We start from the raw sequence: 72,089 nt of genomic DNA on the forward strand, positions 1-72,089 counted from the left end.
CCTTTTGTTCTATTTCTTCTTTTTTACATTTTACTTGACAGACAAAAAGTACAAATTTCCTCTTCCTTAAAGGAGAAGTCCAGCCTGAGCTCAATCGGCTGGGCTTCTCCTATGGATCACAGCAGTGTAATTCGTTTTGCACTCCTGTGACCTGTTTTCAGCAGAGAGAGGCCTGAAGTCCACTCTCTGCTGACGTCACCAAGATCAGTCCAGGCACTGCTTCATCCCGACTTTGTGAGTCTGGATCCACCCCTCCACAGCTTAGCGCTCCAGTGAACGTGGAGGAGCAGAGCAGGAGAGCTGCTGACTGACAGGCAGCAGTTCTCCACTCAGGGAGGTGAGAGAACCAAGCCATCGGCTGTGTTTGATCGCTCAGTTTTCAGTGAACAGGCAGTAAGGGACAGATGCAGCATCGGACCGATGCTGCATCCACCTAGGTAAGTATGAATTTGGGATAAAAAATCCCATATTTCTCTTTTAAACATGTATAAAGTCTAGTCATATGTATTTCTATACACACCTATATATCTTTCCTCCCTGTCTTGTATAAATAATAATATCTTTGGGATAATAAGAGAGGCATATCCAAATAGAGGGCTTATTTCCCTTTACCACCTTAACCCCTTCATGCCGATGTAACACAAATGTGCAGCCTCCACTGAACTGGGCTTTTTTCTGTGGGTCTGCATATTTGAGTATCTCCCTTTGTGCTGGGACAAAGACACAGCACAAAGACTGGGGTCTCACCGTGAGCCCCAGGCCCCATACTAACGATCGGGACCCGGGACACGAGAGTCCAGGTCACCTGATCACTGTGATAGCCTCTGATTGGCTATCAAAGTGATCAGTCACTGTGAAGCCTGCCCTTGTGTTTTCTTTTTCTGTGAATGGAGGAGAGAGATACATTGTAACGCTCTCTCTCCTTGCAGAGAATAAAAATGTGTGTAAAAGAAAATTAAAGTGATCCTAAAGTCTCATTTTTTTTCTTTAAAAAATAACAAACATGTTATACTTACCGTCTCTGTGCAGAGGTTTTGCACAGAGCTGCCCAAATCTTCCTTCTCTTGGGTCCCTTGCCAGTGTCCCTGGCCCATCCCTCCTGTCGAGTGCCCCCACAGCAAGCAGATTGCTATGTGGGCACCCAAGCCGAGCCACAGCTCTGTGTGTCCATTCAGACACAGAGCTGCGGTTTGACCATTAGGAGAGCAGCAGGAGCGGTGGGGGTGGGCACTGACACAGGAGCAGACAGGCAGGGAGGGGGAGGGGGAGAGGACGGAGGAATGCACAGAGGAGAGACAAGATTGCGGCTGACGGAGGCATGTAAACTGACCACGGTGTCAGGGCTCGGCAGCCATGATAGATGGTGGTCAGTTTACAGAGGGGAGGCCAGAAACTGTCAGTATCAGCCAGGTATTTCAGGTTTTACAGGGGGCTTACACAGCACAAGCACTGTGTTGTATAACATGCTTTAAAGGGACAGAATCCATATTTTTAGGTTAACAAACGCTTTAAAGCATAGATTTCAGATAAAAAAACCTTCTGACTTTACAACCACTTTAAATTATAATAATAAAAATATAAAATAAAACACACACAGCTACATACATACAGCTAAATTTAAAAATAATGATTTTTGTTTACTATTTTGGGCCAGTGTTCCTTTGATAATAAAAAAAAATCAAGCGATATCCTTTACCATTTACCACTAGATGAAAGCCCAATTAGTCCTGAAAAAAACAAGGTATAATCCACTTGGATGCACATAGTAGTTGTGAAGATATGTACAGTTTTAAGAACACATGTCAAAGCTGCAGAATTGTGCTTAGGCATTCAGATTTGTTTTACCCTTAGGCGCGAAGAGGTTTATCAATTTCACAGATACAAAGCTTCACATTAAGGTCCTAAAATCATCTGTTTCCATATATATAATCCACAGGGTCCACCTTAAACGAAAGACCTCATATCTATCATTTTGTTGTGCAACTTTTTCCTCATTAAACAGCACATCTCTATTGCCCATTTCCCAATCATTGGGGATTTGACAGACTGCCAGTGTCTCGGTATCAGAGCTCTGGCTGCATCAAGAAAGAACTTGAGTAATGACTTCTTATTTGATGGAATTGTACCAGGGATTACTGAAAGTAACACCATCTTGGGTGTCCACTCATAATCTATTGGAACTACCCTATTATATACCTGTGCAACTTTATCCCAAAACTGCCTAATTAGAGGGCAGCTCCACCAGATGTGAAAGAGTGTGCCAACCCCCGAGAGGCATCACCAACATTTATTTGAATTTATAGCAGATATTTGGTGCAACTTATAAGGAGATCCATACCATCAGGTTAGCAACTTACAGGTTCTTTCTTGCATCTCACTAGCCATACTAGCCATGTGTAAGTAAGAAACATCTGGATATATCTTGTTCTGTTAAACAAACATTCAGGTCACTTTCCCATTCTCTTAAATAATATACCTTTTCCAGTTGTTGTTTTGAAAGTAATAAGTTATACAAAAAGCAGATGGAATGGGAAGGTAGTTCTCCAGAAATGCATTTCTATTCAAACAGAGTGAGTTTACAAATGAACTGATTATGCTTTGCTATCTCATTAATAACATATTTAAGCTGTAGAGATTTACACCAAGCTCCTCTTGGTGGATCTTAAGGGCGGAATAATTGCTGAAGTGAATGTATTTCTCTTCCTTGCAGACACTGAAAAATATAGCTTGGTTCAGCAGTTTGTCAGCATAAAAATAATAAAAATGGTGCATGTTTACGTGTCGGTGGAAATAAAGGATTTCCCATTATAGGTGTTAATGGGCCATTAATTGTAACAAGCTGGAAATGAGCTAATATCTGTTTCCATATCTTCAAAACTATGCCTGTAAAAAGTTGGGAGTGGAGGCCATAGTGCAGATGTTACATAAGGCAATGTTTTTTTTGGAAATGTATTTATTTCTTGCTCTATAGAAACCCATTACCTGAATTGATACTTATCAAACCAGTCCAATATATGGGCTAGATGTTATGCCTTATAATATAATTCTATATCTGGTAATGCTATTCCCCCTTGTTCTTTTGCTCTAGCATGGATCTGATAGTTAAGTCTGGATTTTTTACATTTCAAAATATACCTAATCAATGCTGACTTTAATGCAGCAAAGAAAGACCTAGGGAGGCGGAGAGGAATTGTCTGAAATAAATATAAGCATTTAGATAAAAGATTCATCTTAACAATAGCAGCCTTCCCAAACCAGGTATGATGATGACGTATGACACATATATTTTCAAGTAATGGTTTATAATTAAGCTCACATAAATTAGATAGCGTTGGAGATATATGTATCCCCAAGCATGTAATATAATCCACTTACCACTTAAAGGAGAAAGTATTTTGAATATAAAGTAACTCTTTATATGATAGCGACACATTCATTGCTTCCGTTTTTTGTAAATGAGTTCTATAGTTACTAAGTATCCTGTATTCTTTAAACTCCTGCAGTAGGTGGGGAAAGACCAATTCTGGGATTGGACAAATATATTAACAGGTTGTCTACGAATAACCCTATTTTATGCTCTAATCCTCCAATATTAATACCCTGTATGGACATTCCGACGTATCGCTTGTTATGCTCCTTCACTAATATATATAAGTATGGGGACAGCCCTGCCTTGTTTCATTCCTTATATCTAATAGAGTTGAAAGATGTCCATTACCTCACACTCTGCTATAGGAGTCATATATATTGCCATTATTTTATATAATGGGAAACCTGCATTCAATAACACGGCCTGCAAAAAATGTCAATTTACTCTGTCAAATGCTTTTTCTGCATCTACAGATAGCAAACAGAAGGGTACTGAATGTTTTTTAGCATAGTGTATTAAGGATATAGTCCTCTTGGTGTTGTCCTTAGTGCCTCTGTCAAGGACAAACCCTACTTGCTCATGATGGATCAATGAAGGTACCAATGATTTAAGGCTATTAGCCAATATCTTTGCGTATATTTTGACATCTTCATTGAGAACAATAGTTATTATGTCCTTCCCTGGCTTAGGCAGCACAACAATGTGGGCATCTAACGTCTGTTTAGGGAAACTATTTTCCCTTGAAATAGCATTAAATGTTTATAATAATATATATGGGAGTTAACAGATCTCCAAAGTGTTTGTAAAATTTGTTGGTTAAACTGCATGGGCCCAGACTTTTCCCAAGTGGTAACGCTTTAAAGTACTTGGGGAAAGTTTTTGTTATTTAATTAAATCCTCAAAATTGTTTAATTGCTCTACAGATAAAGCAAAAGCAGCTCAATGCAAATACTCCTGAAGATAGGCTTCATAGGGTACTGAAGAAGATTCAGGTGTAATAATTTTTAACCACTTCATGCAAATCGCCGTACCCATACGTCAGTATTTTGATGCTAAATACCGGGGTTATGGCAGCAGCTAGCTGCCATAACGGCATGCGTTTCTCTTTAGGATAAAAGTGGTCTCTGTGGCGGATTCGCCGCAAGATCACTTTTATCGATGGTGGGAGAGGTGCCCCCCTTCCCGCCGTGCTTTGGTCCTCTCCCCTGCTTACCGGACCCACCGGTAGCAGCGGAGACTATCGTGTCCTCTCCTGTGGATACCTGGCTGCCAACTGAGGGGAAGATGGCCCCTGCTCGGCTCCATGGCATCTGAGGGCGGAAGCAACATCAAGTGTCACTTCCACACATAGCTCTTAAAAAGAGATTTTTTTATTATTGCATTTTAGTGTAAATACAAAGTCTTTTTGAGGTCCTGTTATGCTATTTTTTTTATTACAAGGGATGTTTATAATAGGAATAAAAGTGACCCAAAAAAAAAAAGGTGAAAAAATAAAAAGTAAAAGTAAAATAAATAAGAAAAAAAAATGTTTTTTTAAAGCGCCTCAGCCTGAGGAGCTTGCGCGCAGAAGTGAACGCATACGTAATATGAAAACGGTGTTTAAACCACATATGTGCGGTTTATTCTCTAGGGTGTTAGAAAAAAATATATATAATGTTTGGGGGTTCTAAGTAATTTTCTAGCAAAAAAAAAATGATTTTAACTTGTAAACATCAAGTGTAAAAAACAGGCTCGGGTTCTGAAGCTGTTAAATTAAGAAAAAAAAAAATGTATGGAATTCTGTGAAGTGGTTAAATTAAGAAAAAAAAATGTATGGAATTCTGCCATTATCTGGGCAGTACTATGTATGAGAATTGATTTTTGGGATGTACATTCTACTGCATTGTTATCTAATAGACGCACATATTCACATTGTATGCAGCTTCTGACACCACCAGTGCATGCGCTCTGAAGGTCTGGCATACCATGCTGGACCTTCAGAGCTTGCGCCGTACATTAGGGCTCCCGCGCGTATGCGCGGGAGTGACGTCAGGGTGAATATCTCCTAAACGGTGCACATTTAGGAGAAATTCACTGAACCTACAGGTAAGCCTTATTATAAGCTTTCCTGTAGGTACAAGTGAAAAACACTTTAATTTGTTGCTGGCTGGATGCATATATATTTGCAAGTGTAAGTGACTTCTGAAAAAACAATCCCTTTACAAAAACATACCTCCCTTCTGGATCACTATGCTGTTGTATCACTTTGAGTAGAAGAGAGGCATTAATTCCAACTCCAACACCCCATGATTTCTGTTTCAGATTAAAACTACAAAACTATTTAGAAAAGTATAAATGGGATTTTAGCCTCCTGACAGTGTGTCTCCTGAAGAAAAAGTATATGAACATTTGATTTATGCATACCATACCACCTTTTTTGTGGGGCATTAAAACCCCTGACATTCAAAGAACATATCTGGACCTTACCAATTTAACCAACTTGATACAATTTTGAAAGCTCTTGGGTTTGCCTCTCCAAAAAGAAAAAAAAAGAGTGAGAAGAGAGAAAAAAAAAAAACCCACCAAAGTAAATTTAAAAAAAAGCATGGACGCTTGTCCAAAACCGAAGTTTGTGTGGACTGCCTACGGGGGGGGGGCATTTTACAGGGTTTGGTTGTACTATCTCCTGAGGTCACAAGTCTATTTAATAAGTATGCTTGGGGTTTAAAAGGCAGATAATACAATAAGAAATAATGTGAAAGGAGTTAAAAGCTACTGTTTGTGTACAGAATGTTATGTAATTACACATTTGTGTAATGGTTCAGTAACTAAAACTGCAGTGTTTATCCTCATGACACATTACAGGAAGCACCATCATGGCTAACAAAAGATTAGCATTAATAAGTCTCCGGGACCAGATGACTTGCACCCGAGGGTCCTGGGTGAACTAAGTCAAGTAATTGCCAAACCATTGTTCCTAATTTGTACTGACAGTCTACTGACTGGAATGGTACCAGCTGATTGGAGAAAAGCCAATGTAGCTCCAATATTTAAAAAAGGGCCGAAATACATCCCTTGGAATTACAGACCAGTTAGCCTAACATCAATAGTATGCAAGCTCTTGGAGGGGATGATAAGGGACTATATATACAAGATTTTAGTAATAAAAATGGTATAATTAGCAGAAATCACCATGGATTCATGAAGAATCGTTCTTGACAAACTATTAACATTCTATGAGGATGTGAGCTGCCATCTAGATAAATGAAGGTCCGTAGATGTGGTGTACCTGGATTTTGCAAAAGCATTTGACACAGTTCCCCATAAACGTTTACTGTACAAAGTAAGGTCTGTTGGCATGAACCATAGTGTGAGTACATGGATTGAAAACTGCCTACAAGGGCGAGTTCAGAGGGTGGTGATAACTGGCGAGTACTCGGAATGGTCAGGGGTGGGTAGTGGGGTCCCCCAGGGTTCTGTGCTTGGGACCGATCCTATTTAATCTGTTCATAAACGACCTGGAGGATGGGATAAACAGTTCAATCTCTGTATTTGCGGACGATACTAAGCTAAGCAGGGCAATAACTTCTCTGCAAGATGTGGAAACCTAGCAAGAAGATCTCAACAAATTAATGGGGTGGGCAATTACATGGCAAATGAGGTTTAATGTGAAAAAATGTAAAATAATGCATTTGGGTGGCAAAAATATGAATGCAATCTATACACTGGGGGGGGAGAACCTCTGGGGGAATCTAGGATGGAAAAGGACCTGGGGGTCCTAGTAGATAATAGGCTCAGCAATGGCATGCAATGCCAAGCTGCTGCTAACAAAGCAAACAGAATATTGGCATGCATTAAAAAGGAGATTAACTCCAGAGATAAAACGATAATTCTCCCGCTCTACAAGACTCTGGTCCAGCCGCACCTGGAGTACGCTGTCCAGTTCTGAGCACCAGTCCTCAGAAACGATGTACTGGAAATAGAGCGAATACAGAGAAGTGCAACAAAGCTAATAAAGGGACTGGAGGATATTAGTTATGAATAAAGGTTATCGGCACTGAACGTATTCTCTCTGGAGAGGAGACGCTTGAGAGGGGATATGATTTTAAATTACAAATACCATACTGGTGACCCCACAATAGGGATAAATCTTTTCCGTGGAAGGGAGTTTAATAAGACACGTGGCCACTCATTAAAATTAGAAGAAAAGAGGTTTAACCTTAGACTGTGTAGTGGATTCTTTACTGTAAGAGCTGCAAGGATGCAGAATTCACTTCTACAGGCGGTGATTTCAGCGGGGACCATTGATCGTTTCAAAAACTATTTGATAAGCACCTGAACGACCACAACACACAGAGTTATACAATGTAATACTGACATATAATCACACACATAGGTTGGACTTGATGGACTTGTGTCTTTTTTTCATCCTCACCTACTATGTAACTATGTAACTGATTTGCCTTCTAAAGCACTTAGAGACAGGTTAGGGGGAGGATGTTTGTATGCAAAATTACTGAGTTTATAAAAGCATATGATGCAGTAAAGCAGAAAGAAAAAATAAAATCTTTTGATTTACTACAAGTCCCAGCACATTAGGCTACTATACCTCAGTCCCCACACTGTAAAATCCCAGTAAAGTGGGCTGCCATTTCTCACTGAGGAATGGAAGCCTGCTATGCTGGGACTTGTACTGCTCTCTGTAGGGGACTGAGGAATGACTGCCTGCTATGCTGGGACTTGTAGTGCCTTCTGTGGGGACTAAGGCTTGACAGCCTGTTATGCTGGGACTTGTAGTGCCCTCTGTGGGATTAGTGGGCTGTCATTCCTCAGTCCCTCACAGCTGGGGGGACAAACAACACAGGGTTAAACCTCTAAAGGAGAACTCCAACCAAAACTACCAATAATGTACAGAGAGCCCATATGCTATATAATGTTAGAGACCCCCACTCCTCCTCACCTTCCCCGGGCACAGCTAACACTCCTGATGGCCCCAAGATAGGTAGCAGAGCCATCCCCAGCAGGCTGCCATAGGCCAGCCTGGTGCCCTCTGGGGAGCTGAGTAGTTTGGTCATGCCATTCCCAGGCACCTCGGGTGCTGTCATTGTGTAGGGCAAAGGGCTCCATCTCCACCATGTTCGGCTCTGATGTCAGATATGCAGGACTGGCTCAGTTCCACTCTCTTCCCTGGCAACTGGCTCTGGTGTCACTAGAGGGGTGGGGCTGGGTCTCTAGCAAGCGGAGGCTGAGCAGGTACAGCAGTACAGCCCCTCCAAATGACCCCCCAGGTGCCCTCCCCTCCTCCCCCAAACAGCCAGGGGCCCTCTCCTCCTCCCCCAAACACCCAGGAGACCCTCTCCTCCTCCCCCAGCCACCCTGAGGTCCTTTCCTTCTCCCCCAGCCACCTCAGGGGTCCTCTCCTTCTCTTCTCCTTCTCCCCCAGCCACCCAGGGGTCCTCTCCTTCTCCTCCAACCATCCAAGGGCCCTCTCCTTCTCCAAACACCCAGGGGCCCTCTCCTTCTTCATATGGCCACCCAGGAGCCCTTTCCCTCTCCAAACACCCAGGGGCCCACTCCTTCTCCAAACGACCACCCAGGGGTCCTCTCTTTCTCTCCCAGCCACCCGGGGGTCCTCTCCTTCTTTCCCAGCCACCCAGTGGCCCTCTCCTCCTTCAACCACCCAGGGGCCCTCTCCATCTCCCCCAGCCACCCAAGAGCCCTCTCCTTCTCCCCCAGCCACCCAGGGGACCTCTCTTCCTCCACCAACCACCCTGGGGCCCCTCAAACCACTCCAGGGGCCCTCAACCCCTTTGCTCAGTAGACACCACAAATATGTGACCAGGCTGCATAGTGACCACTCGGGGGGTTACCTGCATCCTCCTAGGAGAAGGTGTACTGTACACTCATCAGCCATTGTCGGATCAGAGCCAGCAGGATCCAGGATCCAGATCAATGCCACCAGCACAGCCAGCCCTCACAGCCCGAGACTGTGTCGGCAAACATAGCACTCTGTAATTATGTACATATACGTACACCCGTGTGCAGCCCTGGGTAGAGAAATGGAGTCAAAGTTTTAAGTATAATACCAGGATCAGCTGTATTTACTGAATGCTTCCAGCCAGCAATGGGTTAACGTGTAAGTACAGACAAAAGATTTATTTTATTAGTTTGGATAAAGGAGGGAATTATTAGAACTTCTGTGAAGTTTTTATTGCTGTCTATGCAGATTCACCTTCACTATTTGTCCTGGTGAACAGAAAATGATGGGAATTCTAAAATGGTACCACTGCCACCTGAACAAGAGGTGACACTTTCCAATGGGAACCCCTGTTACAATGAAAACTGTCTATAATAAGGGGCATGTAAATGTATAACATTTCATTTAACTACTGGAGCTTTTAAAATTTTTTTCTAATTTTCCCCCAGGAGCCCTGCAGAGCATTGCACCCATTATCAGTGACCCTTTTTTTGGTCCTCACTGGAATCGGATTGCATCTGATTCCTGTACCATTTCACAGTTCGCACTGCAATCTGCGAACTAATTTGGGGGTGTCATTAACTTTACATTGACACCCACAGAGGTTTGCAGATATCAGTGTGAACCGCCTGCGATTCAGGTGCGATGCGGGAACCTGCACAGGAATTGCAGGGTTTCCCATATCGCACCAGTGTGAACCAAGCCTGACACTTTAAACACATCTACAGCTAACCCTAAATCTTATTTTATTAGATTTTATTATTACATTACAAGTATTTTTTTCTTTTTTCTTTTTGTTTAGAGCTGAATTCAAGGCAAACAATTTTTTAAATGTGCAGTATAAATAATAGTTAAAGTAAAACTTCACTCTCTCAATCAACATTGAGTATTTTTAATCCTTATGCTGCTAACATTAGTAAATAGGTAGGAAAGTATATCATATTTGCTTGTTTTAAACTTTATTTTACATTTCTTCACTTACTTCCTGGTTTCCATGCTGAGGCAAATTATGTCATACATCCCAGCAGTCTTCTGGAGGGGAGGATGGGGTTTCTCAGTTAACCACTTCAATACAGGGCACTTAGACACCTTCCTGCCCAGACCAATTTTCAGCTTTAAGCGCTGTCGCAGTTTGAATGACAATTGCGCGGTCATGCAACACTGTACCCAAACTAAATTTTTATCATCTTGTTCCCATAAATAGAGCTTTCTTTTGGTGGTATTTGATCACCTCTGCGGTTTTTATTTTTTGCTAAACAAATAAAAAAAGACTGAAAATTTTGAAAAAAATAAAAGTTTTGCTTTTGTTTCTGTAAAAAAAAAATGTAAATAAGTAAGTTTTCTCTTTCACTGGTGGGCACTGATAAGGCGGCACCGATGAGGTGGCACCAATGAGCGGGCACTGACGATGGGCACTGATATGCGGCACTGATGGGCACTGGTAGGCGGCACTGATGGGCGGCACTGATATGCAGCACTGATGGGCATTGATAGGCGGCACTGATGGGCACTCATGGGTGGCACTGGTTGGCACTGATGGGCACTGATAGGCGACACTGATGGGCACTGAAAGGCAGCACTGCTGGGCACTGATGGGCACTGATAGGGTGGCACTGATAGGCGGCACTGATAGGCGGCACTGCTGGGCACTGATGGGCACTGATAGGCAGCACTGCTGGGCACTGATGGGCACCGATATGTGGCACGAGCACAGGCAAGATAGACTGGGCCACATATCTGAAGGTACGAACAAAAAAAAAAAAAACGGTCCATTGAGCACTCTGTGCTATATTTAGAACCCAGTGAGCTTAACTTGAAAAAATGTGTAAAGATCCTCTTTCAATATATACAATTTCGTTGAGGCTGGATAGTATAGCTCTCACTTTACTCAAACAGATCGAGTACAGACCGTACTCAGTCTACTCCTTTCCAGACTCTAGCTGGCCATGATCTGACAGATTTGATCACAGAAGAGCTCAGAACAACGCACTTCCATGTTCACTGTACAGAGGAGGGAACGGGCACATAATCAGCTTTTATTTCACTCCCCCACTGTTCTGTTTAGTTGTCAACATCAAAGAAATAAACATGACACTTCCATATCTAGGGAGTCATGTGAGTCACACTCCTTTTTCCAATTGGTTGTGACAATGCGTGGCAAATAGGCACCCAGTACTGTAACATGGGGACAGGAAAAGCTATCTCAACCCTGTAAAATCTAAAAATTGCCTCCTCTCTCTGTCCGTGTCCGCCAAACATAAGGATGGAGCAAAGGGAAGGTGAGCATGTGCAGCTAGTGGTTCTACCTGGCGTAAGAGAAATATGGGTGCTTCCATTGCTCATTTCTGACCTCTTTCTAAAAGTATTATTGTGCTGACGTCATTACCTGTTAGAAAAACACTAGCTTCAGTACTTCCTGAGTCACTGACCTGGAACTGGTATTTAGATCAGGAAAGTCAGAGAAAAGTCAGAGGAAAGTCAGAAAGCCTGATCTCCATACTTGTTTTAGGTAATAATTAACCACTTAAGGACCAGAAGGATTTGCCCCCTTAACCACTTCCCGACCAGCCGCCGCAGTTTTACTGCGGCAGAATGGCACGGGTGGGCGAAATGACGTTATGTAACAGTGGCCATGGCGATCGGATTTTTTTCAGAACCAATCAGTCTCCAGGCCCAGGCTAATGATTTCTGGCCTGCTGATCGGTCCTGACAAATTAAATCCTCCCCTGCCTGTGTAAGCGTAAACACAGACAGGGGAAGTGATGTCATCTCCCTCTCTGGAATTATTTTCCATTCCAGAGAGAGGAGAAAGGACATCCAAACGTGAGTTGAACTAACACTATACTGACACAGTACACATAGGCACATATTTCACCCCCTGATCGCCCCCCCCCCCCTTCATCACTGTCACTGTGTCATCAAGTGCAGTGTTCATATTTTTCTTTGATCACTGTACTGGTGTAATTTGTGACACTAATCAGCATTAGGGTACTTAGTAGTAGCCCCAGATAGGTCTAGGGACCCCCCCAATAGAGGTTTAATCCCTTGATCACCCCCTGTCACCAGTGATCGCCGTATTGGTGTCATGGGTGACGTTAGTCAGTTAGTTAATTTTTTATAGCGTCAGGGCACCCGCTGTATATTACCTAATAAAAGGTTTAACCCCCTTGTCACCCGGCGGGTTTTAGCGTCAATTAGGGTCTGCGTCGCCCCAGGCAGCGTCAGATTAGTGCCAGTAACGCTAACACCCACACACCATACACCTCCCTTAGTCGTATAGTGTCTGAACTGATCAATATCGGATCTGATCAGATCTATACTAGCGTCCCCAGTAATTTAGGGTTGCCAAAAATGCAGTGTCAGCCCAGATACCTGCTAGCACCTGCGTTTAGCCCCTCCGCCCAGACCAGCCCAGCCCAGCCCACCCAAGTGCAGTATGAATCGATCACTGTCACTTACAAAACACTAAGCACACATAACTGCAGCATTCGCAGAGTCAGGCCTGATCCTGGTGAACGCTAACAGTTTTTTTGGTAGTGTTGGAAGCAGTCGTTGACAGTCAGGTGCTCTTTTTTCCTGTGAGTCTCACTAGTGTATCAGTAAATTTAGAGGCCAAAATGTTCAAACTAAGGTATACTAGTGAAGAGGCCTACACGTTTCTGAGCATGACAGATGAGAGTGAAGAGGAACTCACCCATCTGTCAGATTCAGGCTCAGAATATGAACCCGTAGACAGCAGCGGCACCCTGACAGATAGCTCTGATGACAGAGTAGTGGTCCCTGCCAATATCAGGCGTACACGACCCCATTCTTCTGTTGTTGAGGTGCAAGAACCGCAGGAGCAGAGAGTCAGTACTAGTGCCGCTCATCCTTCTGGTGAACTGGCAAGCACCAGCAGCCTAGTACATCCTGGTCATAGTCAAACCAGCACTGCAGTATCACGTGGTGACATGGCGAGTCCCATAAGTGCAGTTCAAACTGGTGAGGTGGCTAGCACAACTAGTGTCCCGCTGCCACCAAGAAGACAAAGACCCGTCGAGCCCATAGTGCCCTTCCTGCTGCATTTGCAATTGGAAGCCCACCACTTCTGCAGCACCCGTACTTCCCACATTCACTGACCAACCTGGAATTCAGGTGGAAACAGTTGATTTTACGGCACTTGATTTTTATTTGCTGTTTTTTACGGAAGATCTCTATAGATCTATTGTGGACCAAAGCAATTTGTATGCTGGTCAATTCATCACCGCTAATCCCCAGTTGACCCTTGCCAGAGATTGGAAACCTATTATGGTCTCCGAATTTAAGACCTTCCTGGGCCTATCCCTCCTCATGGGCATAACTAAAAAAAAGTGAGTTGCGGTCATATTGGTCCACTGACCCAATTTATCATATGCCAGTGTTCTATGCCTCAATGACCAGGACACAATACGAGCAGATCTTGCAGTTCATGAATTTCAATGACAATGAACTCTGTCATCCTCGGGGTGACCCTGAATACAATTGGCTCTACAAGATTCGGCCCCTCGTATACCACTTCAACTAATTAGCCTCTAGACTGCTTTTACAAGCAGTGGGAGGGAACGTCCCCCCCACCCACCACCATCTTCCATGGTTTTATCGGGCTCTCCTGTCCCAACAGGGAACCCGAGAATGCAGCTGGTGGTTCCGCCAGCTGACCATAGAGCTGATCGGAGACCAGAATGGCCCCAATCATCTCTATGCCAATCATCTTTATTTCATGACTTAAGTTTCGCTGGATAGAAACAGCGCCATTGGGAAAGCATTTTATCACACCGATCTTGGTGTGGTCAGATACTTTGAGGGCAGAGGAGAGATCTAGGGTCTAATAGACTGCAAAAAAAAAAAAGAGTACCTGTCACTATCTATTGCTATGATAGGGGATATTTACATTCCCTGAGATAACAATAAAAATGATTTTTAAAAAATGAAAGGAACAGTTTAAAAATAAAATAAAAAAGCAAAATTAAATAATTGAAAAAAAAAAAAAGCACCCCTGTCACCCTGTGCTCACAAGCAAAGGCGAATGCAAGCGTCCGTCTGGTGTCATATGTAAACAGCAATTGCACAATGCATGTGAAGTATCCCTGCGAAGGTCAGATCGAGGGCAATAATTTTAGTAGTAGACCTTCTCTGTAAATCTAAAGTGGTAACCTGTAAAGGATTTTAAAGGCTTTTAAAAAAATGTATGTAGTTTGTCGCCGCTGCACGTTTGTGCGCAATTTTAAATCATGTCGTGTTTGGTATCCATGTACATTTTGGTATTTTTAGTGTGTTTTAGTGTAATAAAATTAGATTTTTTTCCCCAAAAAATTGCGTTTGAAAAATCGCTGCACAAATACTGTGTGAAAAAAATTGCAGTACCCACCATTTTAATCTGTAGGGCCTTTGCTTTAGAAAATATATGTAAAAATATGTAAAAGTCATGTGTCGAGTGACGCAACGCGTAGGAGGAGTCAGTGCCGTGAAGTATTGAGGCTGGTCAGCAGCTTGTTACGAGTGGTGTGAGGACTCACCGCGCCCCAAGCGGCTGATTGTTTTTCTCCATCCAGGCACTAATTATCAAGGCTTATGTGAGTGTATCCAGTGAAGTGCTACTATTTTAAAGTATTTGCTTACTGCGCAATGATGCCCTTTCTGTTTATTTCCCATATTTGCAATACCTGAGAACATCCATCTGGAAACCCCCCAGAACACACAGTAAGATTGAGAGATCTATGTGAATAGTTCTATCTTCTGCCTAATTAGCATAAGCAATAAGCATACTGTCTATAATTAAGAACGGCTTTCAACATACAATTTCAACTTGGGATTTTTTAACCATATGAGATTACCATATGAGATAATTTTTATGAATATCGGATAATATGTTTAGTAATTACATTTATTTATTTATTTATTTATTTATATTTGTACTTACCCAATATCACAGGCAGCTGCTGCCTGTGATTTATTCTGTGGAGCACTAGATTACAGGTTATTTGTATAGTGTTTCTGACATGACCAGACCCCTATATATATGATTTATTCTAATCAGTATTTTATTTTTCACTTGGAGGGATTGATTTATTTACAAACTGTGCACGGATTGATTGGTAGGTTAATATCAGCGCAACTAATTATTTTATTTAATATGTATATATATAATGTATATATAATATCTGGGGGTTCAGAGTAATCTTCATGTAAACAAAAAGTGTCAGAAAGGGTTTTGTCTTCAAGTGGTTAGAAGAGTGGGTAATGTGTGAAATAAGCTTCTAATGTTGTGCATAAAATGCCAGGACAGTTCAAACCCCCCCCCCCCCCCAAATGACCCCTTTTTGGAAAGTAGACACCCCAAGCTATTTGCTGAGCAGCATGTTGAGTCCGTAGAATATTTTATATTTTGCCACAAGTCTCGGGAAAATTTCGGTACTCATCGTTTGACCAAGTTGTTTTCCATCTGAAGCAATATTTATAAATAATTTCTCTTATATATAAAGGCCTGGTGAGTGTTTTTTTCACTTGTTTTCATTTTGTAATCCTTTATGCATTCAAATGTATTACATGTACTGATAATGGTTCTAGTATATTATTATTTGTTATTATCTTGTGTGTACATATATTCTCTCCAGCCATAAGTTATTCTGCAAGTTTCAGTGGTGAATAGAATTGTATTTTTGGCTCAAACAAAGAGTTTTTTTAATGTAAGACAAAGGTGGAAAACCATCAGTAATTCTCATATTTTTTTTATTTTTTCTTTTCTTTTTTCTTTTTGTATTTTACATTTTTTGATTTTTGTTTCATTTTTATATATATATTTTTTAATTACTTTTTCAGTTTTCATATAATATATAACTAAATAGATAATTTTTAAAATATCCCCCCTGGATCTGAACATGAATGGGTTTTGGTTATCGAGTCCCGTTTTTAGTACTCAGTCCTGATAATCCAATTTTGTTTTTTACTTTTTGGCTTTTACCTTTAGTTTAATATAAATAACCTGATTGTCTCTGTCTTGACTTGATAAAGCGCATGCTCGTAAAAGGCATTGTCACGGCAACCAGCACAAGCTTGCTCTCTATCTCTGCTTCCCATGTCTCCATCCAGCCTGCAGCTGATGTCATTTCCAACCCGCGTCTGAGCTTATTACTGGGACCATCTATGACTATTATATCATGCATCTGTACTAGATCTATATTGCCCTATAAACAAGGTCACACACCTGGCAGTTTTCTGTGACTTCTTTATACTCCCTATAATATGCATTTTATATAGTTGTCTAATAAAAGGCTAAGTTTTAGGCCATGGTAGGTTTGGTGCATGGTTTCAGCAGATGCCTGCTGTTGTTTTTTTTTTTTTGTGTTTCCCATGAAAGGCTCTTTTTTTTTTCCTTTCTTTTCACTTTTGCTCAATTTATTTTTATAAAATGTTATAAGAAACAGGGAAAAAAGTACAAAACCAAAACAGTAAGGTAAAAGTAAAAGATATAAAATATAAAAGGGGAGAATACAAAAGTCCTTCAGTATCCATATTTCCTCTTCCTTAAACATGCATAAAGTCTAGTCATATGTATTTCTATACATGCCTATATATCTGTCTTGTAGAAATACTAATATCATCATTATTTTTCCTAAAACTCTATTTGACACCCTTAAAACAAAACAAAACAACAAGAAAAAAAAGCATAAGCACAATAAGAGAGACATATCCAAATAGTGAGCTTATTTCACTTTATCCACCTTAACTTCTTCATGTCATGCAACACAAATATGCAGCCCCACTGGATTGGGCTTTTTTCATTAAAAATAACAAACATGTTATACTTAAGGGCTCTGTGCAGTGGTTTTGCACTGAGCAGCCCCAATACTCTTCTCCGGTACCTCACTAGCGCTCCTGGCCTATCCCTCTTGTCAAGTGCCCGCACAGCAAGAAGCTTGCTATGGGGATACCCGAGCTCAGCCACAGCTCCCTGTGTTCATTAAGACATGGAGCCGTGGTTCAGCCCTGCCCCCTCTCTCTGCTAATTGGCTAACTGACTTTGATTGACAGCAGTGGGAGCCAATGGCGATGCAGCTGTGTCTCAGCCAATCAGGAGGGAGAGTCCCAGAGGGCTGAGACACTTGTGCACATCGCTGGTTAGAGATGGGGCTCAGGTAAGTGTTAGGGGGCAGGGGGGGGCTGCTACACACAGAAGGCATAGAATGCATTAAGATAAAAAAAAAACTTCTGACAAGCACTTTAAATAATAATAATAAAAAAATACAAAAAATACCTAGATCAAGGTTTGATTTAGGACAGTGCCAGGGTTAGCGTTTGGATCAAGGTCAGGGTCAGTAATTTTTTTGAACAGAGTTTTTTTTTTTTTTTAAGTAGTATCATTGTCAGTTAGTGCCAGTGTGTTTTACAGTAGGTAGGATAAAAAAAAGCAAAAATGTGCACCATTGTTTTTGGGCTGTACTACCAGTACGTACAACAACTAACATACACATATGTGGTATCACTGTGATCACCAGGAGCAGGAGAATTTAATTTGGGTTATTCTTTGGTGGTAGGTTATGGTAGCACCAAGAAATATACAGCTAAATTTAAAAAATATATATTTTTGTTTACTATTTTGGGCTAGTTTTCCTTTGATAATAAAAAAAAAATCAGGAGATATGCTTTAACATTTATCACCAGTTGAAAGCCCAATTAGTCCTGAAAAAACAAGGTATAATCCACCTGGATGCACAAAGTAATTGTGATGATATGTACGGTTTTACTAACACATGTCAAAAGCTGCAAAATTGTGGCATTTAGATTAGTTTTACCCTTAGGAGCAAAGGGGTTCATCAATTTCACAGATACAAAACTTCACCTTAAGGTCCTAAAATCATCTGTTTCCATATAGATAATCCAGGGTGTCCACCTTAAATGAAAGACCTTGCATCTATCATGTTGTTGTGCAACTTCTTCCACATCTTTATTAAACAGCACATCTGTATTGCCCATTCCCCAATCGTTGGGGATTTGACAGACTGCCAGTGTCTCGGTATCAGAGCTCTGGCTGCATCAATAAAGAACTTGAGTAATGACTTCTTATTTGAGGAAATTGTACCAGGAATTACTGAAACCAACACCATCTTGGGTGTCCACTCGTAATCTATTGGAACTACCCTATTATATACCTGTGCAACTTTATCCCAAAACTGCCTAATTAGAGGGCCGCTCCACCAGATGTGTAAGAGTGTGCCAACCCCCGAGAGGCATCACCAACATTTATTTGAATTTAAAGGAGATATTTGGTGCAACTTATAAGGAGATCCATACCATCAGTTTCTTTCTTGCATCTCGCTAGCCATACTCAGTATATATGTAAGTAAGAAACATCTAGATATATCTTGTTCTGTTAAACAAATATTCATTTCCCATTCTCTTAAATAATATACTTTCTCCAGATGTTGTTTTGAAAGTAATAAGTTATACAAAAAAGAGATGGAATGGGAAGTTATTTCCCCAGAAATGCATATCTATTCAAACAGAGTGAGTTCACAATTGAACTGATTATACTTAGCTATCTCATTAAAAACATGTTTAACCACTTCAGCCCCGGAAGGCTTTACCCCCTTAATGACCAGGCCATTTTTTGCAATACGGCACTGCGTCGCTTTAACTGACAATTGCGTGGTCATGTGATGCTGTAGCCAAACAAAACGGATGTCCTTTTTTTTCCCACAAATAGAGCTTTCTTTTGGTGGTATTTATTCATCAGTTTAAACCAATATGTATTCTTCTACATATTTTTGGTAAAAAAAACGCAATAAGCCTATGTAGAACCCTATAGTTTAGGCAGGGAGCTCCTCACAAATTTACTTGCCAGGAGTAGTTATCCTGGTTGATTGATAGAGATCTATTGATTTCTCCTTAAATTTTGCCTTGTTGAACTTTTCTCTTCTACCACTAGGTGGTCGGGTACTTGGCGGTACTAGATAAGAGAAGGGTGACCCAAGGTCAGGTTATGGATATGTGGGCTATCTCAGCCAATGGACAGGGGTTTTCTTGAATCCCTTGGCCTGCTGGGAGAACCTATATTATCAGGTGGAGTCAGGTAATCTGTGTTCTGTACCAACCAGAGGGCTGGGTCTGCTCAGACACTGGTTGACAGCGGCGAAATTGATTATTCTGAGATTGGCGATCAATACAATCCCTATCGGTGAAGGAATGGGTAATGGAAATGGATTCACTCAAAAATGGAACTTCCGCTTATACGTCTCCTCCCCTCCCCTCCTCCGGTGCCACATTTGGCACTTTTCGAGGAGAAGTGGGGAACTGGTACCTGTTTTTGGACAGGTACCTATCCCCACTTCCGGGAGACGGGGCCGCGTTCGCCCCCTTCCTACTTCCTCCGCCGCCGGACCAATTATAAAGTGCAGTACTCTTTGCGCATGCACAGTAGGCCGCGTACCCTTACCAGGAATGGTGACGGCTTTTTTTCGTGGGGGGGTGGACCTACTCTTTAAATAACCTTTTTGGTTTGTGGTGCTCAGATGCAGTGTAGTTACACTTTAAGTCTTATAAGGTGTATGTCCCATTAAGTGTTGTTGTACTTTCTTTCATTTTCACAATTTAATTGAGGCTGGATAGTATAGATCTCACTAAACTGGACAGTACTCAGTCTGCTCCTTTCCAGACTCTAGCTGGCCAGGATCTGACAGATGTGATCACAGAAGAGCTTAGAACAACGCACTTCCATGTTCACTGTACAGAGGAGGGATCGGGCACATATTCAGCTTTCATTTCACTTCCACACTGTTCTGTTTAGTTGTCAACAAAGAAATAAACATGCCACTTTCATATCTAGGGAGGCATGTGACTCACACTCCTTTATCCAATTGGTTGTGACAGTGCGTGGCAAATAGGCACCCAGTACTGTAACATGGGGACAGGAAAAGCTATCTCAACCCTGTGTAATCTCAAAATTGCCTCCTCTCTCTGTCTGCCAAACATAGGGAGGGAGCAAAGGGAAGGTGAGCATGTGCGGCTAGTGGTTCCACATTGTGTAACATAAATATGGGTGCTTCCATTGCTCATTTCTGACCTCTTTCTAAAAATATTATTGTGCTGGTGTCATTGCCTGTTAGAAAAACACTAGCTTCAGTACTTCCTGAGTCACTGACCTGGAATAGGTATTTAGATCAGGAAAGTCAGAAAGCCTGATCTCCATATTTGTTTTAGGTCATTAATTCAAATGCCCAAGCCAGAGGTTCAGGCTTTTCTACACTGGCTGTGGCTGTTTTCTAATGAAAACAAACTAAGACTTTACACATCTCTTGAGGTACCTGGGGTATATTTAGCTGATTCAAACTGAAAGTTGGGCTTTAAGAAGTCTACAGAGCTGGAGCAAAGGGAAAGTTGCAGACATGGGCCACCAGAGAGGTGAGCATACTACCTCTTAGAGGGACTTGCCATTAGGAATCGTCAAAAAGACCTGACAGGGTCTCTTTATGTACAAATGCACTATTTTAGCAATATAGCATGACTGTACATTGTGACGTGCTGGGACACAGGTACATTGGAAAGATGTGCATTACACATAACATGCATTTTGGCTTGTTGCAGTAACACACACATTAAAGTGGTTTTAAAGTCAATTTTTTTTACCTTAAAGCAGAGTTTCACCCAAAAGTGGAACTTACGCTTATTCATCTCCACCCCCCTCCGGTGCCACATTTGGCACCTTTCGCAGGGAGGGGGGAAGGGGGACCTGTTTTTTAACAGGTCCTCTTCCCCACTTCCAGGAGATGGTGACGCAGCGAAGCTCAGCCCCCCTCCTCCTTCCTCCACTGCCAGGCCAATTAAAAAGCGCAGCGTGCTTCACGCATGCGGCTGTGAAGTCAAAAGGCTTCACTGCCGGGTTCCTTAACCGGCAATGGCGGCAGCTGCACCCGAAGATCTGCTGCGGTGCTGACATCGTGGGCTCCCTGGACAGGTAAGTGTCCATATATTGAAAGTCAGCAGCTGCAGTATTTGTAGCTGCTGACTTTTAAATTTTTCGTGGGGTGGGCGGACCTCTGCTTTAATGCATTCCCTGAATTAAGGTGAAAAAATATCCACTACCTGTTCCTTCCCCCTTCCCTAAATACTTTTCTGAGTCCTCTCTCAATCCAGCGATGTGCCTGTTTACTGCAGTCCTGGTCTCTCTTCCTCTTCTCACAGGACAGTCATATTTATTGAAAGTTTCCAGACAGCAATAAGTTAATGTGTATATAGACAAAAAAAAAATTATTATATTATATATATATAATATAATATAATATAATATATATATATTATATAATATATATTTATTGGGGGGGGGGAGGGAATCATTACAACCCCTGTCAAGTTTTTATTGCTATCTATGCAGATTCACTATATGTCCCAAAGGCCATTTTCAGAGAAAGAAAATAATGAGAAATCGAAAAATACACCACTGTCATCAGAACAAGAGGTGAAACTTTCCAATAGAAGCCCCGTTACAGTGAAACCTGTCTAATAGAGGGCATGAACATTTCTTACATTTCATGTAACTACTGGAGATTCTTTTCTTTTTCTTTTTTTTTTTTTTTATTCTGATTTTTGACCTATGAAATTCAAAATTTTACATAGGCGATTTTTTAACCACTTCAGCCCCGGACCATTTGGCTGCCTAAAGACCAGAGGACTTTTTACAATTTGGCACTGCGCTGCTTTAACTGATGATTGCGCAGTCATGCAATGCTGTACCCAAACAAAATTTGCGTCCTTTTCTTCCCACAAATAGAGCTTTCTTTTGATGGTATTTGATCACCTCTGACGTTTTTATTTTTTGCGCTATAAATGGAAAAAGACCGAAAATTTTGAAAAAAAATGATATTTTCTACTTTTTGTTATAAAAAAAATCCAATAAACTCAATTTTAGTCATACATTTAGGCCAAAATGTATTCGGCCACATGTCTTTGGTAAAAAAAATGTCAATAAGCGTATATTTATTGGTTTGCGCAAAAGTTATAGCGTCTACAAACTAGGGTACATTTTCTGGAATTTACACAGCTTCTAGTTTATGACTGCCTATGTCATTTCTTGAGGTGCTAAAATGGCAGGGCAGTACAAACCCCCCCCCCAAATGACCCCATTTTGGAAAGTAGACACTCCAAGGAAATTGCTGAGAGGCATGTGGAGCCCATTGAATATTAATTTTTTTTGTCCCAAATGATTGAATAATGACAAAAAAAAAAAAAATTACAAAAAGTTGTCACTAAATGATATATTGCTCACACAGGCCATGGGCATATGTGGAATTGCACCCCAAAATATATTCAGCTGCTTTTCCTGAGTACGGGGATACCACATGTGTGGGACTTTTTGGGAGCCTAGCCGCGTACGGGGCCCCAAAAACCAATCACCGCCTTCAGGATTTCTAAGGGCGTAAATTTTTGATTTTACTCCTCACTACCTATCACAGTTTTGAAGGCCATAAAATGCCCAGATGGCACAAACCCCCCCAAATGACCCCATTTTGGAAAGTAGATACCCCAAGCTATTTGCTTTGAGGCATGTTGAGTCCATGGAATATTTTATATTTTGACACAAGTTGCGGGAAAGTGACATTTTTTTTTTTTTTTTTGCACAAAGTTGTCACTAAATGATATATTGCTCATACGGGCCATGGGCATATGTGGAATTGCACCCCAAAATAAGTTTAGCTGCTTCTCCTGAGTATGGGGATACCACATATGTGGGACTTTTTGGGAGCCTAGCCGCGCACGGGGCCCCGAAAACTAATCACCGCCTTTGGGATTTCTAAGGGTGTAAATTTTTGATTTCACTCCTTACTGCCTATCACAGTTTCGGAGGCCATGGAATGCCCAGGTGGCACAACCACCCCCCCCCCCAAATGACCCCATTTTGGAAAGTAGACACCACAAGCTATTTGCTGAGAGGCATGGTGAGTATTTTGCAGCTCTCATTTGTTTTTCAAAATGAAGAAAGTCAAGAAAAAACATTTTTTTTTCTTTTTTCAATTTTCAAAACTTTGTGACAAAAAGTGAGGTCTGCAAAATACTCACTATACCTCTCAGCAAATAGCTTGGGGTGTCTACTTTTCAAAATGGGGTCATTTGGGGGGGTTTTGTGCCACCTTGGCATTCCATGGCCTCCGAAACTGTGATAGGCAATGAAGAGTGAAATAAAAAATTTACGCCCTTAGAAAGCCTGAAGGCGGTGCTTGGTTTTCGGTGTCCCGTACGCGGCTAGGCTCCCAAAAAGTCTCACACATGTGGTATCCCCATACTCAGGAGAAGCAACAGAATGTATTTTGGGGTGTAATTTCACATATCCCCATGGCATGTTTGAGCAATATATCATTTAGTGACAACTTTGTGCAAAAAAAAAAAATGTGTCTTTTTCCCGCAACTTGTGTCACAATATAAAATATTCCATGGACTCGACATGCCTCTCAGCAAATAGCTTGGGGTGTCTACTTTCCAAAATGGGGTCATTTGGGGGGGGGGGTTTGAACTGTCCTGGCATTTTATGCACAGCATTTAGAGGCTTATGTCACACATCACCCACTCTTCTAACCACTTAAAGACAAAGCCCTTTCTGACACTTTTTGTTTACATGAAAAAATTATTTTTTTTTTGCAAGAAAATTACTTTGAACCCCCAAACATTATATATTTTTTAAAGCAAATGCCCTGCAGATTAAAATGGTGGGTGTTTCATTTTTTTTTTTTTCACACAGTATTTGCGCAGCGATTTTTCAAACGCATTTTTTTTGGAAAAAACACACTTTTTAAAATTTTAATGCACTAAAACACACTATATTGCCCAAATGTTTGATGAAATAAAAAAGATGATCTTAGGCCGAGTACATGGATACCAAACATGACATGCTTTAAAATTGCGCACAAATGTGCAGTGGCAACAAAATAAATACATTTTTAAAAGCCTTTAAAAGCCTTTACAGGTTACCACTTTAGATTTACAGAGGAGGTCTACTGCTAAAATTACTGCCCTCGATCTGACCTTCACGGTGATACCTCACATGCATGGTGCAATTGCTGTTTACATTTGATGCCAGACCGACGCTTGCGTTCGCCTTAGCGCGAGAGCAGGGGGGGGGCAGGGGTGCTTTTTTTTTTTTCTTTATTATTTTTTTGTTTTTTTATCTTATTTTTAAACTGTTCCTTTCATTTTTTTTTTTTTTAATCATTTTTATTGTTATCTTAGGGAATGTAAATATCCCCTATGATAGCAATAGGTAGTGACAGGTACTCTTTTTTGAAAAAATTGGGGTCTATTAGACCCTAGATCTCTCCTCTGCCCTCAAAGCATCTGACCACACTAAGATCGGTGTGATAAAATGCTTTCCCAATTTCCCAATGGCGCTGTTTACATCCGCCGAAATCTAAATCATAAAATGCTTGTAGCTTCCGGTTTCTTAGGACATAGAGATGTTTGGAGCCACTCTGGTCTCTGATCAGCTCTATGGTCAGCTGGCTGAATCACCGGCTGCATTCTCAGGTTCCCTGTTGAGACAGGAGAGCCAGAGAAAAACACGGAAGACGGTGGGGGGGCATTCCCTCCCACTGCTGGTAAAAGCAGTCTAGAGGCTAATTAGCCGCTAGGATTGCTTTTACATGAAAGCCAACCGCTGGCTGAAAAGAATGATACCAAAATGATACCTAAACCTGCAGGCATCATTCTGGTATAACCACTCAAAGTCGTAAATGGCGTACCTGAAGACAAAAAAATGGTTAACAATAAAGCACAGTAAACAGTAAAGTATAAAAAATTGCATACCTGAAAAGCAAACATGATAAAACATAATAACAATAAAACATTGCAGAATAGAATACAGTAAAAAAGAGCAGAACAATAGAGAGAGAATAGAGAGAGAACAATAAAACGACAACTATTTTTTTTTATTCTATATATTTTTTTGTGTTTTTTTTTACACTGTTTTTGTAACTGTAACTTTTATAACTGTAACCGGTTCCAGGTTCGGGGCTCTCAAAATGCGATGGCATCTTGGGAGACCCTGTGAAAGTGTGTCCTAGTCTGTGCAATGCTGTACCCTACGCTAATACTCAACTAGTGAATGGTAGCGTTCAAAACATTCACCAATGCAAAGACCAGAATTGTCAGGACAGGAGGGACAATAATAGTGGGTGTCACGCCTATATCCGCGCTTGCTGCAGACACAACATCTTTTTTGGGGGGGTTCCTTGGGTAGGGGTACTCGGGAGGACATAAAGAAAATGCCTCTCATGCAGCCGACTGCATTTGGTTGGGGATGTGAATGGGGGAAGTACGGGAGCTGCAGAAGTGGTGGGTTCCCAATTAGGATTGGCGAATGCAGCAGGAAGGGCATTATGGGCACGACGGGCCTATTTGTCTTCTTCTTGGTGGCAGCGGGACACTACTTGTGCTTGCCACCTCACCAGCTTGAACTGCACTTATGGGACTCGCCACGTCACCAAGTGTTACTGCAGTGCTGGTTTGACTACGACCGGGGTGTACTAGGCCGCTGGCGCTTGCCAGTTCACCAAAACACTACCAAAAAAACTGTTAGCGATCGCAGGGATCAGGCCTGACTCTGCGAACACTGCAGTTATGCGTTTAGTGTTTTGTAAGTGTCAGTGATTGATCGATACTGCACTTGGGTGGGCTGGGCTGGGCCAGGCGGAGGGGCAAAACGCAGGTGCTAGCAGGTATCTGGGCTGATCCCGCTAACACTGCGTTTTTGGGAACCCTAAACTGCTGGGGATGCTAGTATAGATCTGATCGGATCAGATATTGATCCGTTCAGATACTATACCACTAAGGGAGGGGTACGCTGCGTGCGTGGGTGTTAGCGGTACTGGCGCTAACCTGACACTGCCTGGGGCTGGTGCTTGCCAGTTCACCAAAACGCTACCAAAAAAACTGTTAGCGAACGCAGGGATCAGGCCTGACTCTGCGAACGCTGCAGTTATGCGTTTAGTGTTTTGTAAGTGACAGTGATCGATCGATACTGCATTTGGGTGGGCTGAGCTTGGCCGGGCGGAGGGGCAAAACGCAGGTGCTAGCAGGTTTCTGGGCTGATCCCGCTAACACTGAGTTTTTGGGAACCCTAAAGTGCTGGGGACGCTAGTATAGATCTGATCGGATCAGATATTGATCCGTTCAGATACTATACCATTAAGGGAGGAGTATGCTGCGTGCGTGGGTGTTAGCGGTACTGGCGCTAATCTGACGCTGCCTGGGGCGACGCATATCACCGCCGGGCGATCAGGGGGCTAAACCTTTATTCGGTAATAAACGGCGGGTGCCCTGACACTATAAAAAATGAATGAACTAACCAGCGTCACCCGTAACGGTTATACGGTGATCAGTGGTGAAAGGGTTAACTAGGGGGCAATCAAGGGGTTAAAACATTTATTAGGTAGTATATGGGGGTCCCTGTCGCTATAAAACGCTGACGGCGAAAATAAATATTTACGTCCCTAACTAGCGTCACCAGCGACACTAATACAGCAATCAGAAAAATGATCGCTTAGTGACACTGGCGACAGGGGGTGATCAAGGGGTTAAAACTTTATTAGGGGGGGTTAGGTGGGTACCCTAGACCTAAAGGGGGCTAACACTAACTGCCCTACCACAGTAACTGTCACAAACTGACACCATGCAGTAATCAGAAAAAAAAAACAAAAAACTGCTTGGTGTCAGTGTGACAGGGGGGGAGGGGTGATCGGGGGGGATCGAGGAGTAAAGAGGGGTGTATTGTATGCCTGGCATGTTCTACTGTGATGTGTTGGTGCACTCACATTTCAGTCTTCTCTCCTCGGTGCCGGAACGGAAAATGCCGAGCTGAGGAGAGATGACATCACATCCCCTGCCTCTGTGTACTACACAGAGGCAGAGGAAGATCCTCATTGGCTGGGAGCGATCGCGAGGGGGGGGCCACGAATGGATGGCCTCCCCCTCATCTCTGATCACTGCCAGACCAAAGCCGACCCCTCAGGCACCGGGGGGGTCCGATCGGACCCCCCGCCCGCGGGAAGGCAATCACGTACCAGGTACGTGATTTTGCCTGCCCGTGCCATTCTGCTGACATATATCAGCGTGAGGCGGTCGTCAAGTGGTTAAAGGTATTGTACACTTTCAAATGTTTTTGTTATTTTAACTAGGTATTAGTGTAGATTTATTCCCTGTGTTGTTTGTTTGCCTTACTTTGTAGTGATGGGCTCTCATGTTGTGGCTGCGGATTGTAGTGTCATGGCTGATCATTCCCTTATTTCTATGTATTCATTCACCTAGCTTTTCCCCAATGGCCTGCCCTTTACAGTGGAGATCTAATTGCAAATTGTATCAATCCTATTTTTGAAGTGATCTGTGATCTCCTGGGCAGTGAGTTAGTTAATGGGTGGAAGCAGTTGAGGACAATGTACAGACTTAGATATAGCCCGTGGCGTAGCATGGGGTGTGCAGGGGGTGCCGTGGCCCCGGGTGTGACATTTAGGGGGGCGCCAGTATGCGTCACTGTCTGCCTCCTCCTAATTTTAAATTCCTGTGTCCCCGGGCTCCGGCCCCCATGTTAAGTGTCCGGCTCCCTGTGATTGGGCGTATGGGGGTCATGTGAGGCGTAGAGCTGGCCTGTCCGCAATCGCTCCTGAAGTCCCGCCTCCGCACATGACCCCCATACGCCCAATCACAGTGCGCTGCGCCGGACACTGAATATGGCAGCTAGAGCACGGGGGAGAGAAGCAATGTGAGCCTCCACTGTCTTCTCCTCCTCCTCCGGACTGATGCAGGCCAGCCAGACACGAAGGTGAGTGAGATTCCCTCGTGAGAGTCTTGTTACTGGCCCCGGGGGGGGGGAGAAAGTCAGTTAGTGTAGTATGGTGGTCAGTTAATGTAGTATGGTGGGTCATGTAGTGTAGTATGGTGGTCAGTTAGTGTAGTATGGTGGTCAGTTAGTGTTGTATGGTGGGTCAGTTAGTGTAGTATGGTGGGTCAGTTAGTGTAGTATGGTGGTCAGTTAGTGTAGTATGGTGGGTCAGTTAGTGTAGTATGGTGGTCAGTTAGTGTAGTATGGTGGGTCAGTTATTGTAGTATGGTGGTCAGTTAGTGTAGTATGGTGGTCAGTTAGTGTAGTGTGGTGGTCAGTTAGTGTAGTATGTGGTCAGTTAGTGTAGTATGGTGGTCAGTTAGTGTAGTATGGTGGGTCAGTTAATGTAGTATGGTGGGTCAGTTAGTGTAGTATGGTGGGTCAGTTAGTGTAGTATGGTGGTCAGTTAGTGTAGTATGGTGGTCAGTTAGTGTAGTATGGTGGGTCAGTTAGTGTAGTATAGTGGCCAGTTAGTGTAGTATGGTGGGTCAGTTAGTGTAGTATGGTGGGTCAGTTAGTGTAGTATGGTGGTCAGTGTAGTGGACAGGGTAGTATAGCGGACAGTATGGTGGTCAGTGTAGTGTAGTATGGTGGTCATTGTAGTGGACAGTGTAGTGTAGTATGGTGGTCATTGTAGTCAACAGTGTAGTGTAGTATGGTGGTCATTGTAGTGGACAGTGTAGTATAGTGGTCAATGTAGTGTAGTATGGTGGTCAGTATAGTGTAGTGGACAGTATAGTATAGTGGTCAGTGTAGTTCTCAGTGTAGTGGACAGTATAGTATAGCGGTCAGTGTAGTATGGTGGTCAGTGTAGTGTAGTATGGTGGTCAGTGTAGTGGATGGTATAGTGGTCAGTGGAGTTCTCAGTGTAGTGGTCAGTATAGTGTAGAGGACAGTATAGTATAGTGGACAATATAGTGGTCAGTGTAGTTCTCAGTGTAATGGGCAGTATAGTGGTCAGTGTAGTTCTCAGTGTAGTGGACAGAATAGTGGGCTGTCGTTCTCAGTGTAGTATATTGTAGTGGACAGTATAGTGTAGTGGTCAGTGTAGTGGACAGTATAGTGGTCTGTCGTGGACAGTGTAGTGTAGTGGTCAGGGTAGTGGTCAGTATAGTGTAGTGGACAGTATAGTATGGTGGTCAGTGTAGTGGACAGTATAGTGGTCAGTGTAGTTCTCAGTGTAGTGGACAGTATAGTGTAATGGTCAGTAAAGTAATCAGGTTGGTCAGTGTTGAAATCAAGTAGGTTAGTGTAGTGGTCAGTATAGGAATCAGGTAGGTCAGTACTATTGTATTTGAAGGGACTCGGGGAATGCTAAAAGTCCGCAGGTTAGGGGGGCGCAAATTATTTGCCTTGCCCCGGGTGCTGGCAACCCACGCTACGCCACTGGATATAGCTAGATATAAATAAAAAGATAGAGAAGAGTTGACAGAGACTGGATAAGAGGGTGTTCATGAAAGTGATAAAATAGGTCTGCTTGGCAATAAGGAGGCAGGAATTTTATTTTTGCAGAGCAGATTTATATTGGTTGAAGTCTTTCTGAGGCTTGTAGGGTCCATGCCTGATTCTGTGTGTAGCAAGGGGGGAAGTGTGTCCAGAGAGAATAACAGTGAATTGTTGTAGACAGAAATGGCTAGGTTGGGGAAGGACAGGAGTGAGATTTTGTCATACAGGTGGCCAGTAGCAGAACAGAGAAGAGAAGGGTTAATGTATAACTAAAGGCAAAACTTTTTTTAAGTTTTGGATTGAGTGGAGAGGGCTAAGAATGCCTATCAGTTTTTATTCCTGTTGCCAGATGTTACAGTGTATTATTGCCACTCACTGACTGGCTGCTAGAGGTTACAGCACACATTATGGCTCACTGATTATTTTCTAGAGGTTACAGCACATGACTTCTGCTTGTTGATTGGTTGTTAGAGATTACTGTACATCAATACTGCTTACTGATTGATTGCTAGAGGTTACTGGACATCTATACCACTCACCAATTGGTTGTTAGAGGTTACTGCATATTATTACTACTCACTAATTGGTTCCTAGAGGTTACTGCATATCCTTACCGCTCAATGACTGGTTGATAAAGGTTACAGCACATCATCTCCTCACTGTCTGCACACCATGGACTGGAGAGGTGAGGGGACTTATCAATAAACAGAAAACTCCTAGGACTCCTGGGATCAGTGGCAATGCTATTGAATGCATTTCACATCTGGGATTAGTAAAGGATTAGGTAATAGCAGTGGGTTCACTATTATAGATTTGCGCCACTTGCTTCTTTTTTTCTTGCCAATTAACTGGTGATAATAGGCATGCGCAGGAGGTGTGCCAGGTGTGCCTGGGCACACCCTAATCACCCTAAGTACATGTGAAATATCCCCCTCTAACCAGTTCTGCCATTCACGAAGTGCTACCGTTCTTCTTTCACTGTACCGGCTTTACCATTAGAGTGTGTTTGTCTGTATGTGTATGTATATGTGATTAGGGATGAGCTTCGAGTTTGAGTCGAACTCATGGCATGGGAATTCCCCACAGGGGAACCCCGAACCAAAATGTAAAAAAAAAGACGTGGGGGGGTCCCCCTAAATTCCATACCAGGCCCTTCAGGTCTGGTATGGATATTAAGGGGAACCCCGGCCAAAATTAAAAAAAAAATGATGTGGGGGTCCCCCTAAATTCCATACCAGGCCCTTCAGGTCTGGCATGGATATTAAGGGGAACCCCGTGCCAAAATTAAAAAAAAAAATGGCGTGGGGTCCCCCCAAAAATTCATACCAGACCCTTATCTGAGCACGCAACCTGGCAGTCTGCAGGAAAAGAGGGGGGACGAGAGAGCGACCCCCCCCCCCCTCCTGAACCGTACCAGGCCACATGCCCTCAACATTGGGAGGGTGCTTTGGGGTAGCCCCCCAAAACACCTTGTCCCCATGTTGATGAGGACAAGGGCCTCATCCCCACAACCCTGGCCGGTGGTTGTGAGAGTCTGCAGGTGGGGGGCTTATCGGAATCTGGAAGCCCCCTTTAACAAGGGGACCCCCAGATCCCAGCCCTCCCCCCTGTGTGAAATGGTAAGGGGGTCCTACCATTTCACAAAAAAACTGTCAAAAATGTTAAAAATGACAAGAGACAGTTTTGGACAATTCCTTTATTTAAATGCTTCTTCTTTCTTCTAACTTCTATCTTCCTTCATCTTCTTCTTCTTCTGGTTCTTCTGGTTCTTCTGGTTCTTCCTCTGGTGTTCTCATCCAGCATCTCCTCCGCAGCGTCTTCTTCCCTTCTTCTCCTCGGGCCGCTCCGCATCCATGGCATGGAGGGAGGCTCCCGCTCTTCTCTTTATCTTCTTGTCTTCATCTTCTTCTCTTCATCTTGTCCTCATCAACATGGGGGCAAGGTGTTTTGGAGGGCTACCCCAAAGCACCCTCACAATATTGAGGGCATGTGGCCTGGTACGGTTCAGGAGGGGGGTGGCGCTCTCTCGTCCCCCCTCTTTTCCTGCGGCCTGCCAGGTTGCGTGCTCGGATAAGGGTCTGGTATGGATTTTTGGGGGGACCCCACACACTTTTTTTTTTAATTTTGGTGCGGGGTTCCCCTTAATATCCATACCAGACCTGAAGGGCCTGGTATGGAATTTAGGGGGACCCCCACGTCATTTTTTTTTTAAATTTTGGCCGGGGTTCCCCTTAATATCCATACCAGACCTGAAGGGTCTGGTATGGAATTTAGGGGGACCCCCCACGTCATTTTTTTTTTAAATTTTGGTTTGGGGGTTCCCCTGTGGGGAATTCCCATGCCGTTTTTATCAATGAACTTCTATGTGTATTGTCAGACCAGCAATGCATTAATAGCCGCAAGTTAGTTTTAAATTACTTTTTTTCCTATGAAATGTCATTTTGCTGTCAGACTGTTCTAAACACGGGAAACATTCGCCCCTTTACAGGCATACTATAGACGCCCCCCAGCTACGAAATTTAAAGGGATATTACACTTTTACTGTTTCACTTTATATTTTATTGTTTAGCATTATTAAAATCACTGCCCCCGAAAAAACAGCCGTTTTTAAAACTTTTTTTTTGCATTGATCCATGTCCCCTAGGGCAGGACCCAGGTTCCCAAACACTTTTTATGACAATAACTTGCATGTAAGCCTTTAAAATTAGCACTTTTGATTATTCATGTTCATGTCCCATAGACTTTAACTGTGTTTGCATGTTCGAACAAATTTTTTGCCTGTTCGCATGTTCTGGTGCGAACCGAACAGGGGAGTGTTCGGCTCATCCCTATATGTGATATACAGTGGGGACGGAAAGTATTCAGAACCCCTTAAATGTTTCACTCTTTGTTATATTGCAGGCATTTGCTAAAATCATTTAAGTTTATTTTTTCCTCATTAATGTACACACAGCACCTCATATTGACAGAAAAAAACAGAATTGTTGACATTTTTACAGATTTATTAAAAAATAAAAACTGAAATATCACATGGTCCTAAGTATTCAGACCCTTTGCTCAGTATTTAGTAGAAGCACCCTTTTGATCTAATACAGCCATGAGTCTTTTTGGGAAAGATGCAACAAGTTTTTCACACCTGGATTTGGGGATCCTCTGCCATTCCTCCTTGCAGATCCTCTCCAGTTCTGTCAGGTTGGATGGTAAACGGTGGTGGACAGATATTTTTAGGTCTCTCCAGAGATGCTCAATTGGATTTAAGTCAGGGCTCTGGCTGGGCCATTCAAGAACAATCACTGAGTTGTTGTGAAGCCACTCCTTCGTTATTTTAGCTGTGTGCTTAGGGTCATTGTCTTGTTGGAAGGTAAACCTTCGGCCCAGTCTGAGGTCCTGAGCACTCTGCAGAAGGTTTTCATCCAGGATATCCCTGTACTTGGCCGCATTCATCTTTCCCTCGATTGCAACCAGTCGTCCTGTCCCTGCAGCTGAAAAACACCCCCACAGCATGATGCTGCCACCACCACGCTTCACTGCTGGGACTGTAATGGACAGGTGATGAGCAGTGCCTGGTTTTCTCCACACATACCGCTTAGAATTAAGGCCAAAAAGTTCTATCTTGGTCTCTGCAGACCAGAGAATCTTATTTCTCACCATGTTGGAGTCCTTCAGGTGTTTTTCAGCAAACTCCACGCAGGCTTTCATGTGTCTTACACTGAGGAGAGGCTTCCGTCGGGCCACTCTGCCATAAAGCCCCGACTGGTGGAGGGCTGCAGTGATGCTTGACTCTCTACAACTTTCTCCCATCTCCCAACTGCATCTCTGGAGCTCAGCCACAGTGATCTTTGGGTTCTTCTTTACCTCTCTCACCAAGGCTCTTCTCCGCTGATAGCTCAGTTTGGCCAGGACGGCCAGCTCTAGGAACGTCTTTCAGTTAAGGATTATGGAGGCCACTGTTCTCTTAGAAACCTTAAGTGCAGCAGAAATTTTTTTGTAACCTTGGCCAGATCTGTGCCTTGCCACAATTCTGTCTTTGAGCTCTTCAGGCAGTTCCTTTGACCTCATGATTCTCATTTGCTCTGACATGCACTGTGAGCTGTAAGGTCTTATATAGACAGGTGTGTGGCTTTCCTAATCAAGTCCAATCTGTATAATAAAACACAGATGGACTCAAATGAAGGTGTAGAACCATCTCAAGGATGATCAGAAGAAATGGACAGCACCTGAGTTAAATATATGCGTGTCACAGCAAAGGGTCTGAATACTTAGGACCATGTGATATTTCAGTTTTTCTTTTTTAATAAATCTGCAAAAATGTCAACAATTCTGTGTTTTTCTGTCGATATGGGGTGCTGTGTGTACATTAATTAGGAAAAAAAATGAACTTAAATGATTTTAGCAAATGGCTGCAATATAACAAAGAGTGAAAAATTTAAGGGGGTCTGAATACTTTCCGTCCCCACTGTATATCACACACATATATATACACACACACATGTGTTTACACTGTTCTTTAAAAAAAAAAAAATTGGGTCATTTTTATTCCTGTAAACATCCCTTGTAATAGAAAAAAAGCATAACAGGACCTCTTAAATATGAGATCTGGGGCCAAAAAAACCTCAGATCTCATATTTACACTAAAATGCAATAAAGAAAGAAAAAATGTAATGTCATTTAAAAAAAAAAAATGTCCCTTTAAGAGCATTGGGCAGAAGCAACGCCCAGCCCTGCAATATGAAGACGGGTGGGGGCCATCTTCCCCTCACTTGTCTCCATGTCAGGCTAGGAAGAGGATCCGATCTCCTCCGCTGCTACCGACATAACGACGTAAAACGACGGCGGGCCTTCCGGAAGTGGTTAAAAAACAAAAGAAATACAATAATATGCAATAATATGTGAAACAGTGATAAAAGTGCTCAAATCAAAAGCAGGTATTCATCTGATTTTACATAAAAAAACATAAAATAAGTCCCAAATAATAAAGTACATGTGCATCAAAATGTGATGAGATGTAAAGATCACGTGCTCAAAGAACAGTTCTTGAAAGTTGTGAACAGAATTGTTCCCACCATCCAGGCATCCACCAGGAGTGTGCCCTAGCAGCTCACTTTAAACAAAGACCACAACAGGTCTAGTGGCACTTTGGTATACAAATCCTTAATGGCAGTTCACGTTCCACTCTCCTCTCCTGCATTGAAATCCACAGCTGGTCTGACAAGGCTTTAATATATGGATCCTTTATGGAAAATCACATTCCTCTCCTCTCCTAAAAGTGCAACTAGACATGTTGTGGTCTTTGTTTAGGTGAGCTGCTAGCATATAAACAAGGAAAAATAAAACATTCCAAATTGTGCTCCACCAATGGGATAATTAGGATTAATCACTCCTTGATTCCTAACTCTCAGAACTCCATATCAGAGCGGATACCACTCACCTCTCTGCACACCAGGCCCCAGTACCAATTAAAGAAAAACCTGAAGCCTTGTACACAAGATCAGATTATTGGACAAATTTTTTTTTTTACGTTTTTTTGGTCCATGCTAGTCTCAAATCGAAAGTGAAGAGGTTACTCATCATCAGAAACTTTTCGTAAGACAGAATTCAGCGTCAGAAGTTGAATTTTTTTTTTGTATGTGTGCTTTCATTTCTGAGCATGCCTAGTCTTGCTCTTCCGATTTTTTGGGTCCGAAACCATGTACTAAGAAAATCAGATGTTGTGGTCACATCAGACAAAAATTTTGGAACCTGCACATCCAGTTTTTGTCTGACGAAAATTTGTAATCATTTGTCAAAAGCAGCATACTAACGATCAGAAAAACGGCAGATCGTTCATCGGACGAAATTTAACTTTAGATTTTCTGATTTTGTGTATGGGCCTTTACACATAGCAGGGAGCAATGATGAAAATTCAGACACAGTGGCCCCTGTGGTGGGATAACTATTACACAACATAACTAAACCAGAACTTGCAGCAGACTTGCAAAATATTTGCAAAGAAAGTTGATCTGGAGTCATGCAATGCGGACTTGTTGCAACTGTGCAACAAAATTGTGAAGCCTGGCAAGTCTAGCAAGAGCTTAGCAAGTCGTTTTTAAACTTGCAGCACAATTACTTGCTATCTGGGATACAGTGGGGGATTCTACCAATGTAATGGGGAATTTACAATGACCACCAATGTGAGAGGGGATTTACACTGACCATCAATGTGAGGGAGAATTTGCACTGACCACCAGTGTAAGGGCAATTTTGCACTTACCACCGATGTAAAAGGAAATGTACACTGATCACCAATGTTATGAAGAATTTACACTAACAACCAATGTAATGGGGGATTTTACATCAACAGCCAATAAAGGAGGATTTCTACACTGGCCACCAATGTAAGGGGGATTTACACTCACCACCAATTTAAAAGGGGCTTCTACATGGACCACCAATGTAAGGGAGGATTCTAAACTGACCACAAATGCAAGTTTGGATTTTTTAACGATTACTAATATAAAGAGGAGTTTCTACACTGGCCGCCAATGTAATGGGGATTTACACTGATCACTAATGTAATAGGAGCATTCACAGTAACCACCAATGTAAAGAGGGATTTACACTGACCACCAATGTAAGGGGGACTTTCACACTGGCCATTAGTGTGAATATTGTACACCAAGCCCCAATGTAATGAGAAGATTTACCCTGACCACCAATGAAACTGAGACATTTAGCCTGCGTTCACATTTGTTTGTGTTTTGGGAATACATGCAAAATCGCTTTCCTGACACCACAGGAACGTGCTGCCCTTTAGCAGATACACAGCAGTGCCATTAATTGTTAATGACACCCTCATGCATCGACTGAGATGTGTGGATTCACATGCACCAGGCTGATGTTAGGCTTAAAGGGGTTGTAAACCATTGTTTTTTTAAGAAAAACAAACTTACTTATACAGTATAATATAATTCTGCCATACAGTGGCAGAATTGTTGCCATTTTTTTGTGGTGCCACGACTACAGCCCATATAATTCATTATGCAGACTAATGCCGCGTACACACGGTCGGATTTTCCGACGGGAAATGTTCGATGGGAGCTTGTTGTCAGAAATTCCGACCATGTGTAGGCTCCATCGGATATTTTTTGTCGGAATTTCCGACAAACAAAATTTGAGATCTGGATCTCAAATTTTCTGACAATAAAATCGCGTGTACACAATTCCGGCAAACAAAATTCCACACATGCTCGGAATCAAGCAAAAGAGCCGCACTGGCTATTGAACTTCATTTTTCTCAGCTTGCCGTACGTGTTGTATGTCACCGCGTTCTTGACGATTGGAATTTCTGACAAGATTTGTGTGACTGTGTGTATGCAAGACAAATTTGGGCCAACATCCGAAGGAAAAAAAACATGGATTTTGTTGTCGGAATGTGCGATCATGTGTACGCGACATAAGACTGAAATTCTTCACATGGCAATCACCAAAATTCACAATTTTTCTAACTGTATACAACTTGAAAACATTGTAAATCCTGGAGAAAAGTTGTGAACACCTTGCATGAAAACTTTCCTAAATTATCTACATAACATCTGATGTATCAAGAAACAATGGAAAAAAACATCCTCTTTAACCACTTAAGGATCGCCCCACGCAGATACGTACGTGATATCGTGCACGGGGTCTGGGTCAGAATTTCTGTCTTTTGAAGAGTGCCACTACATGGTAAATCTCTGGATATACCTGTCTGTAGTGTAAGGTAACCAGATTTTTAAAATTAAATCTGGGGACATATTTTTTTTTACTAGTAATGATCAGTGCTAAAAATATGCACTGTCACTGTACTAATGATACTGGCTGGGAGGTGGTTAGCATCTAGGGCAATCAAAGGGTTAAATGTGTGCCTAACATGTGTTTTCTCACTGTGGGGGAAGTGCTTTTACTAGGGGAAGGCATAGATCCGACAAGGAACAAAAAAAAAGGTTGGGAAACCCCACCTAAAAGTAATTACCATGGACTAAGCAGCTTGAAAGAGGATCTTTATTACAAATTAGATAATGATACAAAAAAACTGGATATATAAATTCCACCACCAGCTCTTAAGCAGAAAAGATTAAAACAGACAACGTTGTCTATAATAAAAAGCAACTGCTGCATTCATATCGCTCATTCACACATCAAACACATATGGGCCCGTTATCTTGTATAGTGGCCTATTCGATAATGCTGTAATCATTAAATGCAGAGTTCAATGACACCATCTCAAAAAAGGGGGGATTGTTGAAAATATAGCCAGGTTGCATGAAGATACAGGTTCCTGTTTGTGTGAGGACTCCAAAAGTCACATGTGAAGGGGGGAGATACTCCAAAAAGCACTGTTTTGAAAGATTGGAGAACCAAAGTGATAATTATTGAATCCACAGTTTGGATTTCCACTGAATGGAGGATATATGGTATAACCAGCACTGTGTGTCAGCGTTACATGATAGCCCTTCAGGTGTTGAAAACATAGTGGTCAGTGTTACTCAGCTAAACCAATTGTTCCACTAGCTGAGCTAGAACTGCTTTGCATTTAAATTGATTATGACTGCACAATTCAAAAGCCAGATGTAAAGTCAAAAAGTGCTACAACCCCTGGCAAAAATTATGGAATCGCCAGTCCCTGAGGATGTTCCTTCAGTTGTTTATTGTTGTAGAAAAAAAGCAGATCACAGACATGGCCAAAAACTAAAGGCATTTCAAATGGCAACTTTCTGGCTTTAAGAAACACTAAAAGAAATCAAGAAAAATAATTGTGGTGGCCAGTAACAGTTAGATTTATAGAACAAGCACAGGGAATAAATTATGGAATCACTCAATTCTGAGGAAAAAATTATGGAATCATGAAAAACAAACAAACAAAATAACACTCCAACACATCACTAGTACTTTGTTGCACCACCTCTGGCTTTTATAACTGCTCGCAGTCTCTGAGGCATTGATTAATGAGTGATAAACAGTACTCTTCATCAATCTGGCTCCAGCCTTCTCTGATTGCTGTTGCCAAATCATCTTTGCAGGTTGGAGCCTTGTCATGGACCATTTTCTTTAACTTCCACCACAGATTTTCAATTGGATTGAGATCCGGACTGTTTGCAGGCCATGACATTGACCTTATGTGTCTTTCTTCAAGGAATTTTTTCACAGTTTTTGCTCTATGGCAAGATGCATTATCATCTTGATAAATGATTTCATCATCCCCAAACATCCTTTCAATAGATGGGATAAGTAAAAGATTTAATGACAGCCATCTCCCCAGTGCCTTTACCTGACATGCAGCCCCATATCATAATTGATTGTGGAAATTTGCATGTTTTCTTCAGACAGTCGTCTGCATAAATCTCATTGGAACGGCACCAAACAAAAGTTCCAGCATCATCACCTTGCCCAATGCAGATTCGAGATTCATCACTGAATATGATTTTCATCCAATCATCCACAGTCCACGATTGCCTTTCGTTAGCCCATTATAACCTTGTTTTTTTGTGTTTAGGTGTTAGAGATGGCTTTCTTTTAGCTTTTCTGTATGTAAATCCCATTTCCTTTAGGTGGTTTCTTACAGTTCGGTCACAGATGTGGACTTCAGTTTCCTCCCATTTGTTCCTCATTTGTTTTGTTGTACATTTTCTGTTTTCAAGGCATATTGCTTTAAGTTTTCTGTCTTGAGGCTTTGATGTCTTCCTTGGTCTACCAGTATGCTTGTCTTTAACCACCTTCCCATGTTGTTTGTATTTGGTCCGTGTTTTAGACACAGCCGACTGTGAACAACCAACATCTTGTGCAACACTGTGTGATGATTTACTCTCTTTACCTACATACTAACAAGCAGATTTAATCTGATGCAGGTGTTAGTGTTTGTAATGAAAATTTACAGGGTGATTCCATAATTTTTTCCTCAGAATTGAGTGATTCCATAATTTATTCCCTGTGCTTGTTCTATAAATCTAACTGTTACTGGCCACCACAATTATTTTTCTTGATTTCTTTTAGTGTTTCTTAAAGCCAGAAAGTTGCCATTTGAAATGCCTTTAGTTTTTGGCCATGTCTGTGATCTGCTTTTTTTCTACAACAATAAACAACTGAAGGAACATCCTCAGGGACTGGTGATTCCATAATTGTTGCCAGGGGTTGTGTAAGTCCGCTCACCCAGCCTTGATGTGATGACTTTCCTCTTTCACTGCAGCCCTGAGTAGCCGGTATGATCATGCTAACAGGGCGCATGGGGTCAGTGCATGACTGGAGTCAGCATGGGGAGCTTCACAGAGAGTAGGATAGTTCACCACTTTTTCAGATCAAGTCTCATGGAGCAGTGGCTGAATGTGCCTGATCAAAGATGGATGTCCGGGTGCTTGAGGAATCCATAGAACATGTGCAGGTGAACAAGCTGCATTGAGTGTGACAACAGAGCATCACTCACAGGGTGTCGTGTAATCCAACATGTTTTGCCCAATCAACTTGAGCTTCATCTGGGATGGGAGAGACTAGTGCTGGGCATTTATTTATACCCTAATAAATCGGGCAGCATTTAAATTTTTCCCCACTAGTCACTCTCAACATTCACGTCCCTATCTTATAATAGCAATTGCAATTGGTTTCTGCTGCGATAGCCATAGTTCAGTTTCTAGAAAATTGAAGAGGGGGGAAATAGGTAGCAGGAGAACAGCACAAAAAAAAGGAAATAGGATATATCAAAGACCAGGCTGGACAAAGATTCAAGGAATCAAGTATAGATCAGTAAAAAATTGAATAATCATATTTGGTGAACACTCACCATTGAGTTAACATCAAAATCTATTGAAGAAAGACTTTAAAGTTACATTCGGTATTTAGCCCTGTGGAGACAAGGGTATTTAGCCTGTACACCCACATTTTTCTTTCAGGAGCAATATAGTGTCAAAGTCTCCTCTGCGTGGTGGGAGATTAAGGGATACCCTTAACCTTCCAGCCCTCAGGGTTACCCCCCCCGTGGAGTTCGGCAAAGTGTATCGCTAGGGGAGTCAGCTCCTTCTTTTTCATTCCCCGATCCTCCCTGTTGGCCTCCCCTATGATTCTACTGTGTTCACCGATGCGGGCCCTAAGCTGTTGTTCAGTTTTCCCTATATAATATTTTCGACAGGGACATTCCAGCATGTAGAACAATTGTAGCAGAACAATTGATAAAATTCTTAATCTGAAATTTGACATTGTGATCCGCATCGGTGAACACAGCAGATCTATCCACATATCTGCAAATTTTGCAATGGCCACAGGCATACATGCCCTTAATTTGGGGCAGGTCTGTCAGCCAGTTACTCGTTTTCTCTTTCATATATTCTGAGTGAATTAGAGCATCCTGTAGATTGCATGCCCTTTGGGCTACAAGCTGGGGTCTTGGGCCAACTATATCTGCCAGGACTGGGGATTTTGTTAAGATACTTCAATGGTTGGTGAGGATCTGTCTCGCCTGTTCCCACTGTGCACCATAGGTGGTAACAATCCTAGAGGGGGAGATTTTTCCTTTGTCCTTTGGACTTAGCGTTTACTTTCAATAGATTGTTTCTGTCACTTGACCATGCTTTTTTACATGTCTCTTCTTCAGGGTCTTATGGGGGTACCCACGTTCCCTAAATTTCTGGAACATTTTGCATGCCTCATCCTTGAAGACTTGGTTCTGTGAGCAGTTCTGGCGAACTCCCAGGAATTGGCCCACCAGGTTCTCTTTAATAAGGGGTTCAGGGTGGTGACTTGAGGCTTGTAACAGGGTATTTGCTGCCGTTGGTTTCCGGTAGGTACATGTGTTAATTTTACCCCCCCATTGGATATAAGTAGATCTAGGAAGGGAATAGATGTATGGTTGACCATATAAGTAAGTTTAATGTTTCTCTCATTTTCATTCAGGCCGAACAGAAATTCCTTAAGTTGTTCCTCGCTTCCCATCCACACCACCAGGATATCATCGATGTACCTCAGCCACGTGGCTGAGGTACATTTCTTTCAACTGTGGATAGGTTATCAAGACCTCGCCATGACAATTGATTCTTTTCAGGTCTTCCTTGACAGAGTCAAGGAAAACCTTAATCCATTGATACTTATGTAGGGGGTGGGGGTATTTTCATTGATTTGAGGTATAGACTATTTTGTCTTCTCCGGCCTGTAGGGCAGGGTTCTTCTCTGAGATCTTTTTTCATCGAGAGGTGCCAGAAGATTGTCCAAGGCTATCTATTCCTCTCTTTCCATAGGGGTTGTGGGTACCTGTTCTTCCCCTCTCTCCTGTTTTTTGTAATTTTTCATGACCAACATGCCAAAGTCGTAAGAGTACCTTTGCTATGCTTACTAGCTCATTATGCCTTTGTCTTGCAGGGTGTTTTTTTTTTTTTTTTTTAGAGAGGGTTTACTTCCTCTTTAACCAAACCCAGGGAGAATCACTCTCAGTCAGGGGGCACAAGTTGGTCCCCCGTGCTGGAAAATCTTTGTGCAGGGTGAGGCTCAGCATCTCATTGTCATGTTATCGTTATCAGTGACAGAATGGTGTGAGTATGACTAGTCAATTGTCATAGTCGGTGAAGGGGGCAAGGGTCTAATACCAGGTCTGTCACACCCTGTAACTGCTTTTGCTGGATTATTTGGCCTGTTACAGAAAGTGAAAAAATTATGTATCTACTGGCAGGATCAACAACTAATAAAATGATGTAACACAGAGATAACAATTGTGTTAATGTTATTGACAGACTGCATTGTATATGTGCCTTGAGGTGATTCAGTTCGCATTTGCAGCGCTTTACAAATCATTCATTCATTCATGTAATTTTTTTTTCTGTTACATTTTAACCACATGCCGACCAGCGCACAGCGATGTACGTCGGCACAATGGCACGGCTGGGCAAATGGGCATACAGGTACGTCCCCTTTAAACCGCAATGTGGGCGCGTACCGTGAGCTCCTTGACTGTGCCCGCGGGTCCCGCGATCGTGTCCGCCGGGGGCCCGCGATCGTGTCAAGGAGCGGCAGAATTGGGAGATGTAAACAAGGCATTTCCCTGTTCTGCCTAGTGACATGACATAGATCTACTGCTCCCTGTCATTGGGAGCAGTGATCGCTGTCATGTCAGTGGTAGTCTATTCCCCCCACAGTTAGAATCACTCCCTAGGACACACTTAACCCCTTGATCGCCCCCTAGTGTTTAACCCCTTCCCTGCCAGTGTCATTTACACAGCAATCAGTGCATTTTTATAGCACTGATTGCTAGACATGTGCAGGATGAAAAAATTTGTTTTGTTTTGTTTCAATTCGATATTTAACTAAATTCGTTTAGTTAAATTTGTTGCATTCGTTACATTCGTTTTCGGCATTTGTTTCGTATCCAATTTAAAAATTCGACCGCATTTGAAAAAAACTACCAAATTTGAAAAAAATTATCAAATTCAAAGTAATTCTACCGCATTCGAAAAAATTTGACAGAATTTGAAAAAGTAAACTATATATAACCATTTTCCAAAATTCTAAATTCGTATAGAATGAAATCGAATATGAATAGAAAAGATTGGAATAGAATAGAAAATACTAGAAATGAATAGCATAGAAAAACAATAGCACAGAACAGAAAAAAATATTATATATAGATACAGTGGAACCTTGGATTACGAGCAGTGCTGGGACAAGGCCATTTGGTGCCCAGGGCGAAGATGGCAAACTGCGCCCCCCCCCCGTTTTTAAGAAAGAATTAATGTCGTTTCAAAACAAGAATATACTTAAAACAATACAAATTCAATTAAGTTTAATGCAATAGAAACAGAGTTCACTCACACATTTTAATTATTGGAGGCACTTTGAAATAATAATGCAAAAAATGTGCTTGTAGAAAGGCCTGTTAACTATTTTTTCTGTCAAGGCCCATGTGAACATACTAAAGTTTTCAGTTTTGCGTTATTTTGTGTGAGGTAGTGCCCCAATACCAAATATTCACATAAACAGGAAAAATGCAAAATCAAAAAATATCACAAACTTCTCAACCAACATACATGGCCTTCAGCAAAAAATAACCCTCAAGGGATTACACTATTTCTCACTGAAACATATAACATTCAACTGTAATCTTTCCTAAAGGTACTGGCTGGAAAGGGGTTAACATCTAGGGGGAATCAAGGAGTTAACTGTATCTAACAATGTGTAATGTGAGCTGCTTTTTACTACTGACTGATTTGTTTATTTTATCTGCTTTGCACAGAAAAGAAAAAAAAGTGATTGTTCCTTCTGTACAGAGCGCTGTGTTGATTGTTAACACAGAGCTCTGGGCTGTGATTAGACACAGCCGATCAGCAGCTCCCAGCCACAAATACCAGACTCTCGCTGTGTACAATCACAGGGGAGTAGGTGGGAGAAGCATGCGCCCGAAACAGGCAGCGACATGTGGGTATGTCCTGGTGCCTGTAGCTGCCACCTGCGGTGGGTTAGAAAGTGGTTAATTAGCAATGGTATTGGTAATATGCCCCAGGAAGGGGGTTAATGCACTGTCACTGATGTATTAGTGGCCAGTGGCAGTTAATTAACCCCCTTGTGTTGCATTAGTGGTACCAGTGTCCGTGTTAATTAACCCACTGGTGCCACTAATGCAGCACAAAGGGGTTAATTAACTGCCACTGGCCACTAATACATCAGTGACAGTGCATTAACCCCCTTCCTGGGGCATATTACCAATACCATTGCTAATTAATTAATAAATCTGCTTACTTGAGTGATGATGCCCTCCTTGATCACACTCCCATTTTAATAGCTCCGGCAGGTGGCAGCACTGCATGCTCGTTTTCCATCCCACCTCCCGGCCAGCCCCTCTGTGAAGTCCCGCCGGCCAGGACTAGGAATCGCCTGTTGGGCGCAGCGGCGACTAGGAACAATATATAGGGGGGTACATAAGATGCCACAATCAAAACTTGGGGGGCACTAATAATTTTTACCAGTAAATCATACCACCAAAAATAAACTAAATAAGTGTGTGTATATATATATATATATATATATATATATATATATATATATATATATATACATATTTGAGGAAATAGGAAGATACATTTTGGGACTTTACGTGAGGACAGTGGGGCCGTTCAATACCCCTCCTGCATCCCGGTTCAATAATAAAATAAAGGGAGAACAAGGCCGGGACTTTGAATGAGGCACATGGGAGCAGTAGTATAAGTTAAATAAGAATGCGGTTTATTAATAAAATAGTACATAACATGATACAAAATTTCATATATTTACATATTTAGGCACATAGGCTCTATATATGTTGGCACATAGCTCTATAATGATAATCTGTAATCATCGAAAAACGCATTCCAGCAAGAACTTCAATAATAAACAATTGAATATAATAAAATAGGAACGTTCATACATATATGGTTGGTAATGTGTACACATGACGGTAGTTGTAAGCTCTACGCCATTTCGGGACCTTATAGCCACTCATCAGGAGCATAACCGTAGTGACAACCTAAAAAATGGGGGAGATAGCAGTATTGAAATATTTGAAAGATAAGTGGGTAAATGTAAAGTATGAATCCCACAATGTATCGTTTGAACCATGGACTTACAGTATGCATGTGCAGAGGCAACGCAGCCCTGGATGCCAAGCCCGCCAGTATTGCCATGGCCCGAAGCTGAGGGGGCATATCGCGGCGGCTACAACAACACGGAGAACCCCCCAGATTGGGTCAGTGTATGGTAAGCAGAGTGGAAAAAAGTGGAGGTGACCTATGAAGAAAAGGGAGAAGTGAAGAGGATTACATCCTGGAAAGACGTATATAAGGAGTGAGTGAGTGTGTATGAAAAGTAGAAGTGGTAAAATAAGTGAAGATTGTGTAGGGTGGGGGTGTTGGTATGGAAGTGGAGGAAGAGAAAAAGAAGATATGAAGAGGAGAATAGAAAAAGGGAGAGGAAGAGAAGATAGGGAGGAAAGGAAAGGAAGAAAGGGGAAAAGGAAAAGAGGAAATGGGAAAGAAAAGAGGGAAGAGAGAAAGAAGAGAAAAAGAAGAAAAAAATATTTATTAAGCAGAAAAAAGCAAAGGAAAAGGGGAAGAAGCTGGAAAAAGAAAAAACATGGTGAAAGCTAAAGGAAATTCTGAGCGGTCAAAGGGATGGCCAGAGAAGTAGAGCAGTGAATGTTGGAGAGTGAGGGGAAACATACCTGTTGGGTGTGAATAAGGGCAATGCTGCCAGCAGCGTATAATAGCAGTGGAATTGTGGAGAGGACCAGCGTTTTATATATATATATATATATATATAAATACACATACACATATATATTGATATACACAAAAGTTGAGAGTAATGTGGTATTTTTATTGTCTTATTGTGGAACCACACCAGCAATGTTAGAACTCATTAACACAAGTGATGAGGGGAGCTGTTAAGCCCTGCAGTTGAGCCAAGTTTTTACCCTCACCCCCACTGCTACTCCCGTTAGCTGCATAAAGGCAGTGGCTGTGAGTGTCTAATGCCTTCTAAAGAGTGATCTGCATGTGAAGTGCTCTTCAGAAAGCAAAATGAGTATGAATGAGCCCTAAGGCTTTATAAGGTGAAGCAGAGAGACAGAACACACAGACCTTGCATTCTTTTCTCCCAGGTAGAGATCTAATGTAAAAAACAGGATTTCTGCTAGTTTAAAGGAGTGCAAGTCTGTGTTCTGTCCCTCTGATGAAGATCTTTCACAGCTTGGTGTCAGGATGAACAAACATGAACAGACTGTAAGAGCATGTCTTCCTCAGATCCTGTTCCCCTTTCTCTGTGCTGCCTGCACTAAACAACCAACCTACCATGCTGCTGTCCCTCACCCTATCCATGCTGCTGTCCCTCTCCCTATCACTGTCCATGCTGCTGTCCCTCTCCCTATCACTGTCCATGCTGCTGTCCCTCTCCCTCTCCATGCTGCTGTCCCTCTCCCTATCACTGTCCATGCTGCTGTCCCTCTCCCTATCACTGTCCATGCTGCTGTCCCTCTCCCTCTCCATGCTGCTGTCCCTCTCCCTCTCCATGCTGCTGTCCCTCTCCCTATCACTGTCCATGCTGCTGTCCCTCTCCCTCTACATGCTGCTTTCCCTCTCCCTATCACTGTCCATGCTGCTGTCCTTCTCCCTATCACTGTCCATGCTGCTGTCCCTCTCCCTATCCATGCTGCTGTCCCTCTCCCTATGACTGTCCATGCTGCTGTCCCTCTCCCTATCACTATCCATGCTGCTGTCCCTCTCCCTCTCCATGCTGCTGTCCCTCTCCCTCTCCTGTCCCTCTCCCTATCACTGTCCATGCTCCTGTCCCTATCACTGTCCATGCTGCTGTCCCTCTCCCTATTCATGCTGCTGTCCCTCTCCCTATCCATGCTGCTGCTGTCCCTCTCCCTATCCATGCTGCTGCTGTCCCTCTCCCTATTCATGCTGCTGCTGTCCCTCTCCCTATCCATGCTGCTGCTGTCCCTCTCCCTATCACAGTCCATGCTGCTGTCCCTCTCCCTATCCATGCTGCTGTCCCTCTCCCTATCCATGCTGCTGCTGTCCCTATCACTACCCATGCTGCTGCTGTCCCTATCATTATCCAAGCTGCTGCTGTCCCTCTCCCTATCACTGTCCATGCTGCTGCTGTCCCTCTCCCTATCACTGTCCATGCTGCTGCTGTCCCTCTCCCTATCACTATCCATGCTGCTGCTGTCCCTCTCCCTATCACTATCCATGCTGCTACTGTCCCTCTCCCTATCACTGTCCATGCTGCTTCTGTCCCTCTCCCTATCACTGTCCATGCTGCTGCTGTCCCTCTCCCTATCACGTTCCATGCTGCTGCTGTCCCTCTCCCTATCACTATCCATGCTGCTGCTTTCTATTCCTGAAGCAAAGGAAAACAAAACTCACTGTGACTCAGAGGAGCAGAGGGGTAATTTAGCCACTTCCTCCTCCTCTGGAACTGCTGCTTAAAGTTGTCCAAATCTGGCGGCAGGAGAAAGGGGAGGGGCTGGAGTAGCATGATTGGATAAGAATTGCCATGTGACTGCACAGATCATCCTGCATCTCCTTGCTGTGAGTTTTAGCTTTCTGAGAATACAAACAGGGGCAGGCTGGGGGTCGGGAACGCTGCTCGCTGGCTTCAGGAGCTGGGTCTGCTGCAGTCATTATGACAAGCAGGAGACCCAGTCTGCACTTCAGTTGGGGGGGCAGATGAGTGGCCTGGCTGTGCGAGCGATACTCGCATTAACAGTGGGGTCACTGAGGAGAGGGAGGGGGGGAGAAATCACTGCAGGAGCTGACAGGCATTCTCTCACTTGTAAGAAGTGAGGGGCGGGACTGGTCTCAGGCTTGTGTAGCGCGGCCAATATACCAGCACTTCTACTGCGCCCCCATTGCTCCAGTAAATGGTCCCGCCCAGGGCATCCGTCCCTTCTGCCCACCCCTTGTACCGGCCCTGATTACGAGCATAATCCATTCCAAGAGAATGCTCGTACTCCAAAGTACTCACATATCAAAGCGAGTTTCCCCATTGAAGTAAAAAGAAACGCATGCGGCCAGAGGCGGGGGGGGCGCCGGAAAACCTCGGAAACGGCCAGAAAGGCCGAGGACAGTTCGGCTGACCTCGGCAAACCTCAGAAAGACTCCGTTCATGAGCCTTTCCGAGGTTTGCCGAGGTCAGTCGAACTGTCCTCGAGCCTTTCCGTGCATTTCTGAACGGCAACCTTCGACTGCAATCGGCACCGTTCGGCTCCGGCGCCCCCCGCCTCAGGGCAAAAGCGGTACTGCACACCACTTTGGCTTGAATCCTGCTCGTTTTGCGAGACAACACTCGCAAACCGAGTTAGGATATTTAGAAATCCAGTGCTCGTATTGCGAAACACACGTTAACCGTGTTACTCACAATCCGAGGTTCCACTGTAGATATATATAAAACATCTTCTGAAATTCTAATTTCGTGTAGAATGAAATCGAATACCAATAGAAAAGATTAGAATAGAATAGAAAATAATAGAAAAGAATAGCATAGAAAAACAATAGAGCAGAATAGAAAAAATATAATATATTCTATTCTAATCTTTTCTTTTCGAATTCAAATTAATTCTGTACCAAATTCGAATTTCGGAAGATGGTTTTATATATATATATATATATATATATATATATATATATATATATATATATATATATATATATATATATATATAACCATCTTCCGAAATTCGAATTTCATATACAATGAATTTGAATGGAAAAGATTAGAATAGAGTAGAAAAGAATAGACTAGAAAAACAATAGAACAGAATAGAATAAAATATAATATATATGTTATATTTTATTCTATTCTGTTCTATTGTTTTTCGTCCGTTCTTTTCTATTCTAATCTTTTCTATTTAAATTCGAATTCATTCTATAAGAAATTTGAATTTCAGAAGCCATCTTCCGAAATTCGAATTTCATATAAACTGAAATCAAATTTGAATAGAAAAGATTAGAATAGAAATGAATAGCATAGAAAAACAATAGAACAGAATAGAAAAAAATATCATGTATATTATATTTTATTCTATTCTGTTCTATTGTTTTTCTAGTCTATTCTTTGCTATTATTTTCTATTCTATTCTAATTCAATTTCATTCTATATGAAATTAGAATTTCGGAAAATGGTTATATATATAATATTTATATATATAACCATTTTCCAAAATTAAAATTTCCTATAGAATGATTTTGAATAGAAAAGATTAGAATAGAATAGAAAATAATAGAATAGAAAAACAATAGAACAGAATAGAATAAAATGTTTTTCTAGTTTATTCTCTTCTATTATTTTCTATTCTATTCTAATCTTTTGAATCTTTTGTATTCAAATTCGAATTCATTCTATACGAAATTTGAATTTCGGAAGATGGTTTTATATATATATAAATTCTAAATTCTAAACAAAATTCTAATTTTGGAAGGTGATATATATATATATATATATATTTTTTTTTTTTTAATTTCCTATTCTGTTCTATTGTTTTTCTGGTCTATTCTTTTCTATTCAAATCTTTTTTATTCAAATTCAAATTCATTCTATACGAAATTCGAACTTCAGAATCCATCTTCCGAAATTCTAATTTTGTATAGAATGAATTCGAATTAGAATAAAAAAGATTAGAATAGAATAGAAAAGAATAGTATAGAAAAACAATAGAACAGAATAAAAAAAAAAAAATTTATAATATAATATTTTTTTAGTCTGTTCTATTGTTTTTCTATGCTATTCTTTGCTATTATTTTTTTTTTCTATTCTATTGTATTTCTATTTTTTTCTATTCTATTGTAATCTTTTCTATTCGAATTCGAATTCATTCTATACAAAAATCGAATTTCGGAAAATGGCTTCAGAAGTTCGAATTTTGTATAGAATGAATTTGAATTAGAATAGAAAAGATTACAATAGAAAAGAATAGAAAAGAATAGACTAGAAAAACAATAGAACAAAATAGAATAAAATTTAATATATATTATATTTTATTCTATTCTGTTTTATTGTTTTTCTAGTTTATTCTTTTCTATTATTTTCTATTCTATTGTAATCTTTTCTGTTCGAAATCAATTTCATTCTATATGAAATTCGAATCTTGGAAAATGGTTATATATAGTTTACTTTTTCGAATTCGGTCACATTTTTTCGAATGCAGTAGAATTTTTTCGAATTTGATCAAATTATTCAAATTTGATTGACTTTTTTCGAATTCGGTCAAAATTTTTTCGAATTTGAAACTAATCTATTCTAATCTTTTCTATTCAAATTCGATTTCATTACATAAGAAATTTGAATTTCGTATAGAATGAATTCAAATTCGAATAGAAAAGATTAGAATAGAATAGAAGAGAAAAGAAAAACAATAGAACAGAATAGAATAAAATATAATATATATTTGAATTTATACTATTCGGAATTCGAATTTCGGAAGATGGTCATGTTCTATTTTATTACATTCTAATAAATTCTATTCTATTCTTTACTATCCTTTTATTTTTATTCTATTGCTTTATTGTTTTATATTCTATTTTATTGTATTTTTTAGAAAGTCAATTTCTATTTTTTCGAATTTGTTTCCGAATTCGATTCGATTCGAATTTTGTTTGCTTTTTTGATTTGAATCGTTATTTCAGATTCCTTTAAATTCGTTACTTTTGTAATTCGGAAATTCGGATGTATACGAATTTCTGAATAATAAAAAATTCTTCCGAATTTCCATTCGGAACGAAACGAAATGCACATGTCTACTGATCACTGTATAAATGACAACGGTCCCAAAATAGTGTCAAAAGTGTCCGATGTGTCCGCTATAATGTCGCAGTCACGATAAAAGATCACCGCCATTACTAATAAAAAAAAATAATAAAAATGCCATAAATCTATCCCCTATTTTGTAGACGCTATAACTTTTGCGCAAACCAATCAACATACGCTTATTGCGATTTTTTTTACCAAAAATATGTAGAAGAATACATATCGGCCTAAACTGAGAAAGAAATTAGTTTTTTTATATATTTTTGGGGGATATATAGTATAGCAAAAAGTAAAACATATTGCTTTTTTTTTTTTTAAATTGTCTCTCTGTTTTTGTTTATAGCGCAAAAAATAAAAACCGTAGAGGACCACCAAAAGAAAGCTCTATTTGTGGGAAGAAAAGGACCTCAATTTTGTTTGGGTGCAACATCGCACAACCGCACAATTGTCAGTTAAAGCGACGCAGTGCCGTATCGCAAAAAGTGCTCTGGTCAGGAAGGGGGTAAAATCTTCTGGGGCTGAAGTGGCTAAAATGCTTGTGATACATGGTACAATACCATTCACTATTTTGTGAGCTCTTGTGTTCTACACCAGAACAGTGCTAACAGTTGAGGTGTGTTGACATCCATTGCAATAACAAGCACATTAACACATATTACTGCAATGCACTGGAACAGAGAAGTGTAAATAGGCTTTCAGGGCCCATTTAGATACCACTGTTTGCATGTGTTAGTACTACGCACATTAAGACACGTCGCACATGACTGACACAAGTGTGTTGCAGCGCACAACAATTTACACAATGTTACAGGTGAATTTTTGGTGTTACATGTCAGCAAAGGTAAAAAGGATATAATCATTTTCTTTGCTCTTCTTTTTCAGATCACGACTTCCAGAATGTTTCCAAAATTCTCATTTCTCCTGATATTTGCAGTTGTTTTGAGTCTCACCCATAAGTCCTTATGTCAAGACTGGGACACATTTCAGAAGAAGCACCTGACAGACACCAAGAAAGTTAAATGTGATGTTGAAATGAAAAAAGCATTGTTCAATTGCAAGGAAACTAACACTTTTATCTTTGCACGTCCTCCGCGAGTGCAGGCCCTCTGTAAAAATATTAGAGACAACACAAATGTGTTAAGTCGTGACACGTTTTATCTCCCTCAATGCAATAGAATAAAATTGCCTTGCCATTATAAATTAAAGAGCTCAACTAATACAATTTGTTTAACTTGTAGGAAGGAACTTCCAGTACATTTTGCTGGTGTCGGAAGTTGCCCATAATAAGTTTGACAACAGGGATGTGATAAGCAGCTGCAAGAAAATATGTTGGGGTGAATTTACTAAAGACAAAGATTGTGTGCTTTGGAAGGGCAATTGCACTAATTTTCCCCAGAGCTTAGTAAGAAAATTCCAACAGGGAGCCAAGTGCAGAAAGTAAACCAAGGAGCCAAAGTAATTATAAAAGTCACACTGGACCGCTGCTACCGCACTCAGATGACCAAATGAGAAACACACAAAAACAACAGAATTGGGAAGCGCAGATCCAGGAGGTGGCAAGGAATCAAATGGAGATGGAATCCATGTGAAATTTAAAACAGTTTATTGCTGATAAAACATGTAACCAATACACAGTACAAATGGGAAAAATCTTCAGAATGGCCAAACTCACTGTGATAGTGCCAGCAATGGAGCCAAAAGGTGGTGGAGAAATGGCTGTCCCGCTTCCGTGAAGGCTGTGGACAGAGGGAGCTGCAGACCAAAAATGGGAAGTCTGAAATCACTTTCAAACAGCTGGGAGCGGTGACCATAACCAAAGCTGGGCTACATCAGGGAGGGGAAAGGCTGGGCACAGATCCAGGAAGCATGGTCACTGTATGGATCTGCGCTTCCCAATTCTGTTTTTTTCCCTAGAGCTTAGTGAATGCGGAGAAGCTCTGCTGATTACCATCATCCAATCATGTGCAAGCAAAAATAGTTTTTTCTTTTAATTTTTCTTGCACCCGATTGAGAATTCATTGGGAAGTTTCAGCACATTCACTAAGTTCTAGGGAAAATGAGTGCAACTGCACTTCCAAAGTTCACAGTCTATTTGCTTTTAGTAAATCCACCCCATTATTTCTGAGCAGAGGCCAAATCTATGGCAACAAAAAAACTTTACCTAGTGAATTATTTTATATTAATTGAAGATAATCTTTCTTTCATTTCCTGAAATATTGTAATCAAAACTAAATACATATCAGCTATGTATTACACACAGCAGCAAAAGTTAAAATAGTTTTAAACGTAAAATATGTTTTACCTGAAAGTGGAAGTAAACTTCCATCACTAAATTTTACCTGTAGGTAAGCCTATAATAAGGCTTACCTATAGGTAGTGTAAATATCTCCTAAATGTGCATTGTTTAGGAGATATTTACTGTACATGCAGTCAGTGACATCACTGGCCCATGCGCTCTGAAGGAATGGGTACTAATGCTGTTCCTTCAGAGCCCTGTGCTGTGAACAGCGGCTCCCGTGTACATGCACTGGAGTGACGTCATTGCGGTTCTGGACAGTCAGAGTTGGAGTTCAAGGACTCCAGCTGTGTGAGTGGTTTGAGCCACGATGACATCACTCCCACACATGCACGCCAGAGCCTCCATTTACGGCACAGGACACTGAAGGAATAACATGAGTATGCCGTTCCTTCAGTGCATATGGGTGACGTCACTGGCTGCATCTAAAGTAATATCTCCTAAACGATGCACGTTTTGGAGATAGTTACAGTACCTATAGGTAAGCCTTATTGTAGGCTTACCTATAGATAAAAATCATGCATGGGAGTTTACTTCCACTTTAACACTGGCAAAGCTGCCTGTTTATAAACCAACCATCAGTAGCAAATGTAGGGATGAGGAGAACAAGCTGACATATTAAAGTAAAATCTTACCTATGGCGGTTGAAAGTAGTTATAAATAAGCATGCAGGGTCTTGTAAATGGCCAGGATAGCACAGTATCCACATGAGGCACCGGATCTTGCTCCCCCACATATGAGCAGCAAGGAGCAATGGTAATGTGAGCTTCTTAAGCTCCACCGTTAAAAAAGCGTCGGCCCTCCGAGTCCCTGACATGCGGCGGCACCCCGCCCTGTGGGAGGCAGGATAACGTCACACGTCGAAGGCCCACTGACACATGGGAGATAGGCAGATGTCCGTGCCTGCACGCAGTCATAGGTGGGAACAGCACCCAGCTATCACAATATTACACAAGAGTATAGAAAAATATTGTGGGTATTAACAACCAAATGGCTAAAAAAAGGGTACATAAACCGGACAACACAAAATAGCAAGACATACATAGAACCTGAACATTAAATACGCAAATGTCATAATGCAATTCGGAATAAACAGGGTTCGTTATACAGCATTCAGTTATTGAATATATACTCAGGTATACATGTCCATAAAGGGCATTATATGGATATGTTAATAGGTCCTATATATCTGTTTTATTTTTCCATATCTCCTGATACAAACCCCTCTAGGAAGGATTTGAAGCTGAGTCATTTAAACCCGGGGGAAAAGTTCCATTTGAGTTCATGCTGTAATAAAATCTTATTCCAATCCCCCCCTCTTTTATTGGGATGAATTCGGTCTAAGGCCAAAAAAGGTGATCTTGGGAAATATACGTCCATGTACCGATGCAGTGTGCCTACCCAAGGAGAGGTCAGGGTCGCACGTCTTCATGCTCAGTACATTCTTCAAAATTCCTGTTTGGTTTTCCAACATAAAAACATCCGCATTCACATGTCAATAGGTATACAATGCCTATGGTTTTATAACTGGCACAGTGATGCTGATGAATTTTACTACCACTGATGTTTTTGTTGGTATTTATGAATTGGCAGTAGGAGCAATCTCCACAGTTGAAAGTACCCAAATGTTTGCATGGGTCTTTTCTTTCTGTTCCTTTGAAATCACTTTGGACTTATTTGTTGCCGACAGATCTAGTATGTCAATACGTAAGTCTAGGTCGGTCAGAGACAAATGAACTCACTAAGGTATCTGAATTTAGTAAGTGCCAATATTGTTTAATGTTTTGAAGTTGTGTGTGCTGATTAGACAATCGAGTAATGATTCTGACATCATATATATATATATATATATATATATATATATATATATATATATATATATATATATATAAATAAATATATAAAGGAGGTCTTATGCACTACTACTTTCAACAAGTTGTTAGATAATAATCAAATAATAGTAATTAAAAGCAGCTGCTCACAATGTTCAATGTGTCCCCACATATACAAATAAAGATGTAATTATTATGATGTAGTGCTTTGCTTTAATGTGACTAGTGCTTGCTTAATGGTTATGAATAATCATATAATTGTATCCATGTTACATTAAATCACCAATCCTAATATAATATTGCTTGTATGTTATATACTATATTCAATAAACATACTTAAAATTTGATTTTGTCCTAATGTGTCAATATTCCATCAATTAGATTAATTAAATACAACAATTACTTGTGTTGAGTACCTTTGGGTAAATGTGCAAAAAACTTAATAAAAAAATAGTAATAAAAATCTCCAGAGTCAATGAATACATTTTCCAAATTACCCTGTTGGGTGAAAAAGCCCAAATTACCAATGCTACAGAGGGTAAAATAATATGCATATAACAAATGTATGAATCATCAATTTTCTAAAATAAAATTTTAAGATAACTCCACTAGGTGATGAATCCAAATCACCAGTGCTACAAAGAACTCAGCAAATGTGCAAATAAGCAAATAAATACATGGAGTAATTTCATACAGCAATAAAATAAAAATACATCATTTCTAAAGTGACCCTACTGAGTGGTGAATCCAAAAATTGTGCAAAGGAGCAAATAAAAAAACAAACACATTGTATATGTCAATAAATACAATGACCAATAGAGTAGCAATATACAATCAATTTCACTGCTTAAATTCATGAAATCAGGTGTCCATAAATAAGTGAACTAAAGTCCAGTGATGATAAAGTGCATATAAGATAAGCTTCTTGTGTGACGTGGTCACACTCCCTCACACCATCTGAAATCCACACAGTGTACTCCAGCACCTCACCTCACATTTAGGCCATACAGGTCTAACAGCACTTGGTAGCAAGTAATTCCTCACTGTAGCTTACTGTATATTCTTCCTTCCTCCAGTCAGCAGTGCCAATATGTAATGAAAATAATCCTCATAGTGTAGTATTTTTATAAAAAGATTTTATTAAAAAGCAGTAACTCACATATAACAAACAATATTCGGCATTGATAAATCTCCAGAGCGCATCAATGCACAAATGTTCTGGTCCCGGCCGTGACCAAAAGTGATGTAATCCGGCTCCTCCCAATGTGTTGAATCACAACACACGTGACTTCATCAGGAGTGGAGCCAGTGGGTGACAGTCCTCTATTTGTAGCCATACATTGTTCCCATGGTTACTAGTTTTGTTAATCACCGTCACTACACATTAGTGGTTGCTCTTGCTTTCACTATCTCGATTTGGTTAGCTTAATCCGAGGTATTATGGGGTGCCACGGGTTATATCCCACATAAGGAAAATGAGGGGAATAACTGTGCTACGGTGAAATACATAAACAATAACAATTATAGCCGCGATTCATCATGTAACACAAACACAGTGAAATTAAATAAGAAAAAAGGGGGGTTGAATTGCGCTAAAACAGATTGGTGATCATACACATCATCACCAAACCAAATATTTAGAACTAAGTGAAGAGTTCCATTTTAGTGTATACATAATATACAAAACACACGTCAAATGAATAATCAATCCAAAAATAAAATGTTCAAAGTGATAATAAAAAGTCCATGTATAAAAAATAAATCACCCAAGTGATATAAAAGTATCTTAAAAAAAGTTCCAAAAAATTCTTGCTGTGAGAAGAAAAAAGCGTGCTTGCTCCACCACCGTGAAATCAGACTGGCCGCTTACCAGAAACTCATGATCCCCCGTCACAGAGGATCTGAGAAAGCTGTTTGTTAATACTGCTTCAAACCACGACCAATGGATCAGAGACCTTATACCGAGATGGGACATCAAAGACTGCAGGATCAGGCTAAAGATGTTCACACTGACAGGTACTCAGACATCAGCCCACAGCATTGCAGATATGGTCATAGAAGGAAAAAAAGGCTCCATATAGTGTAAAATCATTGACTTTATTGGATAAGTAAAAGGTTAAACTCACATGTTAGTAGACGATATAAGAAAATTGTGAAGACCACAAAGCAATTCCTCAAAGAGGACAGACCGGTGGAAGAGCTATTGATCATTTATTGATTATCCATTTAGAAAGAACTATTACAAAAATAAGTGAAAAAGTATACAACTATCTCCAACACATGTTAAAAAGACCTAATGTCTAGATAGGTCACCGGTGGTCACCATTCCTCAATTGCACCATTCATATCCCTCACTTCCACACATACACATACAGACCAGGATCGATCCACAGATCAGTTGAAAAAACTATTAATGACTATGAGCACTCAAAGGTAATGGTGGTTATATCTAAATGAGATGTGTTATCTTCCTTTATATTTTTTCAAGTGTTCATGGCTATTTCTCCTGGGGAAAGGAGAGGTATGAACGTGGAAGGTGCTGGTGCTGTGTGAAAGTTCCTCTGTATAGCCGCTGTAGATACTATGTTTAAAAAAAAACTTCCTTGTGTTTAGCAAATACACACTATAGCCAGAGATCACAGGCTAATGACACTTTGTATCAAAATGGGATTTTACACAGGTGCTTTGTATAATATGCTGGTAGTGTGTCCTGATAACAATATAGTAGGAACATGATACAGCTCACCACTTCTGTGTGTATGCAGCTACTCGCAGCCTCCGGCATCTAGACATAGTCTCCGTGATCCATCTGTCACCGTCACAGCCGCTGCGGGAGAATGCAGATAAAGGATGGCAAAGTAATTTCCTCCATACCGTTGTCCATGTCTGGGGGAAGAAAGGGATGGATCATCCAATTGTTCAGGGGGTCACTTCCGGAGATCTGCCGAAGTGGTGTCACCCGTGATGGTTATATCAATTGCCGGTCTCAAGTGCTTGGTAGCGGCCCGAGGAAAATTAGAGAGGGGGAATCGAGTAAATGAATGGCGGTCTCGGTGTCCTCATCATGGATACCATGATTACATTATGCTTACATGTTTCGCTTTGTTAAAAGCTTCTTCAGAGCATGCGCAATGATTTGGACTCCTTGTTTAAATCTTCAGTCAATCAGAGTTTAAACGATTTCATATGGAGACATTCTAAATGCACTGTGATTCAATCAAGGCATCATTCATCACCCGTGCAATAACACATTCTCATACAGGGACGATCGAAGGCTGAATATACAAAGTATAAAACAGACATACACAATAATACCCAAAATTTAGCTCAAAACAGTCTAGGAAGAAAAATAAAATTAATTAAGTGGATTTTTTCCCCCCCAGAGAAAAGGTTAAAGAAGTTAATTTATCTGGGAGCTAATATAGGTTGAGATACTTATTTCCATGAGGAAATTAACTCATAGATGATGGAAAAAACATATGTAGCATTGAGAAACAATTTTGTTTCATATATTGGTTGATGATTAACCAGATAGGTTCCCTATGGCGCTGGAATAAAAGAAGATGTTTCTATAGTGTAACAATTCAGGCATTTTATGTTGTGGAACTAAGATCTATCCGTATTAAGGCTCATACTGTTTTGTATGTAGAACCCACTATTTGACCCATTTTTTCATCCATCCACTAGGGGGCATACATAATGGCCAGTCTAATATATACAGAGAGGCAGTTTTTTATTTATATTAGGATATATAGTGATAAAACCCAAATCCCCCCCCCCGTGTGTGGATAGCAAATTAGGGCAGAGGGAAGGCTCTTTTTATTGTTCAAGAAAAACAGATAGGTTACATTCGTTGTTTAGTCCTCGCGGTTGCATGCTGTTTAAAGTAAATATCCACATTTTTTCTTTTTGGTAGAGAACCCTATCAAAATCTCCTCTGCGTGGGGGTAGATTTAGTCTGTAGATACCTTTACATTTGAGGCCACTTGGATCTCCACCATGCATTTTCAAAAAATGTAGAGATAATGGTCGATCGTTGTCTTTATTTATTATGCTTTGAATATGTTCACCAATCCTGGTTTTAAACTGCCTCTTGGTTTTTCCCACATAAATTAATCCACATGGGCATGTGAGCATGTATATAACACGTGTTGTTCGGCAGTTTATGAAGTGGTGAATTTTAAATTGTTTCGTACCTTCGGAATTGGTGAACATATCTGTTTTGTCAACATATTTACCAAATTGTTTCTCAATGCTACATATGTTTTTTCCATCATCTATGGCATCTGCCACATTGATACATGCCTTTGAGTGGGGGAAGGCTAGTGAGCCAATCCCGTTTCGCAGGTCTACAGTATTCAGAATGAACTAGATTATCTCTGAGGTTAGTAGCTCTTCTGGCGGTAAGTAGGGGCCTATTACCAACTATATTCCCGAGAATGGGGGACTCAGCTAAGATCTGCCAGTGCCGACTGAGTATTTTCCTAACCTGTTCCCATTGTGCCCCAAATTTAGTGATGATCCTAATTGGGGCGCATCTAGTTCTATCCGGTTGTTGTTCTACTGTAGTATCTGAAAGAAGGGACGATCTATCCGCTGCCATGGCTCTTTTTCTAGCCTTTCTAATACATTCATGAGAATATCCCCGTTCACGGAATCTCCCATACATTTCACGGGCTTCAGTTTTGAAGTCCAGTTCCTCTGAGCAGTTCCTCCTACTGCGTAGGAACTGTCCTACTGGGATTCCCTGAATAAGTGATCTAGGATGATGACTCGAAGCTAATAGCGGGGTATTTGCTGCCATCTCTTTTCTAAATGTTTTAGTGGATAGTACACCATCCCTAATTTGAATTGTAAGGTCAAGGAAGGGTAAGGTAGCGGGATCAGGGGAAAAGGTGAGTTTAATGTTCCTGTTGTTATTATTGAGTTCTTCAATGAAAGAAGTTAATTCAAGGGGTGTGCCTCCCCAAATCATGATCACGTCATCAATGTACCTCAGCCACAGATGGCAGTGGCTGAGGTACAGAGACGAGGGATACACGCATTCCAATTCCCACAGTCCAAGGTGTAAACATGCATAGGCTGGGGCCCATGGGGCTCCCATAGATGTACCCCTGATTTGTCTATAATATTGGCCGAGGAATTGGAAGCAATTGTTCTTCAACATAAATTGTAAAAGGTCTAGGGCTGCAACTAACGATTATTTTCATAATCGATTAGTTGGCCGATTATTGTTTCGATTAATCGATTAATCGGTTAATAACCTTAAAAAAAAAAGTGTGGTGTATAATTTAGTTAATATGTAAAGTTTTAAAAAAAGGCAATTTATTCTTAAATATCTCTATGCAGTGGTAAATAAAAACAGCCAACTATATGGTTAGGGAGGAAAATATCTAATCCACTCTGAGAATAACAGACAGAAGAGGTATATTGTATATACTATTAGAGGAGAGAGAAGAATGTTCGTTCGATTTTCTAATCGTTAGTGGGGTCAAATCGACGTTCATTTTCAACCACAGTAATGGGAAAATTTGGAAATAATAAAAAACTTCTTGGTGAAAGGAATTATCAGGCAGTGTATGTGGTTTTCGTTCAGAAATTACAATTATTTTAAAAAGAGAATGTTAAAAACAAGTGAAAATTTCAAACATTCTTTCATTCATCGAATGTACAAAGACTTTTTGTCTGAATATTCTCATCTGAAAAGTGATTGGTGTGGCCAGCATAAGGCTCGGTGCACACCTATGCAGTTTGCTTTTGATCTGTTTATGCAGTGCTTTGCTGTGTGTTTTGATTTTTGCGCACGTGATTTTGCTGCGATTTGCGTTTTTGCATTTTTTTTGGTCAATTTGTTGTTGGGCAGATTAAAAAACACAAATTGCTGCAAAAACGCATTACATGCTTTTCTGCAGCTTCTCCATTGAAGTATGTTGAACCAAAAAAACACTGTTTTGCGTTAAAAAAAGTCACTGACGCTTTCCAAATACGCAGCGGCTGAAAAAGCATAGATGTGAATGTGTCCCATAGGAAACCATGTAAATGAACTGTAGTCCGTTTCTGCAAAAAGCACCAAAAAACACATAGATGTGAACCAGGTCTAAGACGTTTAGTAACATAATGTGGTTAAAAAAAAACTAAAATGAGCCCTTTATAGTACAAAAAGAGCAAATAATCACTACTGTAAGGGGTTCATTTTTTTTACTGTAGAACTCTGAAAGAAATAGTTACAGTAGTGATTATTTGCTCTTTTTGTACTATAAAGGGCTCATTTTAGTTTCTTTTTAACCACATTATGTTACTGGCCGATTAATCGACTATGAAAATAGTAATCGATTAATTTCATAATCGATTAGTTGTCGATTAATCGATTAGTTGTTTCAGCCCTAAAAAGGTCCACTATAAACTCGTTTTGTGCGGCTAACTGGGGGGGAGAACTTTGAGTCCAAAAAGTACTGTACTGCTTTCATTCCCCATTTGTGTGGAATTGACGTGTATAGTGATTCAACGTCAATCCCCACAAGGATGGCATTGGGTGGTACCAAAACCTTATCTATTTTCCTAAGTACATCTCGTGTGTCCTGTACAAAGGAAGGGAGTTCATTTACCAATTCTTTTATCAATGCGTCAACGAATTTTCCAGTCCTCTCCAAGGGTCCTTTTATTGCAGACACAATAGGTCTCCCGGAGGATTTGTAACCGATTTGTGAAGCTTAGGAATGATATAGAAGGTTGGGATGTTAAATTCGTTGACACAGAGATATTTACTTTCTTTATTAGAGAGGAGACATTCTTCAAAGGCCATTTGAAGTTTAAAGTTAAGAGTGGCTACAATTTTTGGAAAAGGATTAGAGGAAAGTTTCTCATATGTATTTTCATCCTGAAGGAGACGCATGGTTTCTCCCTCGTACATGTTCTGCGACAAGAGTACCGTATTTCCCCCTTTGTCACTACTTTTTATTACAATCTCTTTTGCTTCTTTAAGTTCCTTTAATGCCCTTCTCTCTGCTGGGGTAAGGTTATCTATTCCACTGTGTTTCCAATCTAACATGGACAGGTCCCTTTGGACCTGTTCCAGGAACGACTGGATCTGTTTATGTTTTGAGAGTGGAGGCATTTTGAGAGACCTGATGGTCAGGTTTGAAGGGCGTAGTGACTCAAATGGGGAACTATTAGTCTCATAGTCAGAATCAGAGTCCTGGTTCTCTTCCAATAAGGCCACCAGTGCCTCAAGAGCCTCACGTTCTTCCTTATTCTGTTCATCTGTAATGTTTTTTCTTTCCCTGCTGAATGCCAGTATCTAAAGATAACCTTCCGCAGGAATAGGTTTATATCCTTAAATACTTCAAATTCATTCACTGTGGCTGTGGGCGAAAAAGACAATCCTTTCTGTAGGAGGGATATGTGATGTTGGTTCAAGGGAAAGTCTGATAGATTAACTAGCTTTTTATCTGTATCCAAATTCTCAGAGTTATATATATCACTCATGTTGGCTCTATCTATCAGATTCTCCGTGACCCTGATCTGAGTTCCCTTTGACTTCCCTTTATATCCTTTTCTTTTCCTTGGCCTCCGGTATTGTTCTGAGGGGGAAACCTGCCAGTAGGTATCGTTTTTGTTTGGCCCTTTCTGGGATTTGGATTGTTTGGTATGTCCCCCTCTACTTCTAAAAAAGCCACTGTTCTTTCCGAATGTCCTAATTCACTATCTGTAGATGACTGTCTAGACTGGGCTGTTTTGGATCTATTTCTTCTATTTCTTCTACGTGATCTGCTTCTGCCTCTGGAGATAGTTGGATCAAAAACATCTCCATTTTCCCAGTCCTGTAGATTGGTAGTTTGTGTTTTCTCAACTTCTTTTTTAAGTAGTTCATTAGTTTTTATAAACACTGGATCCAATTTATAAGGTTCCAGCAGCTGAACGCTGCTATCTATTTCTTTCTTAATTTCTTCTAACTGTATCTGTTCTTCCTCAACTATCATATGTAATATAGCCAGTCCACGTCCCAGGCAGCTTTGTTTCCAGAGTTCAAGGAATCGTGGAGTATGTAAGTGTCCTGCTGGTGTAACTTTTTCCCTTAAGCCTCTTGGGATAATCCTGTGCTCGATATGCGATTTTAGTGATGAATAAAAAATAAATAAAGTGCGCTAATTATATGAAAATACACACATAGATGTGAATACATGTGGGTAGTAGTAAAAACCACAATCTACTGAGAGCAAGTAAATGACTCCATGAGTGGTAAAAATATATAAGTGCAAAACATAAAAACTCAAATAAAAAGAAGAAACAAAAAATGTGTACATGTGAAATACAATGATATTAATAGCATGAAAATCTGAAAATCAAACAAACTCAGTCCATGGGTTCAAATATAAAAAGTTCATCAGTGAAAAGAAGCTTCCATCCACTATACAGCTCAGCAGCAACTAATCCCCCTATGAGTGGATTGACAAGGGAGAGAGATGTGCAGGATGGTGCAAATCCACTGGCGGTGACTCCAATAAGTAAGAAAGTGATAAAGGTGGACTCTTACCCTCCGTGTTGGACCCCCTCCTTGGCAGGGTCTATCAGGCATGCCGATTTTAGTGATGAGATGTCCCACTTCCTATTCAGAAACTTTATAGTAAGTTTTTTGTGGTTCTTTAATAATCCTATCAGGGTATCGTCTCCACTACTATGTATCGCAGTCGAATCACAGGAAAATGCCGATTCTATCTCCAGGTCTATCTCTTCATCCAAAAGATACGCCATGTTTAACCTGTTTAGATATATATTAACACTTCACCTAGAAATAGGTATTTAGTACCAACAAGAGGTGGGATATATATTAGTCAAAAAAACATTTTAATCGCCCCTGCATGTGCGTTTAAAAATAGGTTGGAGACATGGAAGTACTTGGATAAGGAGAAGCTGCCCTCCTGAAGGGAAGTATAATCCCACTATTCACGTCATATAATTAAAGAAAAAAAGGGAAAGAAGGAAGGGAACTAAGCTCCTCCTCAATAGGGTCCGATGTTCTCGGGTGAGTAATTTCAGGCCATATAACAGCCTCACCCATTAGAGAGTCATCCGGTTCCACCGTCAATTTAGGGTGTCCACTATATATGTTTTGGAGACCCCTAAAGGTGGTTGTCCTCTGAATTCAACAAATCACATAAGAAAATTGTGAAGACCACAAAGCAATTCCTCAAAGAGGACAGACCGGTGGAAGAGCTATTGATCATTTATTGATTATCCATTTAGAAAGAACTATTACAAAAATAAGTGAAAAAGTATACAACTATCTCCAACACATGTTAAAAAGACCTAATGTCTAGATAGGACACCAGTGGCCACCATTCCTCAATTGCACCATTCATATCCCTCACGTCCACACATACACATACAGACCAGGATCGATCCACAGATCAGTTGAAAAAACTATTAATGAATATGAGCACTCAAAGGTAATGGTGGTTATATCTAAATGAGATGTGTTATCTTCCTTTATATTTTTTCAAGTGTTCATGGCTATTCCTCCTGGGGAAAGGAGAGGTATGAACGTGGAAGGTGCTGGTGCTGTGTGAAAGTTCCTCTGTATAGCCGCTGTAGATACTATGTTTCAAAAAAACTTCCTTGTGTTTAGCAAATACACACTATATCCAGAGATCACAGGCTAATACTATAGTAGGCATGTAGTGTAGTCTGGAGCACCGTCCGGAAGCTCACAGACAGCCCGTCCTACTGGAAACAACAGCAGCAATGGGAGGTGACGAGAACACGTCGCTCTGCCCTACGCGGCGTTTCGTGATAGAGTCACATCATCCAGGGGCATGGGCGGCGCGTCTCGTCACCTCCCCTTATAGTACTAAGAACCTGACCAAGCCTCGCTTTTAATTCCACTCCATCGGCGGACTTGCACAAAAAATTGAAAAGTCCCAAGCGCTGATTGGTGCCTCACTAAACCAAGCCTCACTGTGAATGCTGAATCATCAGCGAGCCTTCCCAGGTCGGATAATCCCAAACACTGAGTGGTGTCAGGTGCGCAAGTGTGTGCACAATCACTGGAGAAAGAATTAATCATGAATTGCAATAAACCGCTGGCTGGAAGGGGGTATGAGGTCAGGTATCTGGGAACCATAGAACTCATATGGAGATAGGTACCCCAAAAAAGCAATAAAATGTCAACAAAATACTAAAATTGTCAAGTCAACCAGTGCGATCCATGTCACAGACCAGACATAAATTGGCTTGAGCATAAGGGGACATTCTAAAGATAAAATAAAATAAACAAAGGCCACCCGGTGGCCATATTAAAAATTGCAAAAGGTATATAAATGAAAATAGAAATAAAATAAACTATAGGTAATAGAGCTGTGTATCCTTACGAACACACAGAAGTCATACCTATATTGTATAAATAAAATAAAGGCAAAAAAGCCTCAAAATAATCCTAAACAAATAGGTCCCATCTAGCAGCACGGTCCGTGTCACAGACAGGAACCGGCTTATAAAAGACATAAGGAGACATGTCAATAAAAAAAGCACGGTGGCCACCTAGTGGCCATATTCAAATTGGCACAGCACTGTAGAGCCATGTCAGAAAACTAATCCCAATTGATATATTAAATCAAATGGAACCAATAAACCTAATCGTGACTGTAATAGGACCATAGTCCCACAAATTCGTCTTCAGGAAAATATTGATAGAAAAAACATTCCAAGAATAGATCCCAAAAGACAAATAAACAATATTTATTAATAGTATTGATATTTTAAAAAAATCGGATGGGCCATAGAAAGATAATAAAGGACGGTATGTTTACCCCGTCACCTCATTAATGGGGCTATGTAGGTGGTCCAGATGGATGGGAAGTCAAAGCATAAGCCTTCAAAAAATTCACCAAGGGCACAGTTTGAACTTTTTTAAGATACTTTTATATCACTTGGGTGATTTATTTTTTATACATGGACTTTTTATATCCCACATAAGGGGCAACTTTTCAAAAAAACTAAAGTAACGATCTTATGTGCTTTATACTACTGTGTGCTTTATATACTCAATCTATAGTCTGCAAACTATATACTTCTAGTGTTTGTGGAGTATCAAAAAATACTATTAAATCAGATCAATGAATGTGAATAAATTTGAGTTAGGTTAATTACAAAATGTTATTCACAAGAGGTTATATATAAACCCGCCCATATTTGCACCATTTAGTAGTTGATTCGTTAGCAGGTATAGCCATATATCTCTGAAAAGTGATACCCAATCTATATATTGTTAGTATTGTATATATTTTCTGGTTTAAACTCACATATACCAAAAAAAAAAATTTTACCAACTACAATGATAATATATAAGACCCTAGACAAGAAAAATACAAATAAAACTAAAGACAAATAAAGTAAAGACTTGATAGAAATCGTTTAAGAAGATTAATTAATTAATATTGGGTAAAATGAGTATTTGTGTTTATCGGTGTCCTTTTATCAAGCAGTGCAAAAATAACCACTGCTGAGTTCTCCAGCACTCTCAGAGGAGATTTCTCACATCTGAGTGCTTGTTTATGAAGCGGTGTAGATTTCTTCTCCTTTTGAGGAGTGAAGTGATCTACAAACGCTTTGGACTGTGGAGAACACCTTCTGTTACTGTAATCTCTTGTTAAATATATTTATTGTGTTTTCACAGAAGAAGAAATAAAATGATACAATACATGGATACATATCAATCATCGGAAGATCTTTGCAGTATGATAAAAAAGATAAATAAATAAGTTAATAAAATAAAGTAATTTTAGAGATATCTTACAACCATATTTACTATACACTAGTTGGGATTCTAGATGTAAGATTAAAGAAATAAATCAAGTTATTAGACTAAGTATCCATAGGAATATTTTAGGAAATAATAAAAGAAAAGGAGAGGGAGGAGAGATAAAGATGGAAAGAAGGAAAGAAGAGAAAAAAAAAAGAGAAAGTCCCGGGATGATGATCCAGCTCTCAGTAGGTATACAAATATAACATATATTTCAGTAATAATATGATATATATCTTAGTGTGGTAACAACAGAGATTGGTCAAAATCTGTAGGGAGGTAGTTTTTAACCCATGGTTGCCAAATTTTGCAAAATGTATTTATTTTATTTTCTTCAATAGCTGTCATCTTGGCGTATAAAAGTGCTCTGTTCATTCTGTGTTTAGCTTCAGCAAGAATTAGATTTTGGGACTTCCACGCCTTGGCAATCGTTCTTTTAGCTGCAGTGCTAAGTTGGAAAAACAATTGGAATTGAGTATGGGTGAGTATTGTGGGTTTAAGGTTTAGGAGTCCCGTTGCAGGATCTGGAGGAATCGTGATTTCCAGGGCTTTAGAAGCCATAAGAAATATATTCTTCCAGAATTCTTCAACTACGGGGCATTGCCACCATATGTGAAAATGTGTTCCTGCTGTGTCACATCCTCTAAAGCAATTAGGTGAATATGTGGGGACAAATTTACCTATTCTAGCTGGTACAAGGTACCAGCGTGCTAGAACCTTGTAATTAGTTTCTACAGCAAAACAATTTGGAGAGGAAGTTTTGGTGGCTGACCATATATTCGACCAATCTTGTTTATTAAACACCCGATTCATATCTTGTGCCCATTTAGTTGTGTATGAGGGTAGAAACTCACTAGATATCATATTAAGTTGGAAATATAATATTGAGATAAGTCCTCTAATGTGTGTATCACTTATACAAATCCGCTCAAATTGAGTCATTTGATTAAGAGTTGAGCCTGTACTAAGAAGTGGTTCATAAAAATTTTTAATTTGTAAATATCGAAATATTTCAGTTTTAGGTAACCCAAAGGTTTCACATAGTACAGGAAATGTATAAATAGCTTTAGTCGAGGAAAGCTTGTATAAACGAGTCAGGTTCGTAGAGGTCCATGCAGAGAATGATTTGGGGAATTTCCAGGCAGGATAAAAGGCTGGATTATTAAGAAATGAAAGCAAGGGATTATGTGTTGATTGAAGATTATGTGCAAATTTACATTTATCCCATACTGCTAGGGTCTGTTTCGTGATAGGATTAGAAAGATGTATTCTATCAGCAGGACAGAGCCAAAACATGTTTGCCACTGAGATAGGGTCACTTTCCACTGATTCAATAGCTACCCATAGGGGAGCTTCTACAGAAGTATGATACTTGGGTATAAGTGCTAGCTGTGCAGCGTAGAAATAGGAGGAAATGTTGGGCAATCCCAAACCACCACTCAATTTATTAAGGTAAAGTGTAGATTTAGGTATACGAGGTTTGGTGGTACCCCAAATGAAGGACATAACTCTACGTTGAGTAAGTCTAAGAAAGTAAGATGGCAAAGAAATAGGGAGTACCCTAAATAAATATAAGAATTTCGGCAGGATTGACATCTTTACCGCATTAATCCTTCCCAACCATGACAATGATAGAAGAGCCCATTGTTTCAGGAAGCCGGAAGTTTGTTTAAGGAGGGGGTAAGTAATTTGCCTCAAAAAGGTCTTTAAGAGAGATTGTGAGTTTTATTCCTAGGTATGGGAGCTGCTTTGGAACCCAAGTAAAGGGTAAGGAAGTTTGTGCCCGCTGAAGTTCTAATTGAGATAAGGAAATATTTAATGCATTTGATTTTGTTGGATAAACATGTAGTCCTGATATTTGGGCAAAATTATCTAGTGTTTTTAGTAGATTAGGGGTGGATATATGGGGATGAGACAAAAATATGAGAATGTCATCCACAAAGAGACATAGTTTATGGTGATAACCACCTAGTTCGATACCTTTAATGTCAGGATTGGTTCTAATAAGGTGTGCCAGGGGTTCTATTATTAGGGCAAAAAGTAGAGGGGAAAGAGGGCATCCTTGTCTAGTGCCTCTTTTGATATCAATCATTGTTGACTTATAGCCTGCATATTTGATATATGCTCTAGGATTATTGTATAAGGATGAGACCCAGGTTAAAAAATTGTTTCCAAATCCCCATTTACCAAGGACATATTCCATATAAGGCCACGTAACCGAATCGAATGCTTTTCTTATGTCTAAGGATACAAGGCAAGCTGAGATTTGTCTAGTTTTAGCAGCATTAATAAGTAAGAGTGCTCTCCTGATATTATCTCCAGCTTGGCGTTTAGGCATAAAGCCTGCTTGGTCTCTATGGATTAGTAGGCCAATAATATTATTCAGTCTAGTGGCCAAAATTTTAGCAATTAATTTTATATCGAGATTTAGGAGGGATATAGGATGATAATTAGTCCAGGAGGTGGAGTCAGAATGTGGTTTGGGGATCATTGCTATTATAGAGGTGAGAGTCTCTGTTCTAAATGAGTTACCTTTAAGGATCGAATTGAAGGCTTTAGTTAAGGCAGGTGTTAAGATTGATGCAAATTGTCTATAATATGTTGCCGAAAATCCATCTGGGCCTGGTCTTTTACGTAATTTTAAAGATTTTATTGCGTTAAGGACTTCAGTATCTGTAATTGGACATTCAAGAAGATCTTTCTGTTGTTGATCAAGGTTAGGAAGCGTGATATTGGAGAACAGTGTGTCTGCTTTAGTTTTGTTAAAATTTGAGGCAGAAGAATATAGTTTAGATAACTTAGAGCGAAAAATTTCAAGTATTTTCACTGGGTTACTAGTGTAAGATTCCCGGGATACTTTCAATCTGATGGGCGTATGTATATGTTGTGAATTTTTTAAAATTCTGGCCATAGGTGTATCAGGTTTATTTGCCCTGCGATATTGAACATGCTGGCGTTTACTTATAAGTTTATCTGCGGTATCAGTAAGAAAAAGATCTAGATCCAGGCGGGCTTTTTCTAGTTTGGTAATGTTGGTAGCATTCGGGGAGGTTTTAAAAGTTTGATGACAGTCATTAAAGGTAGATTCAAGTTTTGCAAACAACAGTTTGCGTTCTCTTTTAAGGTTAGTTGCTTGTTGTATCAGTCTACCCCTAATGACTACCTTGTGCGCCTCCCATAATGTAATAGCAGAGACATTGTCTGTATCATTGGATTTTAGGTAATCAGATAGTGCTTTTTCAATCTCAACACGATGGGAAGGGTGGGTCAGAATTGAATCGTTTATACACCAAGTGGTATCGTGTGATCTAGGAATTGTGGAAGCAATGGTAATGAATACTGCGCAGTGTTCTGTCCATGGAAAAGGAATGATTTTGGATGATATGATTTCTGGTAGCATACTTGATGGGATTAGAATATGATCTATTCGTGAAAGAGTTATGCGGATAAGAATAATGAGTGAAGCGCCTACTAATAGGGTTCATCTCTCGCCAAGTATCTACCAGGCTATGAGTGGTGAGTAGATGTTGAAAAGTTAGGTTTATTGAGTTTGTGGTAGGTCCAGGGGGAGATATATCTAAGAACGGGAAAATAGTAGCATTAGAATCCCCACAAATAACAGTACCAAACTTATGTACTTCTATAAGTTGAAAAAGGTGGGATAAGAAAGCAGTTGGGCATTTGTTAGGGGCATAATAAGACACAATAGTAATAGGATTATCAGAAATAAATCCTGTTAGGAGAACATATCGTCCTTCAGGGTCTGTTATTTTGGATACAAGGTTAAACGGAGTGGAACGGTGAAACTTTGTCAATAAAATGCGTTTCCTGCAAACATATAATATTAGCTTTTTTCATAGCAAAAGAGCGTAAAGCCTTGGTTCGCTTATGTGGAGTATTAAACCCCTGTACATTTAATGACAAGATATTTATAGGAGCCATAAAACAACGAATGCGAATATTATAGCATAACAAGCAGAGTACTCACCGAGAGCCAGGATCACCAACCCGAGAGTCAGGAGGGAATAGCAAAGATTAAAGAAAGAAGCAATAGAATAGAAAAAGAAAAAAGGAGAGGAGAATCGAACAAACCCAATATGAAGACAATTTAGCAGTATATAAAGGCTAAATAATAGGGTGTAGGAGCATCTCAGGAGAGATTTTAGAACTCTCTGAGAGGGTCCGGGACCACCAATAGAGACCCCCATAACAATGGTAGGAGTCCTTAGGTGGAATAAAGGGCAACAAGAAATTCCTAAGGGATGTATAACATCGGAGGACCACAGGAACTATTCCATTACTATCATGGAAAAATTTCGCTTAAATTGTTACAAAAAAAGAAAAAATAAAGTTCAAAAACTTGAAAAGAAAAAAAAACAGAAAAAAGTTAATATAAAAAAATTAAAAAAAAATATAAAAAAAAAAATATATATATATTTTTGTAACATAACAGTAGTATGTAGCCATAACTCATTTTAGTCATGAATATGGCCAGTTAATTAACTCTGTCAGCATACTGTGCTGGAAAAAAGTAGCAAGGACAAATAACTAGTCTGGCTTAGATTGTCAGTCCATTGAATCCTCATTGTTTGGTGGTGAATGTTCATATCGACCTCGCTTGTTAAGATTTTGATGGGAAGATGTGGAATAGCTGGGTTTTGGGTCTTTGTTTTGCTGTGTAGAACGAAAAGCTCAGCGCCTATGAAACTGGTCATTTGGTAAGATTGCTTCGGCTAGGCCCATATCAAATAGGGCTGACTTCAAGTCCTCTGAAGAGCGACAAACATATTTTGTTTCCAAATGAGTAAATCTGAGACAAAAAGGAAATCCCCACTGATAGGAAATTTGATTTCTCTGGAGTACCTGGAGTTGAGGTTTAAGTGCACGTCTTTTTGCAACCGTTAGTGGGGACAAATCTGTGAAGAGTTGATAGGTATTGCCCTGGAAGCTAAGAGATTCTCTCCCTCTGGCAGCTGTTAGTATCTGTTCTTTGGTTCTGTAAAAGTGCAATTTAGCTATAATATCCCTCGGGGGACCATTTATTTTTGCGTGGGGCTAACACTCTATGCACTCTATCCATTTCGAACCTGTCAATAGGGGTTCCAGGTAATAATTCTTGAAAGAGCGCCGTGATATTAGCCTGCAGATCTAGAACAGATTCAGGGATTCCCCTGATTTGCAGATTTGATCGACGATCTCTGTTCTCTTGGTCCTCTAAACAATTTTGTAATGTAAGGTTTTCCTCTTT

The 72,089-nt window shown here is 40.6% G+C and overlaps 1 long non-coding RNA gene across 1 annotated transcript; it reads left to right on the top strand.

The window, feature by feature from the left end:
- Window positions 1-15,753: 15,753 nt before the first annotated feature.
- On the top strand, window positions 15,754-55,085 carry LOC141107858 (uncharacterized). The gene is made up of 2 exons (XR_012235976.1): window positions 15,754-15,831; window positions 51,799-55,085. It is a non-coding gene; the product is annotated as an uncharacterized lncRNA (long non-coding RNA).
- Window positions 55,086-72,089: the final 17,004 nt, after the last annotated feature.

Source organism: Aquarana catesbeiana, linkage group LG09 (genome assembly GCF_042186555.1).
Source record: "Aquarana catesbeiana isolate 2022-GZ linkage group LG09, ASM4218655v1, whole genome shotgun sequence".
In the NCBI taxonomy this organism is placed as follows: Eukaryota; Metazoa; Chordata; class Amphibia; order Anura; family Ranidae; genus Aquarana; species Aquarana catesbeiana.